The 72,089-nt window shown below is 37.6% G+C and overlaps 3 protein-coding genes across 17 annotated transcripts in view; 2 read left to right on the top strand and 1 right to left on the bottom strand.

Moving 5' to 3' along the window:
• Nucleotides 1-11,003: 11,003 nt before the first annotated feature.
• LOC138894391 (uncharacterized) lies at nucleotides 11,004-12,442 on the top strand. The gene is made up of 3 exons (XM_070179088.1): nucleotides 11,004-11,351; nucleotides 11,441-11,705; nucleotides 11,823-12,442. The coding sequence occupies exons 1-3, from the start codon at nucleotides 11,004-11,006 to the stop codon at nucleotides 12,440-12,442; spliced, it is 1,233 nt and encodes a 410-aa protein (XP_070035189.1).
• A 23,756-nt stretch (nucleotides 12,443-36,198) lies between these two features.
• On the bottom strand, nucleotides 36,199-41,955 carry LOC104105227 (protein SUPPRESSOR OF K(+) TRANSPORT GROWTH DEFECT 1). Of its 2 annotated transcripts, none has more exons than XR_011408737.1 (8): nucleotides 41,213-41,911; nucleotides 38,790-38,895; nucleotides 37,730-37,959; nucleotides 37,537-37,605; nucleotides 37,389-37,463; nucleotides 37,180-37,278; nucleotides 36,945-37,100; nucleotides 36,199-36,573 (listed from the first exon to the last, which is right to left on the bottom strand). XR_011408737.1 is itself a non-coding variant. In XM_009613480.4 (8 exons), exons 1-8 carry the CDS (start codon nucleotides 41,685-41,687, stop codon nucleotides 36,448-36,450), a joined length of 1,305 nt encoding a protein of 434 aa, XP_009611775.1. In that variant the 5' UTR covers nucleotides 41,688-41,955; the 3' UTR covers nucleotides 36,199-36,447. The 2 variants fall into 2 exon arrangements, 1 of the variants encoding a protein (XP_009611775.1); XM_009613480.4 differs by having other exon boundaries at nucleotides 37,730-37,928; nucleotides 41,213-41,955.
• A 10,542-nt stretch (nucleotides 41,956-52,497) lies between these two features.
• LOC104105450 (protein REDUCED CHLOROPLAST COVERAGE 1-like) overlaps nucleotides 52,498-72,089 on the top strand; it is a 21,913-nt gene continuing 2,321 nt past the window's right edge. For 3 of the 14 annotated variants that reach the window (XM_070177568.1, XM_070177569.1, XM_070177566.1), the window contains exons 1-5: nucleotides 52,531-52,799; nucleotides 54,219-54,281; nucleotides 57,064-57,238; nucleotides 71,649-71,750; nucleotides 72,006-72,089. The exon at nucleotides 72,006-72,089 is cut by the window's right edge and continues 126 nt beyond it. In XM_070177568.1, the coding sequence (XP_070033669.1) occupies nucleotides 54,241-54,281; nucleotides 57,064-57,238; nucleotides 71,649-71,750; nucleotides 72,006-72,089 (402 nt within the window). In that variant the 5' untranslated portion in view covers nucleotides 52,531-52,799; nucleotides 54,219-54,240. The other 11 variants (XM_070177574.1, XM_070177570.1, XM_070177571.1 and 8 more) reach the window with 11 other exon arrangements.

Below are 72,089 nucleotides of genomic sequence, written 5' to 3' on the forward strand. Positions count from 1 at the left end.
TAGTTTATAATCGCATTTGTAGCAGAATCAATTATTAGGAAGTAACAATGCTCTTAAGGCACAACACCGGAAGAGAATCACCTCAGTTTTATGGTGAGAGTTTCCTATCGATTTTCATATTGAAGACTTTTGTTGTTACAGTATGAGCATTGCGTTTCTCATCTTGATTTTGTTAAACCTTTTTTTTATTTCTCTACTCTTGCTAAAAGAACTATTCAATTGTTAATTCGGTTGTTTCGACAAACAACTATTTTGTATTATTCTTGTCTACAATATTATCTTAAGAAATTTACTAATTGTAATTTCAGATTCGATAACCGAGGCTTTGTTTGTCACTATAAAAATATATCATAGGGGAATTATGAAGTTGTCACGACCCAGAATTCCTCCAAAGGAGTCGTGATGGCACCTAGTCTCTAAAACTAGGTAAGCCTAACATTAACAGAAATAACGATAATATTTACTAACATCGAACAATTTCGAAATAGAAATCCCTGTGCAATTTACAATCCCAAAATCGGTAGTACAAGTTATAAGCCTTTCTAGGAGTAGTTATACATAATGAATAAATCATTGTTCCGGAACAAAAGAAAACAAATAAATACAATTAGAAGGTGACTTCGAAGCCTGCGAACGCCCGGCAAGTGTACCTTGAAGTCTCCAACCACACCAAGCATAAGTCTCAAAACCAACTCGATACGAAGTACTTGACAAAAAGATGTGCAGAAGTGTAGCATGAGTATACCACGGTGGAACCCAGTAAGTATCAAGCCTAACCTCGGTAGAGTAGTGACGGGGCCAGGTCAAGATACCTACCGAACATATAAACCTGAGCAGGATGTGACATAAATCTACCAAGATAGGGATATCAAAGTAATGCCAATAGCAGGAAGAAATCAAATTACATACAATAGTGACGATAAGGGGAAAACACGAATGGCAACGAGAAATAACCAAGTAATTAAACAACAACATAGTTGGGATAATACAAATAAGTGTAAATGTGCTCAAGTAGGGAAAACGATGTCAACTCGACCAATCAAATCGTTTCTAATACAGGATTCTAATAATCCCAATTCTCGTAATCTTATACCATAAATCACAACTTCCAAACCTTTAGCACACCTGGCACCTTGTGCCTACTTCTTTCCATCTCACTTTGCACGCCAAAATCCACGTGTTATTCGGTACATAATATCCGTATTAAATGCTAATTAAGATGTTCAAAAGATACCGTTTATATATCATAAAGTAAATTTATAGTTTTTAGGCCAAATAGGAAATCAACGAGAAAGATGAGTTTATTTTAGAAATTATTTGAGTGAAGAAAAATAACGTTGTCAAATAAAATACAGCATCGAATAAGCTATTGCATTTAATATAGAATTTAGTAAATTAAAACATAATAATAATTCCTTTTTAAGTATAATAACAACCTCAAACAGGTTAAGGAGATTAAGTTGAGAAATCAATTGAGGTAAAATAAAACAACTATTAGAAATAGTAAATACTGAAATATACGGCGAGTTCTAACTTATAAGTCACACAAGGTAGCATGGTATTATTTCTTTCATTTTAAATCACTATATTACTAACAACTCAACAGTGCAGGAGGTAATGACTCAACGTAGTAAATTCACTTTGAAAATCAATTCGCCAGAATAATAGTGTTAGAAAAAGAGCTCAGGAAATGATGGCAAGGTAATAAGTTAGTGACAATAAATCGATCCTCAGAACACAGTAAAAACCAGAAGTACAGATTATCAAAGCCTCGTACGAAGGAACTAAAGCTAATACAGTAAAACAGGGGATACCAAAATACAAGATATGTTGCGGTGCGCAACCCGATCCCACCATATAATATCAATCTCATAAGTCGCCCTTATTCCACCATAACAATCCACCCTTATTTCACTTGTTGCGGCATGCAACCCGATCCCACTGTACAATATCAATATCATAACAAATAAACATAATATGTTGCGGCGCGCAACCCGATCCCACCATATAATATCAATATCATAATTCACCCTTATTTCATCATAACAATCCACCCTTTTTTCACCTGTTGCGGTGTACAACCCGATCCCACCGTACAATACCAATATCACAACATAAATATCCTCCCTTATTCCACCACTTCCTTTATTTCACCTATTGCGGCGTGCAACCCGATCCCCCGTACAATAATTTAAATCAACAACAATAATTCAATAACTCAATTTACAAGAATTTCTACAACCAAGAGTATGAGTACACGGCAACAAGGGAACCACGTAAAAATCAAAGGAATACAACAATCTATACAAAATAACAGGACATGTAAGGCACGTGATGATTAAGCAGGCAATCACAACACTTTGGACATGTAGCAGATGTACACATAGTCATAGAAGAACTAAACAATTAAGAGGTAACAAGACAATAAGGAAGACAATAACTTCAACCAAGGCATATAAGGGCCAAATAACGAGTAAGAGGTAAATAAATGCTAACCATATCATATAGAGCATGTAAGAGTAGTCTAACAACGAGATACCACATGTTATGACAATTTAATCAAAAGAATGGAAAGAGACTAGACAATCTAAACCAGTTAATACCATATATAGGATGTGTACCCACTCGTCACCTTGCGTACATGGCTTTCACGTAACAAGATAACACAATTAACTCAATTACTAAGGGGTGGTTTCCACCACACAAAGTTAGATAAGACACTTACCTTAATTCGGCCAACTCAATACTCAAATTAGCTTTTCCTATACCAATTCACCATTTCTCTGCTCAATCTAACCAAAGAAGACTTAAATACATCAAACAATGCAAGAGAAAATAACTTCAATTAACAAAGTTATGATCCTTACACAATTTGCAATAAGTCAACAAAAGTCAACTCTCCGGGGCTGCACCTCGAAACCCGACAAAATTTACAAACCCGAACACTCATTCCGATATGAATCCAACCATACAAAAATTATCAAGTTTCGATACCAATTCGTCCTTCAAAACTTATCAAGTTCGAACCTCATCCTAGCCCTCGAGGCTCCATGCCAAACATTCACGTAAGTCTAAAAACATAACATGATCTCGATCGCGTGATTGGAACACCAAAATAATCTCTAGAACCACGAATCGGATGCCAAAACACATGAAAAATTACCATGAACTTCGAGAACTTCTAGAATCGCAATCAAGCGTCTGAACCATATCAAATCAGCTCCAAATGCTACCAAATTTTGCACGCAAGTCCCAAATGACATAACGGAGCTATTCCAACTCTCGGAATTGCATTCCAACCCCGATATTATCAAAGTCAACTCTCGGTCAAACCTCTCAATCTTCTAAAACTTCAACTTTCCAATTTTCATTGAAATACTTCAAATTACCCTACGGACCTCCAAATCCAAATCCAGACATACGCCTAAGTCCAAAATTACAACCCGAGCCTATCGGAACCATCGAAATTCCAATCCGAGGTTAAATACTCGAAAGTAAAATCTTGGTCAATTCTTTCAACTTCAAGCTTCTCAAATGAAAGTCACTTCTAAAAATCCTTTCCGAACTTCTCAAAACCCCGAACCGATGATGCACGCAAGTCATAATACATTGTGTGAAGCTACTCGTGACCTCAAACTGCCGAACCGGACACAATTGCTCAAAATGACTAGTCGGGTCGTTACATCCTCCCCCACTTAAACATGTGTTCGTCCTCGAACGTGCCCGGAGTCGTTCCAAAGCCATCAAACCACTGCATGAGCTGACCATACATACACCCAGGGGTGATTCCCCATCACCCAAACCTTTGTAGGACTGACAACACAACTTAACTGAAGCTTTCACTTCATCTTTAGTCTGTAGCCTTAGGACAGAACGCACCCCTCAACATCTGAAACTTATCATAGGACCTGAATCTCGCATCATCACACCGTATAAACCTGATCAAGCTGAATCGAGCCACACTCCAACCCATAGTACATTCACATGATGTTCCACATAATTCAAATTCCCGTAGTTATAACTTCTGACCACCATAGCTGCTCAAATAACATTATGGATGTCGGCAATACACTTCCAATTGAATAGAACCTTGTTCTGGACCTCCACAACACTGCCCGTGATAAAGAAACATGTGAGAACTCATAGGTTCCCATGAATTCAACAAGTCAAAAAGCTCTCTCGTTCGTACACCAAGCAAGCAGCCCAAATGGCAACTTATCACTGAACCACACAAATTCTCACACAACACGGTTCGTACACCCAACCAGCAATAACTCAGTTGTGTAGTACAAATAGAAGGAAAGCAAGGTATGAGGATTATCTAACAAGTACAACATGTGTAATAAAAAAAAGTACAGTTTTATTAAATCACCCCACAAAGGGAAAACAAAACACCAAATAAACACAAGGAAAGGGTATCCCACATAACATTCGATGCGGTGTGCATCCCGCTCCCAGATACTCATCAAGCCAAAGTGCTCGGGTTCAGTGATCACAAGAATACTGATATCAAGCACAGTAGAGTGCACAAGTATAACTGTGGGAAAATGAATAGAATTAATAAAACATGGAAGAAAGCAAGCACAACTAAGGTGCAATGAGCAAATCAACAGCACGAGGGTCATCCCGCCCACATTGCCATAAGGCCTGAACCGAATTACAACATGTGTAGAGAATAATCATACAACCTCACAGCCTATCACAGCATAAGAGAGTAGCACATAACATAGGCCAGGGGCACAAATGATATCTATTTTACCCGGTAACATAACCGTGATATCAACTTCACAAGAGTACCCAAACCTGATCCAATATAAAGTACACATTCTCAATGAGCTTTCGAATAGCCCCCAAACCAAATCATGATCATTCCTAAATAGGTAAATATCCTACCAAAATTCCATAGTAACCTACCGACAATTTATACCATGAGTTATCCCATTCTCAACATTCCTTCACAATCCGCAAACAAGAAATAGTCTGCATATAAGGACACCAGCCCCAAACCCTCTTGAATACCAAAATTTCCATACCCGAACTCAACTACGCTACTCGAATGGTTGATACATCACTCACACCTCATTATCTTACTGAAGCATCCATATAGATTTCCGGCCGCGTAACAAAACCTGAACCTCAAAGGCCTCAAAACCCAGTAATCACCATGCCACTAGCCATGCACCCGCAACCCAAGACTCAAGGTTCCTTCCTAAAATGCACGTTCTTCACACATGATATCCAATAATGCAAACATTCTATTAACTCTCATGTCCATCCAGGAAAAAACCATAATATACAACATATTCCTTATGCCCATAGCAGACCACCGACTCAAGCTGTTGCCAAAAACATCGAGAACTGTCTGAGATCCGCCTGCACGCAACTAAGCCATTAGGACTGCATCTCCCCAACTCAACCGGGTCACACAAACCGTCCAACCCAAGAGTACTACCACAAATGCCAGTAAAGAATTCCTATTCAAAAGGACCAATTACTTCCATTGCTATGCTGACCCAACACCTTAGATCTGACCCATTTCTTCGGATACTCGTTATTTTTCCTCTGGGTAATACTTCTCCCTGTCGATATGCAATGATCACAATCAAAGCCCAAATGCAGATAATCCTATAATGAACCACGTATCCCAGAAGCTCTTAAACCACCGCATTTCTTTTGAAGCACCTTGTAATATCGCAACCAAGATGCCCACGCTGAATAGACCTTCTTTGAATCTTAAATTGTTCCTCCGACCCCCTTTCGATACTGAAATGTAGATCCATTAATGACGCAAAAACACCGTAAGCCCCAACATCATCCCATGCAAGATCTCAGATCTTAACCATACATAAATTTTGGGGAACTTTCTAATACCATATATACACATCTCAAGCCAATACTGATGTAAATCTGACTCTGCAATCTGAATGCCGCTAGTGGACTCCCCCATTTGGCGAGAAGCCATAGAAAATAACATCTGATGATCCGCAAAACTAACCTTTATAGCTCGTACAACACCAATCACAAGTTACTCCAAGTCATCTATTAAGCGCACGTCCATTCTCGTGACAGTCAAACTCGCTTTCTTCAATGCCTTGAATGATAACATGTACATTTCACTGAGTAGAAATACCATACAAACCACATAGTATCCAATACCACCAACTATCCTCAATCAACATCCACCTCGTGACCCCACCACGATCTCGACGACTAGTCAACCAATTAAACCTTCCCAAAGCTCGTACTCATCAACCAGATGTCGGGACCTCCATGTGAACAATTGAATAGTACTTCAATACCTCCACATCTTCAGTCTGGATGACACGTTGAGACAATGTTTGAGCATCCCTGGTCCCCTCATAGCCCATCTGCAGCATCACGAATCGTTAGCGCATAGCTGATACCGAGAGCGCAATACCATACACGAGGGAATGAAAAGGAACATAAGGTATATGTTTCGAGCTGAATCAATGTCGCACAACAAGGAATGAAAGAAGTGTAATTTACTAATAGTTTTTGTAGCCTCTCGAAGATAAGCATAAACGTCTCTGTACAGATCTGCAAGACTCTACTAAACCTTCTTATGACTCGTAGCACCTATGAACCTAGGGCTCTCATACCAACTTGTCACAACCCAAAATCCCTCTGAATGAGTCGTGATGGCACCTAGTCACTAAAACTAGGTAAGCCTAACATTAACAGAAATAACGATAATATTTGCTAACATCGAACAATTTCGAAATAGAAATCTCTGTGAAATTTACAATCCCAAAACCGGTAGTACAAGTCATAAGCCTTTCTAGGAGTAGTTATACATAGTGAATACATCACTGTTTCGGAACAAAAGGAAACAATGGAAATAAATACAATTAGCAGATGACTTCGGAGCCTGCGAACGCCCGGCAGGTGTACCTTGAAGTCTCCAACCACACCAAGCATAAGTCTCAAAACCAACTCGATCTGAAGTACCTGGTTCTGCACAAAAAGATGTGCAGAGGTGTAGCATGAGTACACCACGGTGGTACCCAGTAAGTATCAAGCCTAACCTCGGTAGAGTAGTGACAAAGCCAGGTCAAGACACCTACCGAACATATAAACCTGAGCAAGATATGACATAAAGCTAACAAGATAGGGATATCAAAGTAATGCCAATAGCATGGAGAAATCAAATTACAAACGGTAGTGACGATAAGGGGAAAACACGAATGGCAACGAGAAATAACCAAGTAATTAAACAACAACATAGTTGGGATACAGTTATGTGTAAATGTGCTCAAGTAAGGAAAACGATGTCAACTCAATCAATCAAATCGTTTCTAATTCACGATTCCAACAATCCCAATACTCGTAATCTTATACCATAAATCACAACTTCCAAACCTTTAGCACACTTGGCACCTTGTGCCCACTTCTTTCCATCTCACATAGCACGGCAAAATCCACGTGTTATTCGGTACATAATATCCGTATTAAATTCTAATTAAGATGTTCAAGAGATTCTGTTTATATATCATAAAGTAAATTTACATTTTCTAGGCCAAATAGGAAATCAACGAGAAAGATGAGTTTATTTTAGAAATCATTTGAGTGAAGAAATATAACGTTTTCAAATAAAATACAACATCGAATAAGCTATTGCATTTAATATAGAATTTAGTAAATAAAAACATAATAATAATTCCTTTTTAAGTATAATAACAACCTCAAACAGGTTAAGGAGATTACGTTGAGAAATCAATTGAGGTAAAATATAACAACTATTAGAAATAGTAAATACTGAAATATACGGCGAGTTCTAACTTATAAGTCACACAAGGTAGCATGATATTAATTCTTTCATTTTAATTCACTATATTACTAACAACTTAGCAGGGCAGGAGGTAATGACTCAATGTAGTAAATTCACTTTGAAAATCAATTCGCCAGAATAATAGTGTTAGGAAAAGAGCTGAGGAAATGACGGCAAGGCAATAAGTCAGTGACAATAACTCGATCCTCAGAACACAGTGAAAACCAGAAGTACAGATTATCAAAGTCTCGTATGAAGGAACTAAAGCCAATACAGTAAAACAGAGGATACCAAAATACAAGATATGTTGTGGCGCGCAACCCGATCCCACCATATAACATCAATCTCATAACTCACCCTTATTCCACCATAACAATCCACCCTTATTTCACATGTTGCAGCGTGCAACCCGATCCCACCGTACAATATCAATATCATAACAATAAACATAATATATTGCGGCGCGCAACCTGATCCCACCATATAGTATCAATTTCATAATTCACCCTTATTTCACCATAACAATCCACCCTTATTTCACCTGTTGTGGTATGCAACTCGATCCCACCGTACAATACCAATATCACAACATAAATATCCTCCCTTATTCCACCACCTCCTTTATTTCACCTATTGCGGCTTGCAACCCGGTCCCCCATACAATAATTTAAATCAACAACAACAATTCAATAACTCAATTTACAAGAATTTCTACAACCAGGAGTATGAGTACACGGCAACAAGGGAACCACGTAAAAATCAAAGGAATACAACAACCTATACAAAATAACAGGACATGTAAGGCACGTGATGACTAAGCAGGCAATCACAACACTTTGGACATGTAGCAGAGGTGCACATAGTCATAGAAGAACTCAATAATTAAGAGGTAACAAGACAATAAGGAAGACAATGACTTCAACCAAGGCTATTAGGGCCAAAAAACGAGTAAGAAGTAAATGAATGCTAACCATATCATATAGAGCATGTAAGAGTAGTCTAACAACGAGATACCACATGTTATGACAATTTAATCGAAAGCATGGAAAGAGACTATACAATCTAAACCGGTCAATACCATATATAGGTTGTGTACCCACTCGTCACCTTGCGTACACAGTTTTCACGTAACAAGATAACACAATTAACTCAATTCCTAAGGGGTGATTTCCACCACACAAAGTTAGACAAGACATTTACCTCAATTCGGCCAACTCAATACTCAATTTAGATTTTCCTTTACCAATTCACCATTGCTCGGTTCAATCTAACCAAAGACGACTTAAATACATCAAACATTGCTAGAGAAAACAACTTCAATTAACAAAGCTATGATCCTTACACAATTTACAAAAAGTCAACAAAAGTCAATTCTCTAGGCCCGCACATCGAAACCCGACAAAATTTACAAGATCCGAACACCCATTCCGATACGAGTTCAACCATACAAAAATTATCAAGTTCCGATACCAATTCGTCTTCCAAATCATCATTTTACATTTTTGAAAGATTTTACAATTTTCCCCAAAGTTTCGTTTAGATTCTCATGAATTTGATGTTAAATCTAAGATATAATCACAAAATATAATTGAAAATTGATTAGAGCCACTTACCCAATGATTTGATATGAAAATCTTCTCTCAGAATCGCCCACTCTCGGTCCTAGGGTTCAAAATATGATAAAATGAAGCTAAGTCCCGAAATGGGAGTCTTAATACCAGCCTCAGATGTCGCATTTGCGACATCAGGATCGCAATTGTGATGCTCGCAAATGCAATAAAAGTATCGCAAATGCGAAGGCTGGCCAGCTCTGTCAAAGTTTGCAAATGCGACATAAGACTCGCAAATGCGAGCTTAGTGTTTTCGCAAAAGTGACTGATTGTGCCGCAAATGCGGAGCTGCCTAGTCGCAAATGCGATGAAGTGGTTCGCAAATGCAAAATCCCCTACCCTAGCCTATCGTCGCAAATTCGAGAATGATCTCGCAAATGTAGTCATCGCATATGCGATGAAATCCTCGCAAATGTGAGAACAGAGACACCATCATAGCTGAACCTTCTTCCAGCACTCCAAAACGCGTACGAAACTCATCCGATCCCTTAGGGCTCCATGCCAAACATCCACGTAAGTCTGAAAATATAACACGATCTCGCTCGCAGGATCAGAACACCAAAATACCCTCTAGAACCACGAATTAGATGCCAAAACACATGAAAATTAACCATTAACTTCGAGAACTTATAGAATCGCAACCAAGCGTCCGAACCATATTAAATCGACTCCAAATGATACCAACTTTTGCAGGTAAGTCCCAAATGACATAACGGATCTATTTCAACTCTCAGAATTGCATTCCGGGTCCGATATAACCAAAGTCAATTCTCGATAAAACCTCTCAATCTTCCAAAACTTCAACTTTCCAATTTTTGCCGAAATACTTCAAATTACCCTATGGAGCTCCAAATCTAAATCCGGACGTATGCCTAAGTCCAAAATCACAAGCCGATCCTATCAGAATCATCAAAATTCCAATTTGAGGTCAAATACTCGAAAGTCAAATCTTGGTCAATTCTTTCAACTTCAAACTTCTCAAATAAAATTCACTTCTAAATATCCTTTCCGAACTTCTCAAAAACCCGAACCGATGATGCACGCAAGTCATAATACACTGTGTGAAGCTACTCGTGAACTCAAACTGTCAAATCCGATGCAATTACTCAAAACAACCAGTCTGGTCATTACAGAAGTGTATACCAGATAAGCACTATGTTGGAGGAAACATAGATTACATTGATTATGTAAATGCCGCAGAATTGAATATTGTTGAGTTCAAGAAGATGGCAGAGATATGTGGTTGTTTGAGCGATTCGATAACTTTTTGGCGCAAGTGTGAAAGGCCTGGTAGTAGATGGAAGTTAATCTCTACGGATTTTGAAGCCTCTGCAGTTGGTAAAAGAATCCAAAAGGACAATGTGCTTGAGATATACTTTGAACAATTGGACTCTTATTTTCAAATGGACAAAGTTGATTCAATAATTCAATCAAATATTAAAGAAAATAACAAGCGACAACTTATGTGTGAAAATTCATCTTGTGATGATTTTAGTGATTCGGAAGCTGATTTATAAGATGATGCGTTGGTTGATACATATGAGAAAAGGAACCAAAGAATTTTGGAAGAGAGTGAGCTCTTTAGTGACGAAATAAAAAGAAAGATGGTTGATATAGAAGGGGATTTTGATTGTGTTGATTCTGAAGATATGCAGAGTTTAGATAGTGATTCTAAAACTAAAAGTTTTAACTTTCCTCAGTTCAATCCAAAGACCGATGGAGATAACCCAGTATTATGTTTAGAATATACCTTTGGGACAAAGCAGGAATTTAAGAATGTTGTAGCAACTCATGAGATTAAGAATGGAAAGTATATCCAGTGGAGGAGGAACGATAGTGTAAGAATGGAGGCACGTTGTAAACATCATCCAGAGTGCAAATGGAAATCATGGCTTCTAGAATGTAAAGAGACAAGGCTTTCTAGATTAAAACTTACAATCTCATACATACTTGTAAGGAGTAGCATCATGAAAATAGAACGATCACATCATCTTTTATTGCAAGAAGATACCTCAAAGAAATGGGATCAAATCGGGATTAGAAAGTGGCTGAATTTAGGGATAGAGTAAGCATTGAACTTAGAGCTCAAGTGACGTTATCTAAAGCTAAAAGAGCTAAGATTAAGGCTATTGCATTAATTGATGGTGACATTAAAGATCAATATAAAATTATGTGGGATTATTGCAATGAAATTGATAGGACAAATCCAGACAGCACAGTTTACATGAAGTTCATTGATAACGAGATCCCCATGAGCCACAGAGATTTCAAAGAAGATATATTTGTTTTGTTGCATTCAAGCTTGGGTTTAGAGCGGGTTGTAGAAAAATAGTAGGGGTGGATGGGTGTTGGTTGAAGGGTCCAATGTATGGAACTCAATTGTTATCTGCACAACATATTCCTTGTTGCTTATGCAATTGTAGAAAAGGAAAACAAAGATACATGGGCTTGGTTTTTGAATCATTTGGCAGTTGACTTGAATATACATGAGATTGATTGGACCTTTATGTCAGACAAACAAAAAGGACTTATTGAAGCTTTTAATGAAGTTTTGCCTCATGTTAACCATAGGTTCTGTGTAATACACCTCCATAATAATTTCAAAAGGGCTGGCTTTGGCGGTATCACATTAAAAAAAGCACTTTGGGCTGCTGCAAAGGCTACTACTACAAGAAAATTTAATGATTGTATGGCAGATATTTTAAAGTTAGATCCTGATGCTGCTGCTTGTTTATCTGATAAAGATCCTAGCAAATGGTCTATGTCGCATTTCTCTTCAGATGCTAAGTGTGACACCTTACTAAATAATTTGTGTGAAGTATTTAATAGCATGATACTTGATACTCGGGACAAGCCAATTGTGACACTTTTGGAGAAATTACGATATCTACTCATGGCTGGAATGCTAACTAATAGGGAAAGGCTGAGAAATGGAATTTGGGTGATGTTTGTCCTAAGATCAAGGATATATTACACAAAAATCAGATTGCAACTGCTGAATATTTACCAAGAAAATCAAATTACTGGAGGTATGAAATTTTAGGAGCTACAATTACGGACAATTGGGCAGTTAACTTGCAGAATAAATCTTGTAGTTGTAGAAAATGGAGTCTCACTATCACGACCCAAAATCCTACCACAGGTATCGTGATAGCACTTAGTCTCTAAGACTAGGTAAGCCAAGTACAATTACATTTCAAGCCATTTTTTTATATATAAATTAAATAGGTAATCAAAACCAACAGCGGAAATATTCAACAAACAACCTCCCAAGACTTGTAATACTGAGTCACGAACTCTAACTGAATACATGAAATGATCTCAAGGATCGAATACTCCATACTGTTTGAATAATAATTGACAATACAATAAAATGGAAAGACTCCAAGGAACTGCGACGACCAAGCAGCTTTACCTTGAATCCTTGCGATCTCACTTTAACTCTGTTCGAGTCCAATAGCTCCACTACCTGACTCTACACAAAGATGTGTAGAAGTGTACTATGAGTACACCACGGTCGGTATCCAGTAAGTATCAAGACTAACCTCAATAGAGTAGAGACAAGGTACAATCAAGACACTCACTAGTCTAATAACCTGTGCAATATGATATACGAAATAATAGGAAACAAATAACAATAAGGGCAACACAAATCAACCAGTGATATGCATAGTAGGGCAACAAGAACACCATTAATAGCGCTCAACAAATAATAAATACAAGTACATCCAATTAAATCAAGTCCTTCAAATAAATATCTTTTACATATAATTCTTCCAACTAACTCTCTTTCAAATATAATTTCCTCAAATAAATATCTTTCAATAAATCTCTTTTAAATATAATTTCCTCAAATAAGTATCTTTTAAATATAATTCTTTCAATAAATCTCTTTCAAATAAATATTTTGAATATAATTCTTTCAATTAAAAGCCACAATGTGACACCTCATTTCATAATCATAAAAATACGGGTCTCAGCCCACTTTCATATTTCCACTGCACTTCGTGCCCATAATTAAATCATCATATTTTCCCGACACCTCGTGTCCACTTTTTATATCACAGCTGCACGGACAGTTCATGTGCCAATAATAAAACTATCATATTTTTCCCAGCACCTCGTGCCCATGTTTCATATCCGTTGCGCAGTGCAACCCGATACCATATAACAATACTTGACAGGCAATAGCCACAGGATCACAATTTCAACATAAATCAGGCTATTATCAAGTTTACCAAAACAACAACACAAATTGCACAAGATATAAAAATAAACACAATGAATACCCCAACATCACATGAAAATTACCAACATAATAACTCCACATCATCTCATATTGTCCCTGACAATAGCTACCCTTATCACTCCTATAATAGCCTCCCTTATCCCTCCGCCCTGACAATATCAATATCCACCCTCATCTCTCCTATAGCCACACTTATCTCTCCTATAGGCACCCTTATCGCTCCGCCCAGACAATATTCCAACACACATAACAATAGTCAAATGCCTCCCTTATGCCCACATAATATCAATAGTGAAATGCCTCCATTATGCCCATATAATATCAACAGTGGAATGCCACCCTTATATCCTCAAAATAATAACTCACACAACACAATAATTTACACGGAATATTATCACGGCAACATAACAAAATCAATTCATATCACAATTTTCCCAATGGCGACAACCTGTTCCAAAGATATCACAAATCAATTAATTTCACAACAAATAGTCAATACCACTACACAATGTGTATAAGACCTCAAAAATAATCAACAGAGATAGAAATTACTCAGCATAGGGCAATGCCTTCATTAATTCAAATTCTCAATAATTATATAAATACCTCTTCTTAAGCTCATTTAATTAATTATTTACAGAGAGAAAATCTATAATGAAATTAAATTCCAAGAATATCAAACCATCAAACTCACGGAATTCACATAAATATACAGGTAACATTCATATCAAATCGTCATATAAAAATAAATTCAATAAATGTGAATTGAGGCATGGAAAACAGATGATTAAATAAATGCCAACAATTATCCAATTTGCTACAAAATATGCCCAAGACTTTAACTCAATAAATTCTGCACATATAGCCCGAGTACGTACTCGTCACCTCGCGTACACGGCTTTTCACATTTCACAAAATGCATATAAGACTCGATGCCTAAGGGGTAATTCCCCCACTCAAGGTTATGCAAGACACTTACCTTTTTGAAGTTATGCCGATATTTTAAATTTGCCTTCTTGCTTGAATTGACCTCCAGACCGCTCAAATCTATCCAAATTAATTATACAAATTCATTAAAATTTATCGGAAATAATTCCGGATAATAAAACGTCGACTAAATATTTAATTCTAAAAAGTCCACCAAAGTCAACGCGGGGCCCGCCTCTCGGAACCCATCATAATTTTTACGAAATTCGAATACTCATTCCGATACGAGTTCAACCATACCAATTTTATTCAATTCCGATAACAACTCGACCTCCAAATCTTATATTCTCATTTTTAAAAAGTTTTTACAAAAATCCCAATTTCCTCCATTAAACTCGAATTAAACGATGAATATAACCATAGATTCATGAAATATAATAACTTTAGGATATAGAATACATACCCCAACCAAGCTTGTAAAAAATCCCTCCAGAATCGCCCAAATCCGAGCTCCAAAAAATGCAAAATGAAAATGGCGAAATGACCAATTTGGTCCTTAACATTTTGCCCAGTTTCGCACCTGCGGACGAGTTGCCGCATCTGTGGAGACACTTTTGTGAGCCAAAACTCGCTTCTGTGAATGCACTGGCGAGCTGCCCCTCTCGTACCTGCAGATTCATTCCCGCTTTTACGCAATTGCAGGTGCGCATTTTCTTCCACTTCTGCGACCAAAACACCAGCCTTGTCAATGTCGCTTCTGCGATGGCTCCCTCGCTTATTCGTGGTCGCACATGCGCCCAAAATTCTGCAGGTGCAATTCCAACAGCTGCTGCCCAAAAATAGCAGAAATCCCAGCATTTTCAACAAGTCCAAATTCGCTCTGAACCTCGTCCGAAACTCATCCGAGCTACCCAGGACCTCGTCCGAATTTACCAATAAGTCTCGTAGCACAACACGGACCTACTGGGGGTTTCAGATTACATCAAACAACACCGAAATTACGAATCGCGCATTGAATATAAATTATGAGTTTTCATATCTTCCAACTTTTTAATTTGCGCCGAAACGTATCAAATCAATTCGGAATGACTTCAAATTTTGTACACAAGTCATAAATAACGTAATAGAGCTATTTCAATTTTCGGAATCGAAATATGACCTCACTATCAAAAATTCAACCTTCGATCGGACTATCCAAAAATCTTATATTTTCTAACTTTCGCCAAATTGTGTCGAATTGTCCTACGGACTTCCAAATCCAAATCCGAACATACGCCTAAGTCCGAAATCAACGTACGAAGCTATTGACATCATCAAAATTCTATTCCGGGGTCGTTTGCTCAAAAGTCAACTCTCCGGTCAACTCTTTCCATTTAAGCTTCTAAATAAAAATTGTTCTTTCAATTTAATTCCGAATCTTCCGAAAATCAAACTCAACCACACCCGCAAGTTAATCTCGAGACCTTAAATCACTGAACGGGATGTTAATTCTTAAAATGACAAGTCGGGTCGTTACATTCTCCCCCTCTTAAACATACGTTCGTCCTCGAACGTGCTAAGAATTATTCTGATGACATTAAATTACTGAGTACATTATTTCACACATACTCACGGGTGATTCTACGTTACCGTAAATTTAACAGGGGTCCGACAACATCATCTCAGTGGAGATTATTTCTTTTATTCACCCTTATAAGCCTTTAAGCCAATCCTTTACACTCTAAATAAATTTTAAATTCCTGACATCAACACACAGTATTAGTCTCAACCGGCTATAGAAATTCGTGCCTATGCACACATCATACGCATAACCACATCCCTGGTCATAATAGTTGTTTATAATTAATTTCCAGCATCCGCAAATAATCTCATATTCACCAAAAATCTCATCTCAACTTTTTGTAACACTGAAAGCAACACGCGAGGCATGAATGGCTCATAATTATTTTATCTGAATTAACGAGTCACATTTAACGCCACCTGGGAACCCACCTTATAGGCTAAAACTCAATGTTTACAGCACAAATATGGCTAAATATGCACAAAATAATATACAAGAATTATCAAATAAGCCTAACAGGCATGTCTCCATATTAATACTATAGTACAAATTTTAATTTCACAAAAGGAGAATTTAAATTCATAAAAAATTTCACCACAAGGACCTCGTCCTTATATAACTTCCACCACAGCTTGTAGCCCGGTTGAAATATTTTACATCATATATAAAAAAATGTGAGGATCTCGTCCTCAACTCCGAATCACAAGTATTTTGCACATTGTGCCAACTGAATTTTTCAATTTCCTTTCTTTCTTCTTTTCAGTAAATGTCGTAAACAATTTTCTCAACACATAATGAACCCTCATCCCGGTAGGGCATATAATTCATAAAATTGAATTCAATTATTTTGAAATCACATCGAAACCCACTGTAGTGAGTAATAAAAGTCACATTTGGACTTATAGCCCTCAATGGTGTACACAAATAAAAATGATAGACATGGGCTAACATCATCAACCCTCCCAACAGGGATAAACATATAAGTGGGTCAAAAACATTATGAAGCTCACCCATAAGCGGAGCATAATAGGAGGACTCACCTCAATATTCAGAACCGAATCAAATTAAGGGAAAAATATCTTCATAACAAATTAGGATCATACCTGTAACGACACCCTCTGGTGTATTAGCCTCAGCCATACCATAGCAAATATATCAACGAGCTGGGCCTCCCCCTCTAGGGCGCCCTCTACCCGCTTGTCCTCTCCCCCCTCCCCCCACAACTGCCTGTGCACGTGGGGTAGTAACTGCATTGGGGCACATGGCCTGAGTGTTCTGATAAAATCCACCCCTCCTAAGTCTGGGACAATCTCTCATAATGTGCCTAGTATCACCACACTCATAACAACCCCTCCGAGGTCGCGGCTGCTCGTACGGAGTCTTTGCCGGATAACTGGAATAACCACTGTAAGAATCTCGTGTCGGTGGTGCACTATAAGAACTTACTGGAGCACCACGAGTAATCTGATGTGCGGACTGAGTTGGCCGACTGCTCGAGCCTCTGCCATAATGGGTCATAGCCAAAGAGTAAAATCCACTGAACCCTCCACAGCTTCGAGACCTTTTGGCCTCCTTATACTCCCTTTCCTCACCTAGAACACCCTCAATCCTCCTCACAATCTCCACTACTTGTTGAAATGGAGTATCAGTTTGCAGCTCTCGAGCCATGCATAATTTAAGATCATAATCAAGCCCCTCAATGAATCTGTGAACCCGTTCTCTGACTGTAGGTACCCAAGATAGGTGCATGACGGTCTAATTCACTGAACCTGATAGCATATTCTGACATTGTCATAGTGCCTTGACTCAACCATTCAAACTCTATGTACCACGCATCATAGAGAGTCTGTGGAACAAACTCTTTCAAAAATATTTTTGAAAATTGAGCCCAAGTTGGTGGTGTTGCATCGGCTGGTCTACCTTCTTCATAAAATTTCCACCACTGATACGCTGCGCCTGACAACTGAAATGTAGTAAAGGCTACTCTGCTCACTTCCAAAATACCCATGGTGCGGATAACACGGTGACACTTTTCTAGAAATCCTTGGGCATCCTCTGAAGTTGTGCCACTGAAAGTAGGTGGACTATACCTTTTAAACCTCTCAAGTCTCTTTTGTTCTTATTTTGATGCCCCTGGCTTAACGGCTTAACCGAAATAACAGGTTGTACCGGTACTATACCCGGAACCTGACCAATGTGAACTTGCTCCTTTGGAGTCATGGTAAGAGTCTTAGCTACTCCCCCAATCTGTGAAATATTTGGTGCAACAGAGATCAATCCCGCCTGAGTTAATGTACCAAACATACTCAGGAATTGTGCTAAATTCTCCTGAAGTCCGGGGGTAACAACAGGTGCTTCTGGTACCTGTCCCACAACTGGAGCTACTGGCGGTTCCTCAACTGCTATTCCGACAGGTGCTCAAGTCGCGGCACATGCCCTTCCTCGGCCTCAACCTCGGACCCGGCCTCTTACAGCCCTAGCAGTATGTGCGGGTGTTTGCTCAGCTGACCCGAATAGTACGTGTCCTCACCATCTGTGAGAGAATAGAGATGCAAAACCTCAAATTCCAAATTCAACAATTTTCACACAATAGGAATGAAAGAAGTGGAAATTTACTAACAGTTCTGCAACCTCTCGAAGATAAGTACAGACGTCTCTGTACCGATCCGTAAGACTCTACTAGACTCATTCGTGACTCGTAGAACCTATGAACTAAGGCTCTAATACCAACTTGTCATGGCCCAAACTCTCAGCACAAGCGTCGTAATGGAACTTAGTCTCTAAGACTAGGTAAGCCAAGTACAATTACATTTCAAGCCATTTTTTTATATAAATTAAATAGGTAATAAAAACCAACAACGGAAATATTCAACAAACAACCTCCCAAGACTTGTAATACTGAGTCACGAACTCTAACTAAATACATGAAATGATCTCAAGGATCGAATACTCCATACTGTTTGAATAATAATTGACAGTGCAATGAAATGGAAAAACTGCAACGAAGTGCGACGACCAAGCAGCTCTACCTTGAATCCTTGCGATCTCACTTTAACTCTGTCCGAGTCTGATAGATCCAATACCTGACTCTGCACAAAAATATACAAAAGTGTAGTATAAGTACACCACGGTCAGTACCCAGTAAGTATTAAGACTAACCTCAGTGGAGTAGAGACGAGGTACAGTCAAGACACTCACTAGTCTAATAACCTCTGCAATATGATATATGAAATAATAGGAAACAAATAACAATAAGGGCAACACAAATCAACTAGTGATATGCAGAGCAGGGCAACAAGAACACCATTAATATCGCTCAACAAATAATAAATACGCGTACACCCAATTAAATCAAATCCTTCAAATAAATATCTTTCACATATAATTCTTTCAAATAACTCTCTTTCAAATATAATTTCCTCAAATAAATATCCTTCAAATATAATTCTTTCAATAAATCTCTTTCAAATATAATTTCCTCAAATAAATATCTTTCAAATATAATTCTTTCAAATAAATATTTTGAATATAATTCTTTCAATTAAAAGTCACCATGTGATACACCATTTCATAATCATAAAAATACGGGTCTCAACCCTTTTTCATATTTAGTAAATATGGTTCTCAGCCCACTTTAATATTTCCACGGCACTTCGTGCCCATAATTAAATCATCATATTTCCCCGGTACCTCATGCCCACTTTTCATATCACAACTGCACGGACAGTTCACATGCCAATAATAAAGCCATCATATTTTTCTCGGCACCTCGTGCCCACGTTTCATATTTGTTGCAGCGTGCAACCCGATCCCATATAACATTACCTGCCCGGCAATAGCCAGAGGCTCACAATTTCAACATAAATCGGGCTATTATCAAGTTTACCAAAACAGCAAGACAAGTTGCACAAGATATAAAAATAAACACAATGAATACCCAAACAACACATGAGAATTACCAACACAATAACTCCACATCATCCCATATCATCCCTCACAATAGCCACCCCTATCTCTCTTATAGCCACCCTTATCACTCCTATAATATACTCTCTTATACCTCCGCCCTGACAATATCAATAGCCACCCTTATCGCTCATATAGCCACCCTTATCGCTCCTATAACCACCCTTATCGCTCCGCCCAGACAATATCCCAACACACATAACATCAGTGAAATACCTCCCTTATGCCCACATAATATCAACTATGGAATTCCACCCTTATATCCTCAAAATAATAACTCACACAACACAACAATTTACACAGAACAATATCACGGCAACATAACAGAATCAATTCATATGACAATTTGCCCAATGGCCATAACCAATTCCAAAGATATAACAAATCAATTAATTTCACAATAAATAGTTGAAGGCTCCACACAATATGTATAAGACCTCAAAAACAATCAACAGAGATAGAAATTACTCAGCATAGGGCAACTCCTTCATTAATCCAAATTCTCAATAATTATATAAACAGCTCTTCTTAAGCTTATTTAATTGATTATTTGCAGAGGAAAAATCCATAATGAAATTAAATTCCAAGAATATCAAACTCACGGAATTCACATAAATATACAGGTAGCATTCACATCAAATCGTAATATAAAAACAAATTCAATAAATGTGAATTGAGGCATGGCAAACAGATGATTAAATAAATGCCAACAATTATTTAATTTACTACATAATATGCCCAAGACTTTAACTCAATAAATTTTGCACATATAGCTCGAGTACGTACTCGTCACCTCGCGTACACGGCTTTTTACATTTTACAAATGGCATATAAGACTCGATGCCTAAGGGGTAATTCCCCCACTCAAGGTTAGGCAAGACACTTACCTTTTTGAAGTTATGCCGATATTTCAAAATTACCTTCTTGCTTGAATTGACCTCTGAACCGCTTAAATCTATCCAAATTAATTGTACAACTTCATTATAATTCATCAAAAATAATTTCGAATAATAAAACGCCGACTTAAAATTTTATTCTAAAATTTCAACCAAAGTCAACACATGGCCCGCCTCCTTAGAACCCGACATAATTTTCATGAAATCCGAACACTCATTCCGATACGAGTTCAACATACCAATTTTATCCAATTCCGATAACAACTCGACCCCCAAATCTTAAATTCCCGTTTTTGAAAAGTTTTTACAAAAATCCCAATATCCTCCATTAAACTCGAATTAATCGATGAATATAACCATAGATTCATGAAATATAATCCCTTTAGGATATAGAACACTTACCCCAACCAAGTTTGTGAAAAATCCCTCCAGAATCGCCCAAATCTGAGCTCCAAAAAATTCAAAACGAAAATGACGAAATGACCATTTTTGGTCCTTAACATTCTGCCTAGTTTCGCACCCGTGGACGAGTCGCCGCATCTGCGGAGCCGCTTTTGTGAGCTAAAACTTGCTTCTACGAATGCACTGGCCAGCTACCCCCCTCGCACCTGCGGATTCATTCCCACTTCTGGGCAATCTCAGGTGCGCATTTTCTTCCGCTTCTGCGACCAAACACCAGCCTAGTCAATGTCGCTTCTGCGATGGCTCCCTCACTTCTGCGTGGTTGCTCTTGCGCCCAAAACTCTGCAGGTGCGATTCCAACAGCTGCTGCCCAGAAACAGCAGAAATCCTAGCACTTTCAACAAGTCCAAATTCAATCTGAACTTCGTCCGAAACTCATCCGAGCTACCCACGATCTCGTCCGAATTTACCAATAAGTCTCGTAGCACAACACGAACCTACTCGGAGTTTCAAATTACACCAAACAACACTGAAATTACGAATCGCGCATCGAATCGAATTATGAATTTTAAAATCTTCCATCTTCTATATTTTGCGCCGAAATGTATCAAATCAATCCGGAATGACTTTAAATTTTTGCACACAAGTCATAAATGGCATAATGGAGCTATTCCAATTTCTGGAATCGAAATCTAACCTTATTATCAAAAATTTAACCTCTGGTCGGACTTTCAAAAAAAAATCTATTTTCCAACTTTTTCCAAAATGCATCGAATTGTCCTACGGACTTCCAAATTCAAATCCAAACATATGCCTCCTAAGTCTGAAATTACCATACGAAACTATTGACATCATCAAAATTCCATTCATAGGTCATTTGCTCAAAAGTCAACTGTCACGACCCAAAATCCATTAAGGCCTTGATGGCGCCGGACACCACTGTCAGGCAAGCCAACCATAATCAATTAATTTAATTACCCATTTTAATATTTTTGAAATCAAAATTTCTTCAATGAAACAATAAAGATAGAACTCATAGAGTAAATGATAAATATTTTTAGCAACTAAATTTCTAAACAATTCACTACCATTCTCAAAACCCGGTGTCACAAGTGCATGAGAATTTACTAGGGAATTAAAAATAAAATACAGCATCTGTCCAGAATACAAATTAGACAGAAAAATATAATAACTCTGAAGGAGACTCTGTTGGTTGCGGATCGTAATGTCCCCACAATTATTAACCACACCTTTGTACCCATAAGGCAGCTAGACATATATGTACCTCCACAATAAAATGTGCAGGATGTATATCATGAGTACGAAAATGACGTGTACCCAATAAGTATCAAGCCTAATTTTGAAGAGGTAGAGACGAGATGGTCGACTTTGACACTCACTAAAGGTCAATAATAATAAGTAACATAAAAATAGAAATATTTTTATCAACATGATTCATAGAGTTAATAATAATTTTATTGAACCAGCAGAAATAATTAAATTCCTTTAATTCCAATAAATTTCCAATTTATCAATTAGCCTCATTTAGGAATAATCATAATTTCCTTAACAAGCAGAGATAATTAATTCTTTCAATTTCCAATAGTTTCCAACTTATCAATCAAATTCCTTCAGATGCAACAATTCTCAATCTATTAATTAAATCCACAAGCTGCAATTAAAAATAGCAAAGTATGATGTAATTATTATTATTAGGCACGATTTCTGCCGAGGTCGTACCTCCGGAAGGAGAGTATATTTATTATAGGATCCATTCGAGAGGATGAACAATTCCTTTTAACAATTAATTAATTTAAACAGAAAATTGAGCATATGAGACTTCCATCTTTTAATAATTTTACCTAACAATTCATAATATATATATGTATATATATATATATATATTAATTAAACAAAGAATACAATTTGCACAAGTAATTCATGCTTTGTGTCCTAAACTACCCGTTAGCATTAATAATAGCTACGCACGGACTCTCGCCACCTCGTGCATACGTAGCCCCCACAATTAGGAATAATTATTACTTTAATTATCTATGGGGTAAATTCCCTCTCACAAGATTAAACAAGAGACTTACCTCGCTCCGAAATTCCATAACCGGCTCCAACACCACTCAAACACCTCAACCCGATGCCCATCTCTTCAAAACTAGTCAAACATCGTGCAAACCAATTAAAATATACCCCAATACGTATAATTTAACAATTTATAATGATTCCCAGCTTCGCTCAAAAGCCAACAAAGTCAACCCTCGGGCCCACGCGCCCGAATTTCAAAAATATTCAAAGATAAACTTTACCATAACACCACGAACTCAAATATATAATTTATTCTTAATTCCATGTCCAATTTCGTGGTCAAAATCCAAAAATACCAAATTCTACATTTTCTCCCAAAATCCCAAATTTCTACTAATTTTCATATTTAAATCCATATATAAACCATGTATTAAACTTGTAATAAAACCAAGATGGAGGACTACGAAAAATAATTGGAAACTAAGCTCAACAGAAGACTATGTGGAATCAATAAAGGTCAGCTCAAAAAAATAACTAAACAAAATCCAATAAAGTACATACACACTGATAATGAGAAATCAAAGACGAAGAGAAGAACCCCAAAATAGTTTCGTCTTCATCTTTTTAATAACCAAAACTATCTTCCAATTTATGATCTTATTAAACTAATCAAACTCATGATGATAAGAGAATTAGTGTAAAATACCAAAGCAGCTAAGCAGGAAGGCTGTCACGATCCAAAATTCTAACATGTCGTGATGGCGCCTATCTCAGTACTAGGCAAGCCGACAACAACAATAACCCACGATTTCCTTTAAATTTAAAAACGTAACGTTTAATACAATACCAAAGATCTAGCAATTTCCGATACAACACTACCAAAACCTGGTGTCACTCAATACATGTGCATCTAATATGAGTACAAGTCTGGAAAAAACAGTCTATAATAGTCTGAGACCAAATACAGTAAAACAAGGAGATAGAGAAGGAGAGACAAGGTCTGCGGAATACGGCAGCTACCTCAAAATCTCCTGAAAATCAATTGTGCGAAATGATCAACACCCGCTATGTTCAGGAACACCTGGATCTGCACACGAAGTGCAGGGTGTAGTATGAGTACAACCAACTCAGCAAGTAACAATAATAACTAAGGAACTGAAGATAATGACGAGCTACACAGTCATAGTTCACTTTCAGTAGTTCCAGCAAAGAATAGACATGCTTTCAAATCCGGCAGTTTAAGTCAAATCAATTTTATATAGTTCAATTTCAAGTAATCCGGGTATAAATTCTTTCAGATATTTCACAACAATGACATATAGCAACCAAGTGCAACAATAAATGCAAAGCAAGTACAACCTCTCAGGCAACAGTCACTCAGTTCATCACAACAACTTAACCACTCAGTCTTCAGCCCTCAGCACTCACATTCAATGGGTACCCGCGCTCACTGAGGGTGTGTACAGACTCCGGAGGGGCTCCTACAGCCCAAGCGCCATAATCTGCACGGACAACTCATGTGTTGCACGAACAACTCACGTGCTATAATATCCTGCACGGACAACTCACGTGCCATAATATCCTTACCTCACCGACAGGCCCTCGGCCTTACTCAGTCCTCAACCTCTCAAGTCTCTCGGGCTCTCAGGAATCACAAAGATCAGCCCAAACAAAGATAACATAGTATTTCAACAAATATCCAGAAAGACTGAGGTATAATACGCAAGTAAAATCATGACTGAGTACAAGACATCAATTAGCAAATAATTCAACAAGTACGCGACCTCTATGGGTCACAACAGTACTATAACATAGCCTAAGCATGATTTCTAACATGATTTATAGTCAAATTTCTTCAACACATAGAGATAATATGGCTAACAATAAATTATTCAACTTTACAGTTTCCCGGGACGGTCCAAGTCACATTCCCCTTGGTGCATGCCCACACGCCTGTCACCTAGCATGTGCTCCACCTCCAAAATAATCACATGATACCAAAATATGGGGTTTCATACCCTCATAACCAGATTTATAATTGTTACTTAGCTCAACCCGTGTAATTCCTTATTCCGCTATGCCCTTTCCACGAGAATTGGTCTCCGAAAGTCTCGTATCTAGCCACAATAAATTCGATTCAGTCAATACCAATTATTGTAATTAATTCCATAAGAAAATACTAATGTTTCCAATAAAATCCGATATTAACTCAAAAATCGCCCGTAGGGACCACGTATCTGAACCCGATAAAAGTTACAAAATATGAATGCTCCTCCAACCACGAGTCCAACCATACAAATTTTACCAAAATCCAACACCAACTCGACCCTCAAATCTTCAATTAAAGCCTATGAAGATTTTTACCATTTTCAACCCAATCCTTACCCATTTGAACTTAACAATCTTTCCACAACCTTATTGGTATGTATACATAATACTCTTACACCCAAGAATCATACTATAAATCACCTATTTTTACTCCAAACCCGAAATTGAAGGATTGAGGAAAGAAATTCTTACCTATTTGAAGCCCTAGCAAGATCCTTGTAAAATCTTCAAACCTTGAACAAGAATTGATGGATAAATGATAAAGTCTTCACTTTCTCTCTCTAAAATGCTCTCACCTTTCTCTAAAATATCATATTTTGGCTCAAAAATGAGCTTCAAGGGCTATAAATTAAAGTTGGGTCGGGTCAAAAATTAGAAAGAATGGAAGCTCCGACGCAAGTATGTGGTCGCATAACAGGTATGCGGTCCACATATCCGCCGCATAATTTGGCCTCCAAAGCTGGGCGTTACTGACCCGGTCTGCGGTCATTATGCGGCCCGCATACTTGGTCTGCAGTCGCATAATGCACCGCAAAATAGGTTTGCAGTCGCATAGTGCACCACAGAGTTTTCTCAAATCTTGCCCTTCTCCTAATCCACTTTGCGACCCTTATGCGGTCCGCAGAGTGATTCTGCGACCGCATAGTGGTCGCAGGATGACATTTTTCCGACAAAATTTTTCTTTACACATTGGTGCATTGTTCAACCCAAAAAGTCCAAACCGTAAGCTCACCGCGAGAAATTTCTATAATCTTTGTACTAATTGATCTACCTCGGCACCACCAAACCTTAATTTCCTTAGCAAAATTTCTATGGGGTCGTTACACATAAGTTAACATCCGGTCAACCTTTTCAACTAAAATTCTAAACCTTGGAACTAAGCGCTCTAAATTATTTCAAAACCTCACCGAACCCAAACCAATTACCCCGGCAAGCCAAATAACAACTGTAATTCACAATTTGAGAAGTAAATGGGGGAACGGGATTGTAATAGTTAAAACGACCGACCGGATCGTTACAAAGGCATTGATACAGTAGACAAGAGAATGAACTGAACATTATACAAAGGAGAAAGAATTTAAGCACATATCACTCTTACGAAACCCAAAAAAAATAGAAAGAAAAAGTCAAAAAACGTTATTATTTATATTCCACACAACAAGCACAAATTAAGCACAAAAAATAAGTAAATAAATAAAATTATCAAAACGTGATGAAACATAACAAATAAACCACTAATTTATGATATATGAAGTAAAAATTGAAGCAAGGTAGAAAAAGGAAAAGACTTTTGTATTATATAATTTTGCCTTGAATGTGATAGCACCTCGAATTCGAACAAAGCACAGGCTACTACGGACCAGATCTCAGCCTCAACCACTCGACATCAACTCAACCGACGAAATCGATCTCCATTACGTTGCTTTGATAGATTAATTTCAACCCAGCTGAATTTGGATAGAATATAGCCATTGTTTATGTTCAAAAGGAATATGAGGAAGATGAGTGATTGTGAGATTTCAAGCTCTCTTTCTTTTGTTGTTTTCGTATCTTTCATTTTTTGTTTCCTTCTTCTTCTTATTTTAGGTGTCTTTTTCGTGTCCCTTTCCCCAAAGAAATCAGCCCCTCCTTATCGTTTCTTTTTTCTGTTTTTCCTTACTTTCACGTCCTCCCCTTCTTTTTTTTATTTCCTCCTAGTCTTTTTTCTAGATGAATCGGCCACATTCTTTTGCTTTTAGGTCGTTTTATTCAAAAGTCAAACCTTAGTCAATTCTTCCAACTTAAAGCTTCCGAAATTAGAATTTTCTTTTCTAATCAATTTCGAACTTCCCGAAATTAAATTCCGACTATGTGTACAAGTCATAAAATATGGAGCGAAGCTACTCAAGACCTCAAATCACCGAACGACGCACTAGAGCTCAAAATAGCCATTCGAGTCATTACATTCTCTCCCACTTAAACATACGTTCGTCCTCGAACATGCTAAGATCTACTCCGGGATTGTCCAAAATCATTGTTAAATACCTCGTGCACCTGCCCGTGCTACCACAATCCAGTTGCACACATTAGCTCGAGCCAAACTGAAAATCCTACATATAACCTTAGCTAACCAGCTTTAGAACAAAATTCCAACTTCTGAATTTCTTTACAAGACCTTATTCTAAAGCACGAACACAGTGCAAACCTCCACATGTTGATTCCACACACAATCATGCACTCAGGCTAACATCACAAAATGCATCGCATAAATCATTTTCCCAAGGCAACCTCTTCCAAGCACAACAGCTGAAACTATACTGACCCGGCACCCGAAGCACACCTCATAACACCTATGAGCTCGGTTCCAAATCTCTAATGTTGCCACGATGAACGAGATGTGTAGAAACTCATAACCACCTGTAGAATCAACAAATCCTGGAGTCCCCTCCTGACAGGAACCATTACCTTATTTTGAACTGAATCACGCTACTTGCTCTTTAACAGGAACAATTAACCAATAACCGCGTCTCACCCAGTACAAGTTGTTCAGACAATAAGCCATCTCAACCACTGACCAAAATCTCATATGACACCATCAATGCGCCGACAAGCCATAACTCGAATATGATATATAAAGAAAAACAAACTCTGAAAAAGAACTACCCAGCCCACGTAACAAATAAAACAGTCGAACAGACGCTATGAACTGTCTTCAGTGAATGAGAAACAAAATACAAAGAAACAAATATATGTAACTGTATTCAACATCTCACTGTTGCGGCGTGCAACTCGATCCAAACAACATACCCGTGGCGGCGTGCCACCCGATCCGCACAAAAAAAGAATCTATAAGGAAATACTTACCGAGCTAGAATGGTCATTACTAAAAAATATATGAATATCGGACACAAGCACGCTAAGTGCATGATACCATCCCTGGGAGGACCGACAGCGCCATACGCTACAAAACTCAAGCACAACTAAGATGTGATATATGATATGAATCTCGAGAGCCATCCTGCTCACATAGCACCATCGCTACACGGAACCTCAATACATAAGAAATTTATCGAGCCATTTCATAACTCACACGGCACAATATAGTATTACATGAAATAGCCGACGACGAAACGACTTCCAACGTCCGAATACTCCTCCATAAGGAGCGCTATGCTGAAATGAACATATCCGGCTTGATATAAAGCCTATATTCATTTTTAAATTCATCCACATACCTCAAGCCGATTCTGATCTCACCGTACTAGGCTAATAACCTTTCAAGGATCCATAAATCAATACACAAGGTCTCTTACACCTGACATCGACCTTAGGTGACGCCGAAAACAATACCATCTTACTTTAAATATCTAAATCCTTTTCCTGTTCATCCGAGCTCAGGACATCCTTGTCAACACCGAACCGAAATCTTGAATCCTCAACTTTCGAATCCCATGCTACTTAGTACACTTAATCATGCAAATGCGCATGAGTATAAGAATTCCATCATAACTCCCGAACCACTAATCGGGTAAACACTTCATCATATAGAAACCTTCTACTTAACTCATTTCAAGAGAACCATTGCAACACGTGACCGAATTCCCCTATCCGCAGAAAATACCGGCCTCAAGTAGTGGTCTAAACCACCATAACTCTTTCGGGATCCCTTTACACATAACATGCCATAATACTTGAATTCCTCCAAATAAAATCAATTATGGCGGTCGTCAAGCCTCGCATGTACCACCACAAATCACATGCATAACTCAATGCTCTGAAGGAACTGATCATTGCCACCATCATACCAATTCAACCATTGTTAGCCGACCCATCTTTTCTCAATTTATTCTCAACTTGCCTTAGAAATAATAATAGTCACATTCATTACATCACGAACTCAAATCCGCACTCATCCCGAGTGACCTTATTTCATGAGACCACGCTGTTTCAAAACCCACTAATCATCTCATATCCCTCCTTGTGCGCACTTTTACATCTTCAACTAGTACACCCATTCTGATACTTCTTTTATGAATCCGAAGTTATTTCCTTCTATTTCCTCCAATGCTACACCGCAGACCGAAGATAACATAGAACACCCCAAACCCTTTTCAAAAACTGTTGCAAAAGCTTGATGCTTAACCATACTACAGGCTCGAAATCCTTAGGCACCACACTGTAACATTTTGAATCCACTAGGACCATTATTGAGAGTCACCCATTCCGACCTGGTCCCGAATAAAATCAACTCCAAGGCTCTGCTAGCAGTTGAACACTCTCTCGAAGAAGCACCCGACTGAATCACCTTCCTCGTACATCACATCAACATGAAGCATAGAATCTGAGTCTTCCCCAAGCCTGAACATGAATAGATAATGCCAAATATGGCACACATATCCCAAATCCTTTGCTCAAATTACCACTGATATTTTCTTTCCTTAGTTGAAATGATCCACCAATACACTGATAACCATAAACCTTACAAATAGATAACCATGCAATCCAAATTGTAGACGGTGGGGCTCTCTCACTTAGCTTTAAGATACCACCACATAATATCGAGCCCACAACTATTCCTCCTCCTCGTTTACCATGATCCCGCGTTGTTAACCGCCAAATTCTCAAAATTCATTTTGTTAAGCTTTCCCCGAACATTCTGAACCATTAGCCACAATCACCTATTCGACCTCTTACCGGGTAACAAGTAAAATTCTTAGTAGAAGCTCCATCAATACCACACAACTGCTAACCCGCTCACAGGAGATGTCCCACCTATGGAAATTCCATGTTGACATCCTCCAACAATGATGCACCGAATATTATTACCACGAAACCAATAAACCAACCTGAGCCTATGCTCGTTCACCAGTTGTGCCAGTCCGTTCACTTCCTGTTGACCTTAATTAAAGGTGCGATGATACATTCTAACCCAAAGTCATGTTGCATTCTTCTTCATATTAAGCAACTCCCTCCAGTTGTATCTAATCTTCCTCAATATAGTATCTAATATTACAACTTAAGTCTGTAGACCTAGTCACTGTCCATCCTAAATCCCAAATCACTCCAAACTTTTCTCAAGACGTGTAATTATCCTACCACGTAATCCATATGCTACCTTGCCACTCTCCCACTTTGGTCAAACCCTTTGCTTTAAGCAACTACTCGACTTATGTTTTCTTACACTTGTCCTTCTCGGAACCTAACCACCACAAGACACCTTCAACATGTCCTTCCTCATCCTTCGCTACCCAGTTGTTTCCTTAACTCAAAACCCATCTCTGTAGCACTTAAACCAATAGACGTTACCAACTTTAAACCTTTCCGAGGATCATCCTTCTCGATCCATCAATACTAGGAACACCGCTTCTATCCTGAACCACTGCACACCGCGATCTTTAACAACTGCTCCTCCTACACCAATTCTTAATACCCCGCCGTGAAGGCGAGTTGAAGAAGACCATAACATCGGCAAACCTTAACGCATTTAACAAGGTGATGACATCACATCACAATTGAGAACTCTACCACACTCGAAAATATCAAGTTTCGTTACTCCATCAACCCCCAAACCTGAACATTCATAGTCCGATTACCTTTTCTCCGCTGGAAATAAAACATAGAACCTTTGAATCATGTACTGAGAAAAACCTTCTTTCAAGTCGTTTACTGTCCTGACACATAGACAGGCATTTTACCATTTCATAAACATTGTATGATAATAGCGCACGAATCGTCATAACAATCAATGCCAAATCTCAAAACTTTAGGTAGTACTGATACTTAATTTGAAACGACAGAGTGGCCTTCCGCAAGGCGACGATAATAGCCCAATTACTTAAACAGGGAGAAGCATTATGCGCTACATCTGTAGAACCATTAAAAATTTCCTCGATCCCCAATTTATAACAAGCGCTTCACGTCGCATAAGATTGAATAGGAAGGAAATAAAGGCATAAGCCTCAAAGGAATCAAATCGCACGATGAGGAATCAAAAAGGGAAGTATTCCTAACAGCCTTGTAGCCTCTCGAAGATAAGTATAGACGTCTCTGTACCGATCCGCAAGACTCTACTAGACTTGCTCATGACTTGTGAGACCTAAGTGAACCTAGTGCTCTAATACCATGTTTGTCACGATCCAAAATCCATTAAGGCCGTGATGGCGTCGGACACCATTGTCAGGCAAGCCAACCATAATCAATTAACTTGATTACCCATTTTAGTATTTTTGAAAACAAAATTTCTTCAATGAAACAATAAAGATAGAACTCATATAGTAGATGATAAATATTTTTAGCAACTAAATTTCTAAATAATTCACAACCATTCCCAAAATCCAGTATCACAAGTGCATGAGTATTTAATAGGGAATTAAAAATAAAATACAACATCTGTCCAGAATACAAATGAGACAGGAAAATATAATAACTCTGAAGGAGACTCTGTTGGCTGCGGATCGTAATACAGAATTCAGCTCACCTATGTCTCCACAATTATTAACCACACCTCTGCGTCCACAAGGCAGCTAGATATATATGTACCTGCACAATAAAATGTGCAGCAAGTGCAGCATGAGTACAAAAACAACGTGTACCCAGTAAGTATCAAGCCTAATCTCGAAGAAGTAGAGACGAGATGGTCGACTTTGACACTCACTAAGGGTCAATAATAATAAGTAACATAAAAATAGAAATATTTTTATCAACGTGATTCACAGAGTTAATAATAATTTTATTGAACCAGCAGAAATAATTAAATTCCTTTAATTCCAATAAATTTTTAATTTATCAATTAGCCTCATTTACAGGAATAATCATAATTTCCTTAACAAGCAGAGATAATTAATTCTTTCAATTTCCAATAGTTTCCAACTTATTAATCAAATTCCTTCAAATGCAACAATTCTCAATCTATTAATTAAATCCACAAGCTGTAATTAAAAATAGTAAAGTATTGTGTAATTATTATTATTAGGCACGATTTCTGTCGAGGTCGTACGGCCCGATCCAGAGTATCGTGTACACTGCCGAGGGACGTGCGGCGCGATCCATAGATGCATCTATCCTGCCGAGGCATTCGGCCCGCTCCACAAGAAAGGAGGACATTTTCTTATGTACCTCCGGAAGGAGAGTATATTTATTATAGGATCAATTCGAGAGGATGAACAATTTCTTTTAACATTTAATTAATTTAAACAGAAAATTGAGCATATGTACCTCACTCTGAAATTCCATAACCGGATCCAACACCACTCAAACAACTCAACCCGATGCCCGTCTCTTCAAAACTAGTCAAACATCGTGCAAACCAATCAAAATATACCCCAATACGTATAATTTAACAATTTATAATATTTCTCAGCTTCGCTCAAAAGCCAACAAAGTCAACCCTCGGGCTCATGCGTCCGGATTTCGAAAAATTTCGAAGATAAACTTTACCCATAACACCATGAACTCAAATATATAATTTATTCTTAATTCCATGTCCAATTTCGTGATCAAAATCCAAAAATATCAAATTCTATATTTTCTCCCAAAATTTCAAATTTTTACTAATTTCTATATTTAAATCCATATATAAACCATGTATTACACTTGTAATAAAACTAAGATGGAGGACTACGGAAAATAATTGGAAACTAAGCTCAACAGAAGACTATGTGGAATCAATAAAGGTCACCTCAAAAAAAATAACTAAACAAAATCCAATAAAGTACATACACACTGATAATGAGATATCAAAGACGAAGAGAAGAACCCCAAAATAGTTTCAACGTAACCTTTTTATAACCAAAACTATCTTCCAATTTATGATCTTATTAAACTAATCAAACTCATGATGATAAGAGAATTAGTGTAAAATACCAAAGCAGCTAAGCAGGAAGGCATTGATACAGTAGACAAGAGAATGAACTGAACATTATATAGAGGAGAAAGAATTTAAGCACATATCACTCTTACGAAACCCAAAAAAAAAAACAGAAAGAAAAAGTCAAAAATCGTTATTATTTATATTCCACACAACAAGCACAAATTAAGCAAAAAAAATAAATAAATAAATAAAATTATCAAAACGTGATGAAACATAACAAATAAACCACTAATTTATGATATATGAAGTAAAAATTGAAGCAAGGTAGAAAAAGGAAAAGACCTTTGTATTATATAATTTTGCCTTGAATGTGATTGCACCTCGAATTCGAACAAAGCACAGGTTACTACGGACCAGATCTCAGCCTCGACCACTCGACATCAACTCAACCGACGAAATCGATCTCCATTACGTTGCTTTGATAGATTAATTTCAACCCAGCTGAATTTGGATAGAATATAGCCATTGTTTATGTTCAAAAGGAATATGAGGAAGATGAGTGATTGTGAGATTTCAAGCTCTCTTTCTTTTGTTGTTTTCGTATCTTTCATTTTTTGTTTCCTTCTTCTTCTTCTTTTTTTAGGTGCCTTTTTCGTGTCCCTTTCCCCAAAGAAATCAGCCCCTCCTTATCGTTTTTTTTTTTCTGTTTTTCCTTACTTTCACGTCCTCCCCCTCTTTTTTTTATTTCCTCCTAGTCTTTTTACTAGATGAATCGGCCACATTCTTTTGCTTTTATGTCGTTTTATTCAAAAGTCAAACCTTAGTCAATTCTTTCAACTTAAAGCTTCCGAAATTAGAATTTTCTTTTCAAATCAATTCCGAACTTCCCGAAATTAAATTCCGACTACGCGTACAAGTCATAAAACATGGAGTGAAGCTACTTAAGGTCTCAAACCGCTGAACGACGTGCTAGAGCTCAAAACAGTCATTCGGGTCGTTACATCAACTCTCCGGTCAACTCTTTCCATTTAAGCTTCTAAATAAGAATTGTTCTTTCAATTTAATTCCGAATCTTCCGAAAATAAAACTCGACCACACTCGCGGGTCATAATACATATTGCGAAATTTTTCGAAACCTTAAGTCACCGAACGGGATGTTAATTCTTAAAACGACAAGTCGGGTCGTTACACTCACGGGAATCCCTTGCAAGCATGCTATTGCAGCAATTTGGGCTAAGAAGGATAACATTCTTGACTATGTCCATGATTGTTACAAGGTGGAAACATATAGAAGAATTTATGAAAACTCAATTCTTCCAATAAATGGCCACAACTATGGCCCTAGTCAAGTAAAGTTCCTCCACTGCCTCCAAAGATTGTGAGAAATAGTAAGAGAGGAAGAAAGCAAAAGTTGCGAAAAAAGGAACCAGATGAAGTTGGTGCTAGTTGAACAAAGATGAAACGAAAGCAAAAGTCTCTAGATTGTAGTGTATGTCACAATCCTGGCCACAACAAAAGGACTTGCAAATATAATATTGTACAAGAAGAAACTACCTCTTCAGTTTGCTGATTTTTAAGCTGGTGCGGAAATTTTTATTGTTGTTCTGGTTTTGTAAGTTGGTGTTGGAATTTTGTTGTTTTTTTAAGCTAGTACTGGAATTGTACTACTGTTTTTGAAGTTGGTGCTGGAATCTGACTTTTACTTTTGCTGAAAAATGATTGTTGTTTTTGCTAATTTTTTAGGCTGGTGATAAAACTTGACATTAGTTGCTGTTTTTATTGGTTTTTAGAGCTGTAAACTGCTGCTAAATGCTAAAAGATGCTGCTGGAATTTTTTCTTATTATAATTAGTACAATGCATCCACATTTTTTATGCCACAATAATATTCATCTTTCATTCAGTATATAATCAGGAAATGCTTCAAAAGCTTTCCATAAAGTATAAGTTGATACTTAAAATTGAGTAAGAGAAATCTAATATTTAATAGTCCAATATCAGAACGGATATGGAAGACCAAACCTGTTGTCTAAGCCAAGTGAATCATTTTGTCAAAGAATTTTGCAATGAAATAGAAATTTTATGCCAACTGCTTTATGAAAAATAATATTGATACTCATTCATCGAAATCATTAATTACAATTTGAGCTTATTCACAGTATGGTTATCCAATTAAAGCTATATTCTTATTTGAAAAGATGGTGGAGAAAGGGATATTACCAACTAGGGTTATGAAAATTGGGGGAAGAAATGGGAAAGAGAAGGAAGAGAACGTTGATCTTTTGTAGAGAAAATTTTTTTTTTTTAAAATAGAAATCATGTGACAGGCACATGAGGTGAGTCCCGTTAAAAAACTAACGGTGTTTAGGGTTGTGGTTAAGAGTGCACCACTTTGCTAAAGAAAAATGACTATTAGTGCACCATATTAAAGAATATGTATTATTTTAAGTCTAAAGCTATAGATGATTGATTTTGGGCTTTTCGTCCCCAAGATCACACTGGATATATTTTTGCTATTTGAATAGGGAAAGCTTATCCTGAGAACTCATTGGTAAATCATAGGAAAAGCAGCATCCTTTAACTTCTAAGTTCTGATAAGTACAATGACATTCATCATAAAAATAAAAATAAAAAGGCAGGTTCAGATTTTCCAGAATAACTATGAACATACTGATAAAGAGGAAATCAGAGAAACTTTGGTACTTGCAGTTGCTTACAATTACTGAAGTAATTGAATTGCAATAAGATTTCGAAGTGTAAAACTGAAACACCCCAGAAGGAAAGGGTAAACAAAGTCAACTTTCCATTTAAAGAGCCTTTGAATCGTGTTTTTCAGGCACAACACACAAGTAAACTACAAATCTTGGCAACTGCAGGAATAGCCGCTCAGTTTCTTCAACCTTCTTCTCCAAACTCCTTGGTGAATCTTTCGTGCACATCAAGGTCCGATTTACTTACTGTTGGTCGTTGACGAGCAAGCACCTTATCAAAGTCTGTTTTCGAAATGGGTGGGGGGATGATCTGCAAAGGCATTAATAAGCAAGCAGTTAATTAGCGCATTCTTTTGTAAGAGAGAGATTAGAACAACCAATTATTGGAGCTTCATACTCAGATATCTGTTGACTTAAGCATAAACTACTATTTTACTACCTATTGAAACCTTGATGTGTAGGTTAAAGATCAGCGGGAGCACAATGTCTAATCACATTAAGTTAAAATTATTATATAGTTCATGCATCCTCCAAAAGTAATATGAAAAACAATTTATAGTGATTGTCCAACAGGAGTTCTGAGTAGTTCTTGACATATTCCAGTTAAAATTCAATGAAAAGAAACAAAAGGATTAACAAACTCATGAAATATTATTTATGCCACTGATTATCTGATTGTACCTGAGATGCAAGTCCTTTAGCATCAAGCTCCTGCATAGTTGTCTGCACCGCACCCGGTTGTTTCGGTCCACACGGCATCCATGTACCATCAGATCTCTGGGTGAAGAACATAGCATCTTGTGTTTTACGAACAGGTTCAAAGAGTACATCTTTGACCTGTTCAAGAAGATAAAGTACAGTTATATTAGAGGAAGAAACCAGAGGAATGGTTCCACCTTTTGGTTGAGAGACTTACACACACAGAAACATCCGAACCAGAAAAACCTTCTGTTTTACGGCCCAAGTCTTCAAAGTCGCTCTCACTTAAGTTATGGGGGGTATCCCCTAAATGAACCTGGAAAGTTTAAAAGCCAAAATGGAAAATAATAAGTCTAGCTCTTAAAAAACCAGAATCAGATTACATTTGCGTAAATTTACTTTAAACAGAAATACAACTGGACTCACTTTGAACATGTGTTGTCGTGCCTTCGCATCTGGTAGAGGAATGTAGATGCGCTTATCAAATCTTCGGCGAATAGCCTGCAGAGGACAATTTCTGTAAGCAAAAGATCATTACGATCTGCTATATTATATCTCACAGATCATTCTTTACCTGATCTAGGGCATAGGGTGTATTTGTTGCCGCAAGAACAAGAACTTTATCATCATTGTGTCCAACACCCTGAAATTACAAACTAGATAAGCCAAAGATATTTGTTTAACAAACCGATCTTCATTTCTTGTTTTGTACTGGTTGCCGGAAGGGGTTAATTGAGCACTCACTACTTTCCCAGTGTAACAAGTACCTGCATCTGCACAAGCAGTTCTGTTTTAATACGTCTAGAAGCTTCACTTTCATTTCCTTCTCCTCGCTGCCCACACAAGGAATCAATTTCATCGACGAATATAATGGATGGGGCACTTTCGCGAGCCATTTGGAATAGGTTCGAAACTAGCTTTTCACTTTCACCCATCCACTTGGAAACGAGGTCCGATGATGAGACACTGCATAAAAACAGCAGTTGGCACTTGCCAACTTTACAGACTAAGTTCTTGAAAGCAGAAAAATAAGCAAATAGCTGACAAAAACAGAAATGCAGCTGAATTCATGCATGTTCCTCACGTATGTCGGCATTTCATCAAAAATATCTCTGAGGGAAAGAAAAAAAACACAGATGAAAAATCTATTCGGATTGGATACTGCCGACTTTTCAAAGACAATACACATATCTAAAATTATTTAAGAAATTAAGCATCTCATAAGACATTGATATCATGTCATTGAAGCTATATAAGAACAGCACATATTGAGACAACTTTATTGAACATCTTATCTTTATTTATAAATCAAAAGTATTTCAATAATAGTACACACCAAGATGATACACTTGTCATATCTCGAGTTATCCAACCGTCTATATAAGTATCTCATCAGAGCCACTTCATCAACAGCTCACCTTCCTTGCCCCCCGTGGGAATCTTCTAGAAACTCCTATTCTTTGATTTTGCTTTCTTTAACTTTTTTTGGCCTGCAGAGGAGATTCCGATTCCTCTCTTGTTCTTAAATTGTCCTTATGACAGATGAATATGACGTTAACAATCTAAAGAATAACCTACGTTTTCGGACTCTTTGAAACACTGCCACACCCGTATTGGATTCTCCAATAATACAATGCTTTTGGAGAATCCGACACGCACCCAGTGATATTTTCGGAGAGTCCGAGCAAAACATAGAGAATAACTATAACCTGTGCATTTTACAGACTCAGCGCCGCAGTGAGAAAAGCAATGTCTAATCCTTAGCTCAAGTGTGCAGCGAAATGGAGAGTAAATAATATGAATAATTGCACATCGGAGGAATAATACCTGAAAAAAGTGGATTCTGCTTCAGTAGCAACAGCTTTGGCCAAGTAAGATTTTCCTGTCCCAGGAGGACCATATAAAAGAAAAGCTCTCCATGGCCTCCTCTTGCCTATAAGAAAGGCAAGAAAACACTTAGGTGAGGATGAACGAAAGCACTCAAAAAAATTGTAAAGTTAGGTGATGATGGAAAATTTTGCAGAGCTAATTAACATCTTCTAAATTTACTATAAGGAGAAAAAATAAAAGCAAAAACATGTTCTTCACCTTTTTTGTCCCTAGTTTTGACTTTTTGGGTATGATGAGGAAGGGGCTCTTGAGGAAACGGTGACAAAAAAAAAAACAGAGAGAAATCACAAACTGAATCGCATGAGCTTTACCAGCAGTTACTATTACACGTACAAACATGACACCTAATGTCAGAAGGTTCCCCATAGCTTCACAAGTTTACCTCCTCAAGCAGAAAGAATATTTCTTGTTCATGAATAAACAAGTAGCAGTTCCTCTCATAAGAGGAGAACTGGGATCCGATATACAACAGCTATAAATCAGTGTATCAGCACGAATAGGTAGTCCAAATACATTAATTCAATGTGTCTAACCACCTTGCTAAGTCCTGTGCTCTGGATCTTCTGTAACAGATTCTATATAACCTTAAAATGTTACCCAAAGTAAGCTGTTATTACTGCAATGCTTGAGCTTAAACTGTGCAGAATTTGCAAGTTATCCACTGTACAAACATGACACCTAGTGTCAGAAGGTTCCCCATAGCTTCACAAGTTTACCTCCTCAAGCAGAAAGAATATTTCTTGTTCATGAATAAACAAGTAGCAGTTCCTCTCATAAGAGAAGAACTGGGATCCGATATACAACAGCTATAAATCAGTGTATCGGCACGAATAGGTAGTCCAAATACATTAATTCAATGTGTCTAACCACCTTGCTAAGTCCTGTGCTCTGGATCTTCTGTTACAAATTCTATATAACCTTAAAATGTTACCCAAAGTAAGCTGTTATTACTGCAATGCTTGAGCTTAAACTGTGCAGAATTTGCAAGTTATCCACATGGACAAATAACCAAGAAAGCATTGAAGATAATTTCTGCTCGAACACATTAATGTCATAGCATGTCGATGAAATGGCTATGGAGGTTCAACACAAAGGAAATGGCCGTGAAAGAAGGTCATAAGAAAAATATGGTAAGGATCATAAATGGTGTTAATTGGTGGCATGCATGAGCGCAGTTCGATCTTACATTTCTTCATGGTGAGTGAGCATCATATCAGTTTGTCGCCGCCCTATTGGAAAGTCGGGATTCCTACGGACCTACCACAATTCGTTGCAAGCCAACTCCTTAACTCCTGAATAGGTGCTGTGAATCTTCATTTATAAACCTACGGATAGATTGAATTGAGATGCAAAGAGAAAGGTAACTCCTTTTATTTTAGAAAAGATCTCTTTCTCTTTTTTATTGAGCCCTAACCATTTAAGCCCCCACCTACGCGGAAAAGATCATTCAACACATGCAACATACCAAGTTTGAACCTATTGGTCTCAAAAGAAAACTCACTACCCTTCAGAAACTATATTATCTACTCTAAGCACGCGGACACGTAATATCAAAAACTCTTTTCTCCCACTTCATCAAAAGAATCACTAACATGGCCTAGTTTTGTGGAAAGAACTGGTTCTCTCGTTGGTGATGTCAGAAAGATCTCATTTTGTTATGACAATTGGATTGAGCACTGTCCTACTAAAGATGCATTTCCAAATTTATTTTCCTGGTCACAGCACGCAGAAGCAAAACTACCAACATTGACTAGGATCAATTACCTTATTGCGCTCTTCGCCTTCTTTCTATCTAGCAAACCTAAGAAAGGAAAGGGACAAAAAGTGGGATTAATCCTGATTTCTTTGGTTATATGCTATAATGCTGAGCCAAGGATGCTCCGCCTTCACTATAGAAGCAGCCAACTGAGTTCTGAACGAATTAGCTCCTTGGTAATGTCTTAATCTATAGATTATTCAGCAATGTAATCAAGTCACTCTTAACCCTATAGTGAATTCAGATATGCTGCGCTAGGAGCTAATGAATCCATCTAGCTCATCTAACTCAATAGGCTATAAATCTAGCAATGTAAACATTTTCAGGAAAAATCTGAATGTCTTGGAGCTGGAAGGATAGGTAGTTTTCTCAGTTCTTAACATCTAGACATTAGATCTCGAAACGAGTTGAGCATCTATAGGATATTCACACAGCCTAAACCCAACTAGTTTGGGATTAAGGTATAGTTGATTGATCATTGATTGTTGAACTTAAAGCTACTTAAAAATTAATTTTAAGAAATACAATCACCAGTACCAATCAATTTTTACCCCTAGAAAATATGGCAACCATACAAATATACCAAATAAAAGCAAATACTCACCGGTGAAGAACTGAGGGAACTTCACAGGCAAAATCACAGCTTCCTGCAAAGCTTGCTTAGCGCTTTCCAACCCAGCAACATCATTCCACTTAATATTAGGTTTCTCCCTAACAATCGCGGAGTTAAGCCCAGCCCTCAACTTGGACTGTTCAGGATCCTCCCCATCTTCTCCATCCTTGGGTTTCGTCTTCGTCTTGGGCCTTGTCGCCACAGCCGCATCCCCTCCATTCGGACCTGGCCCGGTCCCACTCTCATCCAACACAGCTCGGATCTCCTCCGCCCGGCGCAAATACTCGGTAAATTTCTGAGTAATCGCTTCCTTAATCTTAGGGTTTTTCTCGTACTTTAAATGGGTTTTGAAGTACTCCAAAGCGTTCATGTAAAGAGGGAATGCTTTTGCATAGTTACCAGCGTTGTCTTCTTGCACTGCTTGCCTCACGTACTCGATCGCTTGCTCCTTGAAATTGCTATACATCTTCGATCATATACAATTACAAACCCAATTAGAAGAAAGAGAAAACGTGGGCCAGGTTCAAACTCTGAAATTAGAAAAGGTAGGAACTAATAGAATGATTAGAATTGAAAATACACAAGTTTATGTGCATCTTTTTGCAGATTGGGGTGCACTTGTTTGTATATTTCTGAAGGTTTGAGGGTGGATTTGGATATGAAATCGGGTGGGTTAGAGGTACAAGGGAGAGGATTGAAGGAATCGAATTGTGAGTTTGAATATTGAATTTGGGAAAGGTTTGTGAAAGCAGCGTGAGATACACGTAGGGCTGCGTTTCAGCGAAACAACTAAGTCTTTTTATTGCGTAAAAGCTCCCGTAACTTCCTAAGTTTACATTTGACACCCCTTTCCATTCTAGAATAACGTAATCAGCCCCATTTTATAGTAAAAAATTTACTTTTCAAATATTTGTTGGGAGTATTCTTGGGCTGAATTTCCCAAATTTAGGACTGTTAAACCTTTTTAAGCTATTGGTTTAAAATTTCTACAAAGTAATGCAGATTTATTCAACAAATTCGTATCAAATAATTTGTTAGATTAAGTCATACTATATCAAGTTTATGTTATACCTTGTACGGTAGGAGAGACTGTGGATGCTTTATTCTTTTTCCATGCTTAGCTCTTTCACTTGGAATCACACAATTAATGTCCAAACACATTTTGTAAGAATATAAGCATTCTTGTTTTCCACTTATTCATTCATCCCAAAAAAAAAGTAAAAAGATAATTACGGGTTCCTTAATTCTACATATTCCAAATATTATTAATTGAATCAAAATTTAATTTAACTCATCATCTGCATCTCAATATGTTCCTCAAATCCAAATATATCAAAATTTAAACATCTCGAAATTCCCTATCAAACCTTAGGAGGCCAATCTAGTCAATTTTCAGAACTTAGGTGGGAGGGTGCCCCTCCATCTCCAGGAAGATTTCTGCGGCACTGATCTTTTACACTTTGAACTATCTTGTGAACTTTTAATTTAGTATAGTGCTTTAATTAAGTGGTCTCTTTTGCGCTTGGTATACTAATTTAATTTAGTATAAATTAGGGGTCGTTTGGTAGGATGCATTAGGTAAAATAATGCATGCATTAGTAATACTTTGTTTGGTACACTTTTTGAACTAATGCATTAGTTATACATCATATTTGGTATTATCCTATGCATAATTAATGCATAAGAAACCATGGTATTAACAATGCAATGGGTTTTAATGCATGCATTAACTTAGTTAAAGACAAAAATGTCCTTCAAATTTTATACTTGATTAAAATATGCTATTATATAATGCAAGTTTGAAATAATCCAAGAAAGTGAGAAATAAAATTATATCCCTAATAAATAAATACTTAGCATATTTTCTTTTTTATAAATAAATATTAAGTTCTATACTATAATATAGGTAGACAAATCAAATAATTTGTTTAAACCTTTTTCATATACAAACATTCCTCAACATATGTTTCTTTTAAAAAGATAAAGTGATGGACTGGTTATGAGGGTATTTTTGTAAACAAATAATTTTTTTAGAAATTGTGCAATGTTTTAATATATCAAACCAAACAATGGATAAGAAATATGTCAGCATAACTAATGCAAACATAACTAATATCAGCATTACCAATACACCTTATTCAACATTATTCTTATACACTCTACCAAACGATCCCTTAGTGATCATCCTCTTAAAGTCCTTATGGTCTTATGGAATTTGACTTCATTTGGACATTTGAACAATTATATACAATGTCTAATATCTGGTTAGATTTATGTCCTTGTAATTGAGGTGATGCAGCTGCAGAATTAGCTTATATGATTTAATTAGTTCTTCTTTCTCCATAGCTAGTCTGTTTTATATATTGTCTAGCCGCTCTCAAAATAATAGTCGAATAAATATATTATATATATATATATATATATATATATATATATATATACACACACACACATTCTGTATGTTATATACAAAAATTATACAAATTTTATACACTTTTTTGGCTACTAAATATAAATAGTTTCTGGCGCGGGTTAAATGTGATAATACCCCCATAATATTAGTTTCACTTTTAGCTTGGCAATTTCTAGGAATATGATAACGTTGCCTTGTTGCATAAAGAGTTAAACTTCACCTATTTCAGAAACACGCCTTACATGAAAATCGGAATTGGAAACTTTTGGTATTAAGGGATGTTGAATAGATTAGATTTGTTCCTACTGAATATGGTAAAATTTACTCTTGATAGATGCCTTTCTTTGTGGAAATTATTTTTTTGTAACTGTTACTTCTTTCAAACTTAGAGCTAAGCTAACTAAAAAAAATAAGCTTGCTCCTGATCGAATTGTATCCCAGATTGGTCTCCTTGTTAAACTAATGATAATTTTATACTAAGTAGTCATACTTGTCACGAACCCTTTGCTGGTTGAGGCTCATTCTCTCCCGGGCTCTACTTTTCATCAAGATTAAAGTGTAATTTGGATTTATCAACAATTACTAAAAATAAGACATCTTCATTTTCCTAATATATCACCAATTATGTGTTGTAAATATTTTAAGTTATTAAATTCATGCACGTCCTAATGAAACTAATCAAAAAGAAAAAGGTGACGGGAGGCTTGCTCTAGTGATTGAGCATCTCGTAGCTTGAGGATTTGAGTCATGTTGGGAGGTAAAATGATGGATTTATTACTATAGCACCGTTAAAGTTAAGCATTTTTTTCATTAATTTTAGGGTTTATTCTTCAGCTGGACTACTAGTGTACACTTTTTTCATCCTTAACAAGATTTCTTACGTGCATGGGTATATATAAATGACCAAAAGGTACCGGAGCCTATACGTAACAGTTTGTTTGGATGGTTTGTTATGCATTGTGAGCACCTAATTTTGACTATATTTAAATTTTTCATCACTTTTTTAGTAGGTTTATTTAATGAAATTAAAACTACAAAAAGAATTACACTTTTAGATATTAGATGTATCTCATTTGCAAAAGAAAAGAAAATTTACAAAATATGTTTTTCCTTCTAATTTTGGTAAGACTAGCAATTTTATACCTTTTTCCTTAATAGTTTTTTATATTTTTCTAGTTTTTAGTTTTAGTGTAGTATCTTTAATTTTGATTGTTTTTAATAAATAAAAAGGGGAAAAAAGAACCAATGCAAAAAATGTCACCTAGCAAGATTCTTCCATATCTTTTATGATAAATTAACATGCTCTCGCTCAAAACTCACATGCACATAGACACATTTTTTTTTTTGCCACCAATTAATCTCTATACCTATACCTATATATCTTTCACACACACAACACACAAAAAGAACATATTTGAATATAAACAAAAATATAGAGGGACGGAGAGTGAGAGCAAATTGGGGAGGACGGAACTGGACAAAAAATGAAAAGAAACAAAAAAAAATAGAGTAGCAACAAGCGATGCACCTGAAAACAGAGTACAAAAAAATCGAGAGAGAAAAAAAATAGATATGGGAAGAGAGAACGATTGGAGAACTCAAAAACCAAGCAGTGCCTTCTTCTTCTTCTCCGGGCGAGCAACAACAGTAGATCTCTCCTCCTTCGAGCCCGGAAACCAAAATGTGATTCTTTTTGACTAAAATAACCAAAATGTGTGGAAAAAAAACTCGGTAACCATTTTATATATAACACCCTTTTAAAGGGCGTTATACCTTAACGGTCGTTTTCCCAGTTAAGTATAGCGCCTTTTTAAAAGGCGCTATACCTATATAAAAAGTCGTCCCTTTTCCCTTTCCCCGTATAACAGAAAATGACCCCCCCTTAAAAAACAAAACCAGTGGTCCTCCCATTGTTGACGAAAAAAAGCTCGAGTTGAGCCCACCGGTCCCACAAAAAGTATAGATTCTTGGTCTCACGTCCTAACTAAGGCGTTATCTCAAAGTGGGTTGCTCGTTTCGGTTCCAAATCACCAAATCTTCAACTTTTCAAAAAATTTAAATCGAGGTATTCCAGCTTAGTTTTTGTTAAAACTAGTATAAAATGCATATTAGTTGTTTTTAATATGCTCTATGTTATTTTGTGATTGTTTGCGATTTAACTAATTTATTATTTTTTATCCGGACTATAGTATTAGTGTGCTAAAAAAAATAGTAAAATAGAGAATTGTTATTAGTTGTTAAAAAAATATTAATTAGTTACTTTTTACTGTGGTATATGTATTTTTGTGATTGTTTGTGATTAAGTGTATTTGTTATTTTTATCCGATTTAGATTGTTTATTTGCTAAAAAACCACTAAAATAGATAAATTGTTACTTTAGTTCCCTGTAGTGATATCTTGTGGCCTAATGTAGTGCTCGTATTTGTAATGTAGTGCCCTTTTAGCGTAGTAAAATGTAGTGCCCTTTAGCGTAGTATCCTTGTAGTTATTGAAATTAATCATTTAAGTATCTCTTATACCCAAAAATACGTCAAAAAAGCTCATAATTCAAACACAAACTCTCTCAAATTCTAGTCAACAAACGTAAGAAAAATAATATGAGAAAATAACAATATTTGTTAAACTAAGTATTGTTATATGAATATTTAATAATTAAATCCTATATAGTTATGAAAATTAATTATTTAATTATATTATAGTAAAAAATTAGTGAGTAACAAACAAACATATAAAATAATAAAACTAACATATACAATAATAATACTAACATATACAATAATAAACTAACATATACAATAATTGTAACGACCCGATTTGTCGTTTTAAGAATTCACGCTCCGTTCAGTGACTTAAGGTCTCGAGCAGTTTCGCAATATGTATTATGACCTGCGGGTGTGGTCGAATTTGATTTACTGAAGATTCATAATTAAATTAAAAGAATAATCCTTAATTTGAAGCTTAAATGAAAAGAGTTGACCGGAGAGTTGACTTTTGAGAAAACGACTCCAGAATAAAATTTTGATGATGTCAATAGCTCCATATGGTAATTTTGGACTTAGGAGCGTGTCCAGAAAATTATTTGGAGGTCCGTAGTAGAATTAAGCTTGAAATGCCGATAGTTGAATTTTTAGGAAGTTTGACCGGAGAGTTGACTTTTGAGCAAACGACCCCGGAATAGAATTTCGAGGATGGAAATAGTTTCGTATGATGATTTCGAACTTCGGCGTATGTTCGGATTTGGATTTGGAAGTCCGTAGGACAATTCGACACATTTTGACGAAATTTGAAAAATATAAGATTTTGGAAATGTCCGATTGAAGGGTGAATTTTTGATAACTAGATCGGATTTCGATTCCGAAAATGGGAATAGCTACATTAAGTCAATTATGACTTGTGTGCAAAATTTAAAGTCATTCCGGATTGATTTGATACGTTTCGGCGCAAAATATAGAAGTTGGAAGAATTAAAAACTTATAATTCGATTCGATGCGCGATTCTTAATTTCGGCGTTGTTTGACATGGTTTGAAGCCTCGGCTAAGTTTGTATTTGTATTTTGGGACGTGTTGGTATATTTGGTTTGAAGCCTCAGACGTGTTGGAATTTTCTAGGCAGCAACATGAACAGTGATTCGCATAAGCGTGAACGGTGATTCGCATATGCGTGAACAGTAACCGCATGTGCGAATCTGGGCAGAATGTTAAGGACCAAAAATTGGTCATTTTGCCATTTTCGTTTTTGGATTTTTTGAGCTCGGATTTGGGCGATTCTGGAGGGATTTTTCACAAGCTTGGTTAGGGTAAGTATTCTATATCCTAAAGTGTTTATATTTCATGAATCCATGATAATATTCATCATTTAATTCGGATTTAAATGGAAGAAATCAAGATTTTTGTAAAATCTTCCAAAAACGAAAATTTAAGATTTGGAGGTCGAGTTGTTATCGTAATTTGATAAAATTGTTGAACTCGTATCGGAATGGGTATTCGTATTTCATGAAAATTATGTCGGGTTCCTAAGGGCGGGCCCGCGTTGACTTTTGTTGACTTTTTGAAATAAATTTTAAGTCGACGCATTATTATCAGGAATTATTTTCGGTGAATTTTAATAAAGTTATACAATTAATTTGGTTAGATTTGAGCGGTCCGGAGATCAACTCAAGCAAGAAGACGATTTTGGAATATCGGCATAATTTCAAAAAGGTAAGTGTCTTGTTTAACCTCAAGTGGAGGAATTTCCCCTTAGGCATTGAGTCTTATGTGTAATTTGTGTAATTGAAAACCATGTACGCGAGGTGACGAGTACGTACTTGGTTTATATGTGCAAATTTTATTGAGTTAAAGTGTTGAACATATTGTGTAGTAAATTGAATAATTGTTGGCATATATTTAATCGTCTATTTGTCGTACCTAAATCCTTGTTGTTGAATCTGTTGTTATATGACAATTTGATGTGATTGTTATTTGATTATTTGTGAAATTATGTGAATTTGCTGGTTTGATAATTATTGGAATTTAATTTTATTTTGGATTCCTCCCTCTGCAATTAATTAATTAAATAAGCTCAAGAAGAGGTGATTATATAATTATTGAAAAATTTGGAGTTAATGAATGCTTTGCTTTATGTTGAGTAATTTATATCTCTATTAATTATTTTTGGGTGTTATATACATTGTGTGGAGCCTTGGGCTATTGTTGTAAAATTAATTAATTTTGTTATATCTTTGGAATTTGATTGTGGTCGTTGGACAAATTGTGATATGAATTGATTTTTGTCATGTTGTCGTGATCATTTTTCATGTAAATTGTTGTATTGTGTGAGTTATTATTTTGAGAAATTATTGTGTTGTGCGAGTTATTATTTTGGGGAGATAAGGGTGGCACTTCACCGTTGATATTATGTAGGTATAAGGGTGGCATTTCACTATTGTTGTGTTTGTTAGAATATTGTCTGGGCAGAGCGATAAGGGTGGCTTTAGGAGTGATAAGAGTGACAATAAGAGCGATAATGGTGGCTATTGATATTGTCTGGGCGGAGCGATAAGGGTGGCTATAGGAGCGATAAGGGCGGCAATAAGAGTGATAAGGGTGGCTATTGTGAGGGACGATATGTGATGATGTGGAGTTGTGGTGTTGATAATTTTCACGTGATGTTGTGATTTTCTTGTGTTTATTTTTGTACCTTGTGCAATTGTCTTGTTGTTGGTAAATTGAAAACAATCTGATTTTATGTTGAAATTGAGAGCATGTGGCTATTGCCAGGCGGATTATAAAATAAAATGTGGGCACGAGGTGCCGTGAGTAAATAATTAGGATATTTGGCACGTGAATTGTCCGTGCAGTTGTGATATGAAATGTGGGCACGAGGTGCTATGATGAAATGATAATGATAATTAGCACGTGAATTGTCCGTGCAGTTATGATATGAAATGAGGGCACGAGATGCCGAGAAAATATGATGATTTAATTATGGGCACGAGGTGCCGCGGAAATATGAAAATGGGTTGAGACTCGTATTTATGAAAAATATGAAAATGGGCTGAGACCCGTATTTTTTTTTTATGATTATGAAATGAACTGTCACATGGTGACTTTTTAATTGAAATAATTTTATTCAAAATATTTATTATGGAATGATTTTTATTCAAAAATAATTATATGAATGAATTATATTTGAAACATATTTATTTGAGAAAATTATATTTGAAAAGATTTATTGAAAGAATTATATTTGAAAAGTAATTATTTGAGAAAATTATATCTGAAGGAAAGTTATCTAGAGGAATTATATGTGAAAGACATTTATTTGAAGAGCTTGATTTAATTGGGTGTAATTGTATTTATTAATTGTTGAGTGATATTAATGATATTTTTGTTGCCTATTGTGCATATCACTGGTTGTTTTATCCAGCCTTTATTGTTATTGTTTCTATTATTCTGTATATTATATTGCACATGTTATTAGACTAGTAAGTGTCTTGACTGTACCTCGTCTCTACTCCACTGAGGTTAATCTTGATACTTACTGGATACCAACCGTGGTGTACTCATACTACACTTCTACACATTTTTGTGTATAGTCAGATATTGGAGATATCGGACTTGAGCTGCTTGGTCGTCGCAGTCCCTTGGAGTCTTTTCACTCCATTGTACTGTTAATTTGTAATCAAACAGTATTGTATATTCAGTCCTCGTACCAGTCTTGGGAGGTTGTATATTCATATTTATTCCGCTGTTAGTTTTAGTTACTTATTCAATTAAAAAAAATGGCTTCAAAATGTAATTTAAATCGACTTACCTAGTCTTAGAGATTATGTGCCATCACAATGCATGTGGTGAGATTCTGGGTCGTGACAGTATCACGTACTATTTTGGATATTGGTATATCATATACAACTTAGATACAATTATGATATAATTAAGATACAATTATGATGTAATCGTGATACAATTCTAAAAAATTGTGATACAATCCTGAATTTCATATTCTTCAAATTTCAATATAAAGATTCAACCTAAAACTAATTATAAACTTAAATTATGATACAGTATTATATTATACTTATATTTGTATTGTATCAAGTATGTTTTAGGCATTGATATATCAAAACAATTCATATACAAAGTTGATAGAATTATCATACAATTATGAAACGTCTTCTTCTTTGAGTTTCAATCCGAAATTTTATCTAAAACCAAATCCAAAGTTAACAAATCTCCTTAAAAATGAGATATAAACTCTAAAGAATATTCTCAATAGTTATGCAAGAACACGTAGTCTAAATAAATCACAAATTCGTAAAACCCGAATATCGAATTCAACGCTTCAATTTTTTTTTTAATGTTTCTCAATGGCGAGCCCTCTACCACTACAAATTTAGAGATAATGGCGATGAATTTGTCAATGGTTGAAGCTTTTTAATGGTTGTTGGTAGATTGACTTAGAGAAACATATGATGCTATAATTTCAGATAGATAGTCACTCGATTCGTGTAAAAGATAGAGAGGATTTTGGTTGATTTGTGTGAAAAAAAGAATGACTTTGAAATCTTTTAAAATTGGGAAGAAAATCGTGCTTGTATGGGGTTAATTAAGTTGGTAGACGTGGAGAATACGAAGGGGGGGGGGGTACATTTACAACTAATCCCTAAATTTAAGGGATCCTTTTTTTAGTGTCATGATTTTGTATATAAATAGTAAATTTAGATACGCAATATAATTTTTAAGGCACCTAAAGAAAATGGTAAATATATTTTTTATTATAATATAGCTAGATAAAAATTCCTTTAATAAAATACGATTGGGCACAATATTGTAACAAGCTCGACTCTGGCCCGACTTGACTCGATGTTTTAATAAGCTCGGGTAGATTTGCGTTGGACACGACTCAAGGTGATTTGCACAAATACGATACTTTGGTGCCACTTCGCTTGCCATATAAGCAAAACTTCAAGTTTAGTAAGTACTGCTCCTTGTTTGCCTCATGAGTAACATTTTTAATTTTTAACCTTAAAGATTTATTCTAAGATAATATGGGTCAAAAAATCCAGACCATTTATTTTCAAGATCATCGAAAGTAATTTCCTGCACAGCTCGAGACCAAGCTCACAAGTAGTTAATGGACCTAGAAGAAGCAATAGGGCCCGAAGGCATTCACAAAGGTTAATTGTGGAAATGATAACAGGTAGCCATGTTAAGCATGTTGTTTTAAATATATTTACGATTTATAATATATTTAAAGATTAGTTAATTCTCTCGAGCTTGAGGACACAACGTTGTGAAGTTTAACCTCAAAGTTCAAACTTCAGGATATCGTGTCCTAAAGTTAAAAAATTATGTCTAGAAATTCGAATATTATATCCTGAATTTTAAATTAACAGTTTAGAAATCCAGGACACTTAGTCTTGAATTTCAAATTAGTAGTTTGAAGATTTAGGACACTAAGTCTCGAATTCCATAATTAGAAGCTCAAACAATTAGGATACTTAGTTCTGAAGTTTGGGCGAATTAATTAATCTTTAAATACATTGTATATAGATATAATTTAAATAGCATACTTGAAAATGGCTACTGGTGTACTTCGCCCAGGTTAATTTGGGATTGGGCATGAAAGAAGAGAAAGTTTCGTAACTATACAATATTAAATAAAATATAATATATATGAAGCAGTAAACCAAATATTTCATATTTGGCCAAAAGAAATCTACGTTCATTACTTAACTATCCATATATGCACCCGAAAATCACGTCCAATTATTGTTACAAAAATCTCTCTCAAGAATTATGAATAGAGTAAAAATTGACTCCCAAAAACTCTACAAATATTAGTAGTATATACTGGTGTATAATACACACGCACATATATATATATATATATATATATATATATATATATATATATAAAATATATGCGGTATATAATGTGTATTTTAAGTGCATCACATGTATTATTTTTTATATATATTATACTTAAAATATATAGTAATATATAATGTGTATAAGGAACTAAGATATTTAACATCCAGATATTTTAAAATATAAAACAACGGATTAATAAAAAGATGAATCCTCAAAGAATTGAGAGATGGTAAAATTTAGAATTTTTTTGAGAAAGTAAGATAACTTTATGAAAGAGAGAAAGAACCAAATTAATTACATTAACATAATTAATGTAAGGATAGAAACAGATTGTTTGTTTTATGGGGACAGTAGATTATTTCAATTCTGCTAAAAAGGTCAAAAAAATCCATCATATTTAAAACAAACAAAGAATGCTATTATTTATAAAAATAATCTTTAAATAGGGAGCAATTGTGTAAAAATCTCAACAAAAGGAGGGAGGGGAATGTAATTAGGAACTGATTAAAAGGATTAGTGGTTAGCAATATTAGGTTATGCGTACTGTTATTAGCCGTCTCATATCTTCTCACCTCCCCTACTGTCATTACCCTTTATGTCTATCTCGTTATTCCCTTCTGCTTTTCTATATCAATATTACTTAATTATGAGAGTTATGTGGCGGAGAAATTTCGAATAGCATCACCTATGTGGATCTTAAGAAGGTCGGTTTCGACGGCCTTTCTTTTCACGCTAAATTCCCCATCAGGAATCCTTACTCTGTTTCTATTCCATCCTGGAGATCGATTACTCGCTCAAAAGCGCCTTAAGGTTAGTTCCACTTCCCCCTCCTCAATTCTTCCTTTCTATTAACTATTTTTGCATAGTCATGTATGCTCTGATTTTGTAGTGTCTGGATTAGATTTGTAGGAATTTATCTATTTTTTTGCATATTTATGTATGATTATGGTTTGTGGTTTTGTATGGATTGGATTTCTAAGACAGTGACGGGTTTAGCTAGGATTCACAATTTTTACGTGACACAAAAAATAAGTATTATTAGGGTTAGATCGAGGTTGATCGGTGGCGGCCGGGCATAAAGATCAGGTGTCGGGGTTAGAATTCAGGGTTCAGAGATCGAAACTGGGATTCAGGTTCGCGGTCCAAAGGTCTGAGGTCGGGTTATTTTTATTGGAAGATATTTGGTTCATTAGACTAAGAATGGGATATATATTAACATGTGTTTGGTGTATACTAGATAAGTTGAAATCTAAGTTGCTCCGACGTGGCACCTGTGTCGACACGACACTAATATGAGTGTGGGTATGAGATCCCTACCTGATCTGGTCAAACAATTTTGAGTACTTTGACAACGAGGGATGAAAAAATTCGAGACAAGATACAATTTGATTTCCGAAATAAGAACCAAAACTAGGGTCAATTTGAAGAAAATAACATAACTTATCTAGGAAATCAAATCCTTTACTTATCTACAACTTGAGAATAAAAAAGAAACTCACACTTTACAAGTTATACTTAAGTATTCCACAAAATTTCTCATAATTTAGAGATTTTTTTGAATTATTTTTAGTCGGATCCCCTCAACTGTATAGGTACTCATATTTCCGAATCTTTGAATTTACATCTCGAAGGATCCGACCTCTAGATCTGCACCCGCGTCGGGCACCCGCATCCGTGTCCGAGCAACATAGGTTGGAATGAACTTTTATTTTTGATTTTAGCCGTAGATTGTTTGAAAGACTTTGAGGGAAGAGCCTGGGAGAAGGACATCTTTGCCATTTTAGTGTTTATCACAAGATTAATTAATCACGGGTTTATTATCCTACCCTCAATGTGAGATAGAATAATATTCAATTATGAGATTAATTAATCCCGAGATTGCTAATCTCAGATTCATATATTTAACCAAACACGCGATAAAATAATCCCGCGACTAATCCAGGATTATTATCCATTATCCCACGTACCAAGAAACCCCTAAATCCAAATGCACTCAAAGGCCCGTGACCCACTTGAAATTGTGTTGAACTTGAATTTAAATTGCTAACCCTAGGTCCTGTCACGTCAACAACAACTGCCATGGGGTTGAGATCCTTGGGGAAAGTTCTTGCGATGGGACGCAGAGCATTATCCTTAATGGTGCCTATTATCTTCAATTTATGCCTTTTAAAATAATATTATACTGAATTCCCCTTTATTCATACTATCTCTGTGTCTCTTTTTCAGCAGCGAGCTGCTTGCTCTTCTTCAAATGGAAGGGAGCTTTTGGAATCATCTAAAACAAGGATTGAGGTAATTGATTTTTTGTTTTAAAAAAGTTGTGTATTACAGTCTCCCTTCTTCCTATTGAAACCTTCTACTGTAAAGAAACCAAGTTATTTTGGTGGCTTCACAACTCCATTGCTTCTTAGATTTCTTCGTTCTGTTTGTCTTGGATTGTAACGACCCGACCGGTCGTTTTGAGTATTATAACCCCGTTCCCTCATTTACTGCTCAATTTATGCTTTATAATTGTTTTATGACTTACCGGGTTAGTTGGTTCGGGTTTGGAAGAAATTCGGAGTGAATTGAGACGCTTAGTCTCATAATTGAAAATTTAAGTTAGAAAAGTGGATCGGATATGGACCTATGTGTAAACGACCTCGGATTTGAATTTTGATGATTCCAATAGCTTCGTATGATGATTTTGGACTTAAGAATGTGTCCGAAATATTATTTGGAAGTCCGTAGTGGAATTAGGCTTGAAATACCGAAAGTTGAATTTTTGGGAAGTTTGATCGGTGGGTTGACTTTTTGATATCGGGGTCGAAATCCGATTCTGAAAATTTGAATACCTCCGTTATGTTATTTATGACTTGTGTGCAAAATTTGAGGTCAATCAGACGTGATTTGACAGGTTCCAGAGTCATTTGTCAAAATTACAAATTTCAAAGTTCAATAGGCTTGAATTGGGGTGTAATTCATGGTTTTAGCGTTGTTTGAGGTGATTTGAGGATTCAACTAAGTTCGTATGATATTTTAGGACTTATTGGTATATTTGGTTGAGGTCCCGAGGGTCTCAGGTGAGTTTCGGATGGTTAACGGATCAAAGATTGAACTACAACAGCTGCTGCAATTTCCTTCTGCTGGAAATTTCTTCTGCTAGAATCAAGCCCAGTTGCGAGCCCAAAATCAAGCCACGATCGAGCCTAGTTTCGAGGGCCACGATTGAAGGCAGGGTCGAAGACATGATCGAAGGCCAGGGTCGATGGCCATGATCGAGGCACATGATCGAGACCCAGGATCGAGGACCTCGATTGAAGGCCAAGATCGAGGCATAACCGAGGCCGTCTGGGCAGTATTATAAAATAGGGACTTCGTCCCATTCGCCATTTTTGACAAATTGGAGCTTGAGGAGAGGCTATTTTTGATAAATTTTCAAGGAAAACCTGAGGTAAATCCCTTGTGATCATTTCTACTCCATAATATTGAATTATCTTCGAATAATTCGACTAGATTATATGATTTTGAGGTGTAAATCGGAGATTGGAACTTAGAAATTTGGAAATAAGATTTGTAGATTTGAGGGTCGAGTTGGGGTCGGATTTTGGTAAAATTGGTATGGGTAGACTCGTGGTTTAATGGGCTTTCGGATTTTGTAACTTTTGTCGGGTTCCGAGACGTAGGCCCCACAAGCGATTTTTGAGCTAAAATTCGGATTTTTGTGAAAAATTGTATTTTTCATATGGAATTAATTCCAATAAATTTTATTGACTGAAACAAATTATTTGTGACTAGATTCGAGGCATTCAGAGGCCGATTTGCGAGGCAAATGCATAGCAGAGTAAAGAATTTCACGCTCTGAGGTAAGTAACAGTTTTAAATCTGGTCATGAGGGTATGAAACCCCAGATTTTGTGTCATGTGATTATTTTGGAGGTGACGCACATGCTAGGTGACAGGCGTGTGGGCGTGCACCGGGGGATTGTGACTTGGTCCGTCCCGTGAAACTGTAAAGTTGAATAACTTGTTGTTAGCTATATGCTCTCTATGTGTTGACGAAATTTGATTGTAAATCATGTTAGAAATCATGCTTAGGCTATGTGATAGTACATGATTTTGAGGTGTAAATCGGAGATTGGAACATAGAAATTTGGAAATAAGATTTGTAGATTTGAGGGTTGAGTTGGGGTCGAATTTTGGTAAAATTGGTATGGGTAGACTCGTGATTGAATGGGCTTTCGGATTTTGTAACTTTTGTCGGGTTTTGAGACGTGGGCCCCATGGGCAATTTTTGAGCTAAATTTTGGATTTTTATGAAAAATTGTATTTTTCATATGGAATTAATTCCAATAAATTTTATTGACTGAAACGAATTATTTGTGACTAGATTCAAGGCATTCAGAGGCCGATTTGCGAGGCAAAAACATAGCAGAGTAAAGAATTTCATGCTCTGAGGTAAGTAACAATTTTAAATCTGGTCCTGAGGGTATGAAACCCCGGATTTTGTGTCATGTGATTATTTTGGAGGTGACACACATGTTAGGTGACGGGTGTGTGGGCGTGCACCGAGGGTATTGTGACTTGGTCCGTCCCGTGAAACTGTAAAGTGAATAACTTGTTATTAGCTATATGCTTTCTATGTGTTGAAGAAATTTGACTGTAAATCATGTTAGAAATCATGCTTAGGCTATGTGATAGTAATGTTGGGACCCATAGAGGTAACGTACTTGTTAAATTATTTGCTAATTGCTATCTTGTGCTCAATCATGATTTTACTTGCGTATCATACCTCAGTCTTTCTTGATATTTGTTGATGCACTATGTTATCTTTGTTTGGGCTGATCTTTATGATTTCTGAGAGCCCGAGACACTAGAGAGGTGGACGACTGAGTAAGGCCGAGGGCCTATTAGTGAGGTAAGGATATTATGGCACGCGAGTTGTCCGTGAAAACTTTTTCACTCGCAATAATGAAAGATTGTACCACTCATGTTTATTCCTCACTTTTTATATTAAGTTACTAATACGTTAATTTCTTTTCATTCTCTTGTTGTTATTCACTCTCTATTGGCAGTTTACCATTTCCATTGTGTAGGGATGTAAAACGAGATCTTTATCTGTTGCATCTCACATGTGATCAATTACAACAAAACACTATGGCGATAAATGTGGCAATGATGGAGCAATTGCTCGGTAATGACGCTGCCTTCAGATATCTCCACAAAGCTTTGAAGTGTACCCAAAAGTTACTTGGTCCTGGCCACATTCAGGTTCCTTTCTTCTCCCGCTGGAGTTTATTAGTGTTTTGTTTTAATTTTAGCATTGAGAGCTCACTCCAGTTCTCTAGGTATGTCAAACCAAAGTGGCCTTATTCAAGAAAAAAATGGCCTCTTATTTCCTATTTCACAAGATGAATATCAAAATGATTGACAAAAAGGGGCTTGTATGGGGTATTGTCCACGTCAAATAGTGTACCTGAGTATATGTGTTATTGCATTTCCATCAACTTCAACTCTGCTTCTTAGATTTCTTCGTTCAGTTTTTCTTGGATATACCTAGAAAAGATTTGAATTAGAAGAAAAAAAATAAGCGAAAGCCTGGTGAGGAATCATAGTATATATTTTTGTATACCATATAATTAATGCTGCAAATTTTTTGTGGTGCAATCAGGCTCTTCCCAAGTTGGTTGCAGTATGTGGTCCGCATCAACTGAAATCTGGAGCTTATAGAATTCTTGCTGTTGTTCTGTATCACTTCGGTGATTTTAATCAGGTGTTTATTCTTTAGAAGCTCGTCAGCATAGACCTCATTAATCCTACATTGTAACCTTTTACGTCTGCTTCATTACTCTGACCTCGATCCATATGTATTGATGCTGGTGGAATCCACAACATGCCACAATTTATCAGCACCATTTCCATTGTGTAGGGATGTAAAACGAGCTCTTTATCTGTTGCATCTCACATGTGACCAATTACAACAAAACACTATGGCGATAAATGTGGCAATGATGGAGCAATTGCTCGGTAATGACGTTGCCCTCAGATATCTCCACAAAGCTTTGAAGTGTACCCAGAAGTTACTTGGTCCCGACCATATTTAGGTTCTTTTCTTCTTCCGTTGGAGTTTATTACTGTTTTGTTTTAATTTTAGCATTGAGAACTCACTCCAGTTCTCTAGGCATGTCAAACCAAACTGGCTCATTCAAGAAAAAAATGGCCTCTTATTTCCTATTTTACAAGATGAATATTAAAATGATTGACAAAAAGTGACGTATTGTCCACGTCAAAGAGTGTACATGAGTATATGTGTTATTGCATTTCCATCAACTTCAACTCTGCTTCTTAGATTTCTTCGTTATGTTTGTCTTGGATATACTTAGAAAAAATTTGAATTAGAAGAAAAAAAATAAGCGAAAGCCTGGTGAGGAATCATAGTATATATTTTTGTATACCACATAACTAAATGCTGCAAATTTTTGTGATGCAATCAGGCTCTTCCCAAGCTGGTTGCAGTATGTGGTCCGTATCAACTGAAATCTGGAGCTTATAGAATTCTTGCTGTTGTTCTGTATCACTTCGGTGATTTTAATTAGGTGTTTATTCTTTAGAAGCTCGTCAGCATAGACCTCATTAATCCTACATTGTAACCTTTTACGTCTGCTTCATTACTCTGACCTCGATCCATATGTATTGATGCTGGTGGTATCCACAACATGCCACAATTTATCAGCACCATTTCCATTGTGTAGGGATGTAAAACGAGCTCTTTATCTGTTGCATCTCACTTGTGACCAATTACAACAAAACACTATGGCGATAAATGTGGCAATGATGGAGCAATTGCTCGGTAATGACGTTGCCCTCAGATATCTCCACAAAGCTTTGAAGTGTACCCAGAAGTTACTTGGTCTCGACCATATTTAGGTTCTTTTCTTCTTCCGCTGGAGTTTATTAGTGTTTTGTTTTAATTTTAGCATTGAGAACTCACTCCAGTTCTCTAGCCATGTCAAAGCAAAGTGGCCTTATTCAAGAAAAAAATGGCCTCTTATTTCCTATTTTACTAGATGAATAATAAAATGATTGACAAAAAGTGGCTTGTACGGGGTATTGCCCACGTCAAAGAGTGTACATGAGTATATGTGTTATTTTGCATTTCCATCAACTTTAACTCTTCTGCTTAGATTTTTTCGTTCTGTTTTTCTTGGATATATCTAGAAAAGATTTGAAAAAAAAATAAGCGAAAGCCTGATGAGGAATCATAGTATATAATTTTGTATACCATATAATTAATGTTGCAAATTTTTTGTGGTGCAATCAGGCTCTTCCCAAGCCAGTTGCAGTATGTGGTCCACATCAACTGAAATCTGGAGCTTATAGAATTCTTGCTGTTGTTCTGTATCACATCGGTGATTTTAATCAAGTATTCATTCTTTAGAAGCTCGTCAGCATGGACCTCCTTAATCCTACATTGTAACCTTTTACGTCTACTTCATTACTCTGACCTCGATCCATATGTATTGATGCTGGTGGTATCCACAACATGCCACAATTTATCAACACCATTTCCATTGTGTAGGGATGTAAAACGAGCTCTTTATCTGTTGCATCTCACATGTGACCAATTACAACAAAACACTATAGCGATAAATGTGGCAATGATGGAGTAATTTCTCGGTAATGACGTTGCCCTCATATATCTCCACAAAGCTTTGAAGTGTACCCAGAAGTTACTTGGTCCCGACCATATTTAGGTTCTTTTCTTCTTCCGTTGGAGTTTATTAATGTTTTGTTTTAATTTTAGCATTGAGAGCAACTCCAGTTCTCTAGGCATGTCAAACCAAAGTGGCCTTATTCAAGAAAAAAAAATGGCCTCTTATTTCTGATTTTACAAGATGAATATTAAAATATTTGACTAAAAGGGGCTTGTACGGGATATTGTCCCGACCACATTCAGGTTCCTTTCTTCTTCCGCTAGAGTTTATAAGTATTTTGTTTTAATTTTAGCATTGAGAGCTCACACCAGTTCTCTAGGCATGTCAAACCAAAGTGGCCTTATTCAAGAAAAAATTGGCCTCTTATTTCCGATTTTACAAGATGAATATTAAAATAATTGACAAAAAGGGGTTTGTATGGATATTGTCCACGTCAAAGAGTGTACCTGAGTATATGTGTTATTGCATTTCCATCAACTTCAATTCTGCTTCTTAGATTTCTTCGTTCTGTTTGTCTTGGATATACCTAGAAAAGATTTGAATTAGAAGAAGAAAAATAAGCGAAAGCCTGGTGAGGAATCATAGTATATATTTTTGTATACCATATAACTAATGCTGCAAATTTTTGTGGTGCAATCAGGCTCTTCCCAAGCTGGTTTCTGTGTGTGGTCCGCATCAACTGAAATCTGGAGCTTATAGAATTCTTGTTGTTGTTTTGTATCACATCGGTGATTTTAATCAGGTGTTCATTCTTTAGAAGCTCGTCAGCATAGACCTCCTTAATCCTACATTGTAACCTTTTATGTCTGCTTCACTACTCTGACCTCGATCCATATGTATTGATGCTGGTGGTATCCACAACAAGCCACAATTTATCAGCAAAAGGCCTTGGACATATATGAAAGAGAGTTGGGCCTCGATCACGTAGACACCATGAAAAGTTATGGTGATCTTGCAGTTTTCCTTCACCGACTCCATCAAACAGAGTTGGCTCTCAAGTAAGTTTATTTCTATTAGATTGCCCAATACCTTAAATTTATTTTATGGTGCCAACAATTAAAAAGAAGGAAGAAACAGAAAAGAGATAACTATAGAAGTGGATGTGGGGTTCATTATCATATTCTAATTGTTGTTTTTGGTCTATATCTTTTTGTTTCTCTTTCCTGTTATTATAGCTAATTGTTTTTGATGAAGTATTAAGATTTTATTAACAATCCGGACAAAACACCCGTATACCAGAATTATACTTTTGTAGAAAACTTTTCAGAAAGATATGACTTTCTACAAACGACAACCGATCTTCTATATCTACAAAATCTCAAGGGTGGACCAAGAGGTAATAAGGGATGAGAGGCTACTCCTCAAGTGTACAAAACCCTTCCCAATTCCATCTAAAACTCTCTAATTTCTCTCTCTTCGTACTGTCCACAAAAGTGCTAGTGAGCGACATCTCACAACCTGCGTCTTCTCTTCCATCCTCCAAAGGTCCAGCTAAACAAAACTTATCTGACCGTGCCTGCATTACCGATTGAAGAAAACCAACACAATATCTCCGACCACAACGAGACAATATCCGGCAATGTAAAAGGAGATGATTCACATCTTCACCCGAACTTCTGCACATGCTTATTGTAGCTAATTGTTGTGATGAACTTGTTTAACTGATTGCTTGATTCATGAGGAAATGTTACATAATGTTAGTGGGGAAGAGGTTTACCAATAGTTTTGCTAGACATTGAAGTTGATGTAGCCGTAGTACTGTATATTAAATCAAGCTTGTGAAATGCATATGACAGACTGAAATTTGGTCGAGGAATATGATCTTTAGTGACAGTTCAAATAATAAAGTTTGCATAGCTGGTCACATTATGAAAAATAAAATAAAAACTGGTCAGATTATGTACACAGTGAAAACTAAATCAACAAGGTCCTTATTAGAATAAAAAGCACTAAATCACATGGTGAAAACTTTTCCACTCGCAATAATGAAAGATTGTACCATTCATGTTTATCCTCATTTTTTATATTAAGTTACTAATGCGTTAATTTCTTTTTGATTATTTTCATTCTCTTGTTGTTATTCACTATCTATTGGCAGTTTACCATTTCCATTGTGTAGGGATGTAAAACGAGCTCTTTATCGGTTGCATCTCACATGTGACCAATTACAACAAAACACTATGGCGATAAATATGACAATGATGGAGGAATTGCTCTGTAATGACGTTGCACTCGGATATATTCACAAAGCTTTAAAGTGTACCCAGAAGTTACTTGGTCCCGACCATATTAAGGTTCCTTTCTTCTTCCGCTGGAGTTTATTAGTGTTTTGTTTTAATTTTAGCATTGAGAGCTCACTCCAGTTCTCTAGGCATGTCAAACCAAAGTGGTCTTATTCAAGAAAAAATGGCCTTTTATTTCTTATTTTACAAGATAAATATTAAAATGATTGACAAAAAGGGGCTTGTATGAGGTATTGTCCACGTTAAAGAGTGTACCTGAGTAAATGTGTTATTGCATTTCCATCAACTTCAACTTTGCTTCTTAGATTTCTTAAATAAGAGGCGGCCTTTTTTTTAATAAAGCCACTTTAGTTTGACATGCCTAGAGAACCGCAGAGAGCTCTGAATGCTAAAGTTAAAACAAAGCACTAATAAACTCTAACTGAAGAAGAAACGAACCTGAATATGGTCGGGACCCATTATCTTCTGAGTACACTTCAAAGCTTTGTGGAGATATTTGAGGCCAATGTGCACATTATCGAGCCATTTCTCCATCATTGCCACATTTATCGCCATAGTGTTTTGTAGTAAGTGGTCACATTTGAGATGCAACAGATAAAAAACTTGTTTTACATCCCTACACAATGGAAATGATAAACTGCCAATAGAGAGTGAATAACAGGAGGAAGAGAATGAAAAGAATCAAACGAAATTAACACATTAGTAGCTTAATGTCAAAAGTGAGGAACAAACATGAGTTGTACAATCTTTCATTATTGCGAGTAGAAAAGGATTTAGTTTTTTTTTCTACTAAGGACCTTGTTGATTTAGTTTTCATTGTGTACATAATCTGACCAGTTTTTTTTGTCATTGGTCATAATCTGACTAGCTATGCAAACTTTATTATTTGAATTGTCATTAAATATCAAATGCCTTGACCAAATTTCAAGCTTGTGAAATGCATATGAAGAAGTGCCAATGTGTGAAGCACCATTGGCAGAAGGAGGAACGAATGTTCCCATATGCTTAGGAGCCTTGTCAGGCGCAACTTGAAATAATCTGGACCCCTTAGGATCAATTTTAATAGAATTGGGAAAAGTTGATGGGCTCATGTGAGAAGGCCCGAGCCTATACTTGCTGAAAACTTGCCCGACCTAATGATAATTAGAAGAGGATCGGCCCATTCTGTCTTTCCAGCCGGCATCACTAACCCATTCACGTCTTTTCCTCTTGTTAAAATTTTGTCTTCCTCTCCCAAATTCAAACCTCCCGTCTCTTCTCGATCTAACGTCTGATTCCGGCTTAGTCCAGTGATCCGGTGAGCCCTCCCCTCCCCTCAGAGACTGATTTCCCCTCCCTTCTATTTGACCTTCTCTTTTCTTCCGCCACTATCACACGCATAAATATAGGGCGAAATTCAGGGCTCAACCTAACCCTATAACTCAAGTAGCCATCTTCCACCACAGTAGAGACAGGGATTCTGCCCCCTTTCCTCACCACAATCCTCACTCGCGAGAGATCGTGTAAACTGCAAGTGACATCAATAAAACCCCCACAGATTTTCCCAATCTTCTTGAATAGGTCAAGACACCAAAGATGCACCAGGAGACCCACCATGTTGACCACCAATGTTTCGCCAGTGAAACGAGGGTCGAGACACCCATCGTGCTCCACCCATCTGTCTAGCTTTAAGAAGTTCCCATCGAACCACCTATTTCCTCTGACAAGAATTTCTGAAGCTTGAGACTCGTCGACAAATCGAAAGAGATATTGCGTGTCCCCAGTTGCGATATTTTTAGCCCGTCCTTGACGTTCCATGCCTCTGCTGCCCAGTTTGGATCCAAGAAACCCTTACGCCTGAGAGTGCTCCTCGGATAGCGAGAAGTGCGGCTCTGTTTCCCTCTCAGTTATATGCCCAAAGCAACTTCCGAAATTAACAGCAATATATAATGCGGTAATTATGGACAAATTTTCATTGAGTTTTTTCACTTGTTTTTAGGGTCACAACCTTGACAATATGTTGAAGTTTAGCTCGTCTTAGTTTGTGATCCACAATTATTACTTTTGCATATCCGTTCCAAAAGTATGTCATATGCTCCCAGGCACTCTCCTTGAGGCGCCTGAGAATCATGAATCCTAGGATTCCACCATCACCATATGAGAGCCAACCCTACCGCGACACTTCCCCAGAAAAAATCTCCGGAATCCGACACTTCACGCGCGGCAGAGCTCCGACTACCTCTAACCCACGCGCCAGCGCGTAACGCCTTTCCAGGCCAGATATCAACTTCTTTTCCTTAGACATCTTCTTCGCGAGGTTGTTCCGACCCCACCCATCCACCAACCTCCAAATTCCGACCACTTTTACTATTTTCCGGCGACGGATGTGGCTTTTTCCGGTCAGATTTCACTCCCTCTCACTTTCTCTTCTTCAGTCAGCCTCCTTGCGAGGCTTTTGGTTTAGTTATGAATGGACTCAACAAAGAGAAGCTCCTACTTCTCCTTAGAATCTAGAAAATTGGAAAACATGTCTTTCATCAAAGCTGCCTCTTGCCCAGCCTTAGAACTTAGGGGAAGATGCCATCGAAAGCTTGACGTAGGACATGAGCCGCACTTTTCGCTGTCTGAGGAGCACACCCTCAGGCGTAAGGGTTTCTTGGAATCTTGTTTGATTGGGTCTTTCTCCAAATGGGTTGGTTCTCCAGAGGCTGTTAGGAACTGGGCAGTAGAAGCATGGAACGTAAAGGACGGGCTGAAAAAATCGCAACTGGGGACACGCAATATCTCTTTTGATTTGTCGACGAGTCTCGATCTTCAGAAATTCTTGTCAGAGGAAACAAGTGGTTCGATGGGAACTTCTTAAAGCTAGACAGATGGTGGAGCACGATGGGTGTCTCGACCCTCGTTTTACTGGCGAAACATTGGTGGTTAACATGGTGGGTCTCCCGGTGCATCTTTGGTGTCTTGACCTATTCAAGAAGATTGGGGAAATCTGTGGGGGTTTTATTGATGTCACTTGCAGTTTACACGATCTCTCGCGAGTGAGGAAATGGGGCAGAATCCCTGTCTCCACTGTGGTGGAAGATGGCTACTTGAGTTATAGGGTTTGGTTGAGCCCTGAATTTCGCCCTATCTTTATGCCTGTGATAATGGCGGAAGAAAAGGGAAGGTCATATAGAGGGGAGGGGAAATCAGTCTCTGAGAGGAGGCGAGGGCTCACTGGACTAAGCCGGAATCAGACGTTAGATCGAGAAAAGACGGGAGGTTTGAATTTGGGAGAGGAAGACAAATTTCTAATAAGAGGAAAAGACGTGAATGGGTTAGTGATGCGGGCTGGAAAGGTAGAATGGGCCGATTCTCTTCTAATTATTATAGGGCCGGGCAAGTTTTCAGCACGTATAGGCTTGGGCCCATCAACTTTTCCCAATTATATTAGAGTTGATCCTAAGGGCCCCAGATTATTTCAAGCTGCGCCTGATAAGGCTCCTAAGCATATGGGAACAGTCGTTCCTCCTTCTGCCAATGGTGCTTCACACAATGGCACTTCTTCACCGAGCTCTAGTGACCTGCGCCCCTCTTCGGTGGCCGCTGCTTCAAGGGTAGCACCGGCTAAAGATGGTGTTGTTATTCCACGGCCTCTCGCCTCTGATGGACCCAGTTCCATCGCCCCCTCACCTGCTCCTGGGCTTAGTTGTGGCGAGGTTACACTTCAAGCTTCTTCTTCTGGAGAGATTGTTGAGCTTGCCCCTATTGATGTTAGTGCCGGACCAGTATTTTCAGTCAATATGCCGCCAAGGGTTCTATGCTCTCTTCCACCCTGCTACCCTACTGGTGTTTCTGGACATTCCTATAGCAGCGGGGTGTTAATTTCAGAGGTTGCTGCCCTTAAGGAAATGGTGAGATCCTTTCGGCACCTAAAGTTCCTAGTGCTAGCAATGCTATGGTCTTGTATTCCTCTGGTAGGAGCAAGGAAAAGGTACATATAGAAGACGCCTGCCCAATTTCGTCACGGATTGGAGGAGGGGATGTCTTTCTGGATGGAGGATAAACTATTAAACTTTGGGAAGTTTCTAGGTGTTTCTTTTGAATGGGAGGAAGAGGAAGATAGGGTGTTAGAACTGTTGAGGGAGATTGAGCAACAATCTCTTTATGATGGTGCAGGGATGGAGTTGGGTCAAGGTGTTAAGCAAAATACTTTAGGGGATGTAGTGGTGTACCAGAGAAGGGGCCGAGTGCGTGACAAGAAGGAAGGGAGCTCGGCTAGGGGGGGGGGAATGGGGATATTGTTACTTATGGAAGTTAAGATTCTTTCATGGAATGTGAGGGGGATGAATGACCCAAACAAAAGGGCCATCATCAAAGTGAGAGTTAGAGAGTGGGGTGCTAACCTAGTTTGTTTTCATGAGACAAAAATGAAAGTTTTGTCGGATGTTATTGTGAAGTATCTGGGGAGGTAGTTGGGTAAAATATGACTGGGTTCCAGCAGTGGGAAGTGCCGGGGGCATTCTTCTAATGTGAGATGATAGAAGCTTGGAGGTAAAGGAGATTAAGAAGAGAGTTTTTTCTTTAGCAGCTCTTGTCAAAGATAGAGTGAGTGGGGTGGAGTGGGGATTTGGAGGAGTGTACGGACCGGTAGGAGAAGGGTCCAAAGAGTCTTTTTGGGAGGAAATGGCCATTGTGATGGGGGAATGGGACATTCCATGGGTTCTAGGGGAGACTTTAACACTATTAGATTCCCGGTGGAGAGATTAGGGTGTAGTATGATTTCGAGGGCCATGGAGGAGTTTTCTGACTTCATCAATGATCACTTTCTCATTGACCTTCCTCTGTCAGGGGAAAGGTTTACTTGGGCCAGGGCGGAGGATTCCAACTCAAGGTCTAGACTTGATAGATTCCTGATATCGCCCTCATGGGATGAACTGGTGCCGAATGTGCTGCAGATTCTTTTACCTAGGCTGACTTCGGATCATTTGCCTATTTTGCTAGATGGATGCAGGGGGTGGGGGGTGTGTGCTCCCTTCCGATTCGAGAACATGTGGTTGAAAGTGCCTGGATTCGGTGATAAGGTGAAAGAATGGTGGACAAGCTTCGAGGTATCAGGGACACCTTCATTCCGTCTTTCAAAGAAACTTAAATTGCTCAAGGGAGATATTATTAGGTGGAATAAGGAAGTTTTTGGGAGGGTGGTAGAGGTTAAAATGAGGGAACTTATGCATGAATTGAGGGAATTAGAAAGAGGGGAAGGAGCGAGGGAGTTAGATGAATCTGAGAAAGCGAGATTGGGGGAGGTTAAGAGGGAAATAGTCGAGTTAGCAATAGCTCAGGAGACTAGTTGGCGGCAAAAATTGAGGGCGCTCTGGTTAAAGGAGGGGGATTCGAATACCAAGTTTTTCCATAGGGTGGCGGTTGCAAATCTAAGGAGAAACTTCATAGAATCCTTAGTTGTGGATGGGGTGAGGATTGAGAGAGAGGAGAAGGTAAAAGTGGCGATAGTGGGGTTTTATGAAAACTTATACAAAAAGGAAGTTAGTTGGAGGCCGACCTTGGGGGAATAGAGTTCAACCACATAGGGGAGGGAGACAGTGAGTGGCTAGAAAGGGCTTTCGAGGAGGAGGTGCACGATGCTGTGTCGAGTTGTGCTGGTGATAAGGTCCTCGGGCCTGATGGTTTCTCATTGACCTTCTTCCAGCTCTTTTGGGACACCATCAAGGGGGAGTTGATGGAAGCCATTGAATACTTCCATGTGAATGGTGTTTTCGAGAGAAGTATCAATGCTTCTTTTATTACTATTGTGCCTAAGAAAGAAGGTGCATCTTGTATCAGAGACTACATGTCTATTCGTCTTGTGGGGAGCATTTACAAGATTATTTCTAAAGTGCTTTCCAACAGACTTAAGAAGGTTCTTGACGTGACTGTTTCGTCCTCCCAGAATGAGTTTGTGGAACGTAGGCGGATCCTGGATGCTGCTTTGGTGGCAAATGAACTTGTAGACCCAGAAGGAAAAATAGAAAACCCGGCTTACGATGCAAGTTGGACCTGCTTTCGACCATGTCAATTAGGAGTTCCTGGACTTCATTATGATACGGATAGGGTTTGGGGCAAGATGGAGGGGATGAATCAAGTTCTGCATTTCCTCGGTCAGATTCTCTGTCCTGGTTAATGGTAGCCCGTGTGGTTTCTTTGGCAGCTCCAGGGGTCTCAGGCAAGGTGACCCCCTATCCCCCATGCTATTCATTCTAGTGATGGATGCTCTGAGTAAAATGATGGATCGTGCGGCGGGCGGAGGCTTCTTGAGAGGATTTTCAGCTCCGATCGGGGTGCTCAGTGCCCGAAGAGTCTCTGATTTGTTTTTTGCGGATGACACCCTCGTTTTCTGTGATACCGATATGGATCAGTTGACCTACCTGAAGCAAGTCCTGCAGTGGTTTCAGATAGTATCAGGACTCAAAATCAACCTCGGCAAGTGAGATTTTCCCGGTGGGTGAGGTTGCTAATATTGATGCTTTGTCTTATGTTCTCAGATGTAAGGTGGGCTCCCTTCCCACTACTTACCCGGGTCTCCCATTGGGTGCTTCGCATAAGGATACTACGGTTTGGAATCCAGTGATCGAAATGGTTGAAAAAAGATTAGCAGGCTGGCAGAAACGGTATTTGTCAAAAGGCGGTAAGGAAGTGCTTATTAAAAGAACTTTATCGAGTATGCCCACCTATTACTTGTCCCTGTTGCAATCTCCGGTGAGCATCACAGAAAAACTGGAGCGGGTTCAAAGGAATTTTCTTTGGGATGCGGCGGATGGAACTAGAAAGTTTCATCTAGTGAAGTGGCAGACAGTCACTTCCCCAAAGAAGTGGGGTGGACTTGGAGTAAAAGATCTTAGGGTAGCTTTATTGGGGAAGTGGCTGTGGAGATTCGGGGTAGAAGAGCATGCTCTATGGAGGGAGGTCATAGTAGAAAAGTACGATTCCACGGGAGGGTGTTGGAGGACCAAGGCAATCACAACACCCTTCGGGTGTGGCATGTGGAGGAGCATCATGAAGAATTGGGAAGCATTCAGTTGCAACATCACTTACATGGTGGGAGATGGAAGGAGAATCAACTTTTGGAATCATAGGCGGTGTGGAGAAGATACTCTGAGGGTCTCCTTCCCCCACGTCTTCAGAGTTTCAAACCAGAAGGAATTGATGGTCCAACAGATTCGTAAGGAGCATGAGGGGGGGGTAGTATGGGACCTCTTATTTAGAAGGAACATACAAGATTGGGAGATTGTGGAGCTCCAAGATTTGTCGACACTGTTATATGGGCAAGACATGCCCCAACCATCTTGTGATTCTTGGAGATGGGGTTTGCGTGGCGATGGTTTGTTCACCGTAAAGTCCTTTTACCAGAGTATGGGACCTCTCATTTAGAAGGAACATACAAGATTGGGAGATTGTGGAGCTCCAAGATTTGTCGACACTGTTATATGGGCAAGACATGCCCCAACCATCTTGTGATTCTTGGAGATGGGGTTTGCGTGGCGATGGTTTGTTCACCGTAAAGTCCTTTTACCAGAGTATGGGACCTCTCATTTAGAAGGAACATACAAGATTGGGAGATTGCGGAGCTCCAAGATTTGTCGACACTGTTATATGGGCAAGACAGGCCCCAACCATCTTGTGATTCTTGGAGATGGGGTTTGCGTGGCGATGGTTTGTTCACCGTAAAGTCCTTTTACCAGAGTATGTTGGTGAGAGAGGAGGCCACTTTTCTATATACCTCGATCTGAATTCCTAGGGAGCCCACGAAAGTGATTTTTTGCATGGCTAGCGGGGAGGGGAGTGATCTTGACTGCTGAAAATCTTCGAAAGAGAGGAATTACACTTGTTAGTTGGTGCTACATGTGTAAAAGCTCAGGGAAAGAAGTTGATCATCTTTTGTTGCAGTGCCCTGTGTCCTCGGCTTTGTGGAGGGCAATCCTGAATCTTTTTGGGGTTCAATGGGTGATGTCAAGCACTGTAAAGGAAATGTTATATAGCTGGGCCGGTTTCTGTAGAAGAAGAAAGCAAAAGGCGTGAAAGTTCACCCCGTTAGCTCTCATGTGGATAGTTTGGGGGGAGAGAAATATGAGAGCTTTTGAGGGGATTGAGTCTCCTTTTTCACATTTTAAGAATAGTCTTTTATCTTTGATCGCTTTTTGGTGTACTCATTTAGCCCCTACTTGTATAGAAGATTGGACGTCTTTTGTAGAGAATCATGTTCTGATATAAATTCTCTATTTTTTGGTATACTTCGTGTACACGAGAGTTCTCTCCCTTTTTATTAATATAATTTACCTTATAAAAAAAAAATATACAGTACCACGGCTACATTAACTTCAATGCCTAGCAAAACTATTGGTAAACCTCTTTCCCACTAACATTTCCTCATGAATCAAGCAATCAGTTAAGCATGTACATCACAGCAATTAGCTATAATAAGCATGTGCAGAAGTTCGGGTGAAGATGCAAATCATCTCCTTTTACATTGCCGGATGGTGTCTCGCTTGTGGTGGGGGATACTGTGTTGATTTGGTCTTCAATCGGTAATGCCAGGCACGGTCAGAGAAGTCTAGCTGGACCGTTGGAGGACAGAAGAGAAGATGCAGGTTGTGAGATGTCGCTAGCACTTTTGTTGACCATACGAAGAGAGAAATCAGAGAGTTTTAGATGGAATTAAGAAGAGTTTTGTACACTTGAGGAGTAGCCTCTCATCACTTATTACCTCTTGATGCACCCACGAGATTCTGTAGGTATAGAAGATAGGGTCGTCGTTCGTAGAAAGCCATATCTTTTCTACAAAAGTATAATTCTGTATACGGGTGTTTTGTGCCCATTGTTAATAAAATCTTATTATTGATAAAAAAACAATTAGCTATAATAAGAGGAAAGAGAACCCAAAAGATATAGACCAAAAACACTTCAATAGTTCATCTCTTTTATGCTTCTTCCTTCTTTTTAATTGTTGGCACCATAAAATAAATTTAAGGTACTGGGCAATCTAATATAAATAAACTTACTTGAGAGCCAACTCTGTGTGTTGGAGTCGGTGAAGGAAAACTGCAAGATCACCATAACTTTTCATGGTGTCTAGGTGAACGAGGCCCAACTCCCTTTCATTTATGTCCAAGGCCTTTTGCTACCACCAGCATCAATACATATGGATAGAGGTCAGAGTAGTTGAAGCAGACAAAAAAGGTAACAATGTAGGATTAAGGAGATCTATGCTGACAAGCTTCTAAAGAATGAACACCTGATTAAAATCACCAATGTGATATAGAACAGCAGCAAGAACTCTATAAGCTCCAGGTTTCATTTGATGCGGACCACATACTGCAACCAGCTTGGGAAGAGCCTGATTGCACCACAAAAATTTGCAGCATTAGTCATATGGTATACAAAAATATATACTATGATTCCTCACCTCACCAGTCTTTCGCTTATTTTTTTTCTTCTAATTCAAATCTTTTCTAGGTATATCCAAGACAAACAAAACGATGAATATTAAACTGATTGACCAAAAGGGGCTGCTATGGGGTTCCACCTCAAAGACCGTACTTTTACTATATGTGTTATTGGTTTTCCATCCACTTCAAAACTCCATGGCTTCTTATCTTTTATTTATCCTTTTTTTTATACTAGGAGATATTATTTTCCGAATTCTCCTTTATTCATACTCATTAAATTTTTTTCTACTTCCCTGGTGTCTTTGTGTCTACTATTCTGCAGCGAGCTGCTTCCTCTTCTGCACATGGAAGGCTGCTTTTGGAATCATCCGAAACATCTGTGGATAAGGGTAAACTTGAAGATGCTATAAGCTATGGGACTAAGGTAATTGTTTTTTTTGATAAAAGAAAGTTGTGTATTACTTTCTCCTTACTTCCAATGGTAACCTTCTACTGTAGAGAAACAAAGTTATTTTGGTGGGATTCACAACTCCATGGCTTCTTTGATTCTTCCTTCCTGTCGATCTTTTCTATACCCAGAAAAGAGTGGAATTAAAAGAAGAAATTAAGCGATTGTGAGGAATCATATATATTTTTGTATACCATGTGATTGGTGTTGTAAACTTTTTGGTGCATTCAGGCTCTTGAGAAGCTCTTTGCAGTATTTGGTCCATACAATCGAATGAGTGTTGGAGCTTATGCCTTCCTAGAAAGAAAGTGGTTT

This window comes from Nicotiana tomentosiformis, chromosome 6 (assembly GCF_000390325.3).
Source record: "Nicotiana tomentosiformis chromosome 6, ASM39032v3, whole genome shotgun sequence".
Lineage (NCBI taxonomy): Eukaryota > Viridiplantae > Streptophyta > Magnoliopsida > Solanales > Solanaceae > Nicotiana > Nicotiana tomentosiformis.

Bases quoted from the DNA above. Each gene is read 5' to 3' on its own strand.
- LOC138894391 (XM_070179088.1), top strand. From the start codon at position 11,004: ATGGTTGATATAGAAGGGGATTTTGATTGTGTTGATTCTGAAGATATG. The intron at 11,352-11,440 runs GTAAGGAGTAGC...AATCGGGATTAG, and splicing joins TTACAATCTCATACATACTT to AAAGTGGCTGAATTTAGGGA. The intron at 11,706-11,822 runs GTTTAGAGCGGG...ATGCAATTGTAG, and splicing joins TTTGTTGCATTCAAGCTTGG to AAAAGGAAAACAAAGATACA.
- LOC104105227 (XM_009613480.4), bottom strand. From the start codon at position 41,687: ATGTATAGCAATTTCAAGGAGCAAGCGATCGAGTACGTGAGGCAAGCA. The intron at 37,929-38,789 runs GTATTATTCCTC...GTTTTTATGCAG, and splicing joins GCAGAATCCACTTTTTTCAG to TGTCTCATCATCGGACCTCG. The intron at 37,464-37,536 runs GTAAAGAATGAT...TGTCCTCTGCAG, and splicing joins CACCCTATGCCCTAGATCAG to GCTATTCGCCGAAGATTTGA.